The sequence below is a fragment of the Solanum lycopersicum genome, chromosome 7 (genome assembly GCF_036512215.1).
Source record: "Solanum lycopersicum chromosome 7, SLM_r2.1".
Taxonomy (NCBI): Eukaryota; Viridiplantae; Streptophyta; class Magnoliopsida; order Solanales; family Solanaceae; genus Solanum; species Solanum lycopersicum.
In genome coordinates, this window is record NC_090806.1 from 50,297,710 (window position 1) to 50,369,798 (window position 72,089).

The 72,089-nt window shown below is 36.2% G+C and overlaps 1 protein-coding gene and 2 long non-coding RNA genes across 3 annotated transcripts; 2 read left to right on the top strand and 1 right to left on the bottom strand.

Annotated features, from left to right (window-relative positions):
- Nucleotides 1-13,565: 13,565 nt before the first annotated feature.
- On the top strand, nt 13,566-14,336 carry LOC138337480 (uncharacterized). The gene is made up of 2 exons (XM_069287393.1): nt 13,566-13,776; nt 13,963-14,336. Exons 1-2 carry the CDS (start codon nt 13,566-13,568, stop codon nt 14,334-14,336), a joined length of 585 nt encoding a protein of 194 aa, XP_069143494.1.
- A 3,444-nt stretch (nt 14,337-17,780) lies between these two features.
- On the bottom strand, nt 17,781-19,332 carry LOC101266534 (uncharacterized). The gene is made up of 2 exons (XR_182955.5): nt 19,182-19,332; nt 17,781-18,113 (listed from the first exon to the last, which is right to left on the bottom strand). It is a non-coding gene; the product is annotated as an uncharacterized lncRNA (long non-coding RNA).
- An 866-nt stretch (nt 19,333-20,198) lies between these two features.
- LOC104648462 (uncharacterized) lies at nt 20,199-27,950 on the top strand. The gene is made up of 4 exons (XR_742513.4): nt 20,199-20,281; nt 21,012-21,089; nt 25,814-25,891; nt 27,577-27,950. It is a non-coding gene; the product is annotated as an uncharacterized lncRNA (long non-coding RNA).
- The last annotated feature ends 44,139 nt before the right edge of the window (nt 27,951-72,089 follow it).

The following is a 72,089-nucleotide window of genomic DNA, read 5'->3' on the forward strand; positions in this document are numbered from 1 at the left end:
AGGTGTAGCTCGTGGCGTGACAATTATGTTCGAAGACAACCTCATTTTTAGTGGTGGATAATATAATGACCCAGAAAATGATATTTGAAAAAGTTTGAGTTATTTGCTAATTATGATTATTTAGTTGATGGATATTTAATATTTAATAAAAAAATTAATTTAGTTGGTGTTTAATTGACCAAATCCATAATTAATTTTTATATATACCATATATTACTTGAGTCATATAATGAAATAAGTTAATAGGGTTTAATAATTATAAATTATAAATGGGCAAGGGAAATATAAAACCATCTTAACGAGAGGATTACTATGAGGCGACCATCAGAAGACAAGACAACATAACTCTTTACTGATAGCTTCAGGTAAAAAGGAAAAATAACAACATATCCATATCTTAACATAGTTATGCTAAGTGTTTGTTTGTAATTATATACATGTTCAATCATTATTGTATTTAGTGGAAACATTAGTTTTCTTTTTATAAGTGTACTAAGAACTGCAAACTAAAATTTGAATTGGAATTTAAGATCAATTATTGAGGACTACAAAAAAAATTTCAATAATAATGATGGATTAATCAATGGGTGTAAATTGTTGGAATTTGGCTATTGTTTTATGGCGTATGTTACATGTGGCATGACATAGCATGAAATTTAGGCATTTAATAGTTATCATATTATGAGTCAAGCTTTGGAATAATAATATGACTAATTAAATGGCGATTGTATTATATTATATGAAAAGTCGCACTAAGTAGAGTCCTTTTCATGGGTGTGAAGTGCACCACATCTAATGAGAGAAAGATTATGAAGTGTTCTAGGAAAAACATCACTTTCTTGTTACTCTTATGTTGCGTGAGGTATGATCTTATTCCATTCTAACTTAACGTTCTACGCTTCAGATCATGCCTCCTCGTAGACCTAATTATAGGAATGCTAATGCCAGGAATGTGAACGCAACTCTTCCTGTCCTAGATCAAAAAGTCTCCAATGCTGAGTTCAGAAAAGCTATACAGATTTTGGCTCAGATTATGACCAAACAGAACAATCGGGTTCATGCTCACATGAATGAAAATGGTGGATTAGTAGCAGTAAGGTCCATGACTTTGTTCTGATGAATCTATATGAGTTCTTAGGATAACAAATTAATGAGGATACTCAGAATTTCATGGAAGAGATCAAGAAGATGTTTGAGGTAATGCAAGCCACTAGGAATGATCTTGTTGATTGTCGGGTTGAGCTGGCATCATACAAGTTCAAGGATGTTTCTCATATCTTGTACACTCATTGGAAGGAAAATAGCGGTACAAATGCAGCTCCTATTACTTGGGAGTGATTTAGTGAGACCTTCCATTACAGGTTTTCCCAATCAAGTTGAGAGAATAAAAAGTCCAAGAATTCATGAACTTAAGGCAGGGAAACATGACGGTCCATGTGTATAGGCTGAAGTTTAACAAACTCTCTAGGTATGATCCTCACATAGTTGCTGACCCCATGGCTCAAATGAATAACTTATTGTATGGAGTGTCGGATTAGGTGAAAAAAGAGTGCACAAATGCTATGTTGCTTGGAAATATGAACATCTCTAGTCTTAGGACTCATGCTCAGCAGGTTGAGGGTGATAAGCTGAGGGAACATGCTAAGGAGAATAAGAAAGTTAGGACAAAGAACTATGACTATTCTCAGCAGAAATCGGGTGGTGGAAATCTCTCGCAAATCCAGCAAATGATTTTAACTCCAGCCTCTTCATCAGCTAGTCTTCCATCCTCCAAGAACACGTATGACAAGAAGGGTAGAACACCAGGATCTAAGCCTCAGAGAAGTGTTTCAGGCACCAAGACTTACCCCACTTGCCCTAAGTGTGGTAAGAACAATCCGGGCGAGTGTCTCACAAGAAAAGAATGATCTTTTAGGTGCGGTGAGTCTGGTCACAGGTTGAAGGATTGTCTTTCTAGATAGGGTGAAAGAGGTGGAAATGGTAGAGCTTAGTCCACAACTTCAGCAGCTCCAACAAGTGGCTCGACTCAGTAGGGTAACTCATCTTGTACAGGTGATTGTCAGCACCAGAACAGGTTGTATGCTCTTCAGGCTCTCCAGGATCAGGAAGGTTTTCCTGATGTAGTCACTAGTATGTTACGAGTATTTGACTTTGATATTTATGCATTGGTAGATCCAAGGGCTACTCTTATTTTTGTAACTCCTTATATAGCAGTACAATTTAGTGTTAGTAAAAAAACTCTCTCAGAATCTTTCTCAATATCTACTCTAGTTGGTGACCCAATCATAGCTAGACGGGTACACATAAATTGCCCTGTCAGAGTATCTTAGAAAGTCACCTCAACAGATCTTGTAGAGCTAGGTATGGTAGACTTTGATGTCATTCTAGGCATGGATTGGTTACATTCTAGTTATGACTCAGTCGATTGTAGAAATATGATTGTTTGTTTTCAGTTTCTAGATGAACCAATCTTAGAATGAAAGGGTAGTAACTTAGCGCCTATAGTCGATTCATCTCTTAACTTAAGGCAAAAAAGATGATCTTAAAGGGTTATCTCTATCATTCTAGTTTGTGTTAAGGATTCTAGATGTGAAACCCCAACTTTTGAGTCTGTTTCAGTAGTCTATGAGTTTGCAGAAGTGTTTCCTGAAGATCTTCCCGTAGTCCCTCCCGAAAGGGAAATCGACTTGGAATTGATCTCCTACCAGATATCCAACCTATTTCTAATTCTCCTTACAGAATGGCAACAACAGAACTTAAGGAATTTAAAGAGTAGTTGAAAGACCTTCTAGATAAGGGCTTCATCAGACTTAGTATTTTAACATGAGGTGCGCCAATTTTTTTCGTAATGAAGAAAGATGGTTCTCTTATAATGTTCATTAACTATAGACAGTTGAACAATGTCACAATCAAGAATAAGTATCCCATTCCCAAGATTGATGAATTGCTTAACCAACTTCAGGGTGCTAGTAATTTCTCAAAGATAGACCTCAGATTGGGTTATCATTACCTCAGAGCGAGAGATAGTGACATTCGGAAAACAGCCTTCAAAACTCGGTATGGTTATTATGAGTTTTTGTTTATATCATTTAGATTAAGCAATGCTCCTGCAACTTTCATGGATTCGATGAACAAATGTTCAAACAGTTCTTGGACTTGTTCGTTTACATATTCATTGATAATATCCTCATTTAATCTAGGAATAAGAAAGAACATGCGAGTCATTTGAAAATTGTTCTATAGACTCTCAAGGATCGGTAGTTATTCCTGAAGTTTAGCATGTGAGTTTTAGTAGAAATTCGTTGCTTTCCCTGGTCACATTATAACTACTGAAGGGATCCTAGTGGATTCACATAAGGTAGAAGCAGTGAAACAATGGCCTAGACTTACCTCTACTTCAGATATTAGAAGTTTCTTAGGTTTAGCGGGTTATTATTGAAGGTTCGTGTAAGGATTTTTAGCTGGAGCCTCACTATTGAACAGGTTGACTAAGAAGATGGTCAAGTTTTAATGGTCAAATGTTTGTGAGAAAAACTTTGCATAATTGAAAACAAGAAAGACTTTATCTTCTATCTTGACTCTACCAGAGGGTTTAGATGGTTATGTGATCTATTGTGATGCAACCGGAGTTGGCCTAGATTTGGTGTTGATGCAGCGAAGTAAGGTTATAGCATATTCTTCTAGATAGCTTAACGTGCATTAGAAGAACTATCCATCTCATGACCTCGAGATTGAAGCAGTGGTATTTGCACTCAAGATATGGATACACTACTCATATGGTGTTTATGTAGATGTGTTCACTGACAATAGGAGCCTTCAGTATGTGTTCACCCAGAAAGAGTTGAACCTTTGATAGAGGAGATGGCTTGAGTTCCTTAAGGATTATGATATGAGTGTGCATTATCATCTTTCTAAGGCAAATGCAGTAGCATATGTTCTTAGAAGATTATCTATGGGTAGTGTAGCCCATGTTGAGGAATTAAAGAAGGAGCTAGTGAAGGAATTTCACAGGCTTGCTCGCTTACGAGTTTGCCTTATGAGCATAACATACAATGGTGTAACAGTTCAAAATGTGGCAGAATCTTCTTTGGTAGTGGAGCTTAAGGAAATGCAAGACAGTGAACCAATTTTTCTTGAACTTAAGAATGCAGTCCACAATCATAGAGTGGAATTCTCCCAAAGGGGAGATGGGGTACTTCCCTACCAGGGTAGATTGTGTGTTCCTTATGTGGGTGTGTTGAGAACGCATATCCTTACAGAAGCCCATAACTCCAGATATTCTATTCACTTAGGTGCCACTAAGATGTACCACGATCTTTGAGAAGCTTATTGGTGGAATGGCATGAAGAGGGACATAGCAAATTTTGTGTGTACGTGCCCCAATTGCCAGCAAGTAAAGGTAGAACATCAAAACCTATGAGGTATGACTCAAGAGATCGATATTTCCACTTGGAAGTGGGAAGTGATCAATATGGATTTAATCGCATGATTAACTCGTACTAGCTGACAAGATGACTCAATTAGGGTGATAGTTGATAGGATGACTAAATCTTCTTACTTTTTAGCGGTCAAGACTATAGATTCGGCAGAGGACTATGACAAGATTTACATTAATGAAATTGTGAGGTTGCATGGGGTTCTTTTGTATATCATCTCTGTTAAAGGTCCTCAGTTTACCTCTCATTTCTGGAAGTCATTTCAGAAGGGTCTTGGTACTCAAGTTGAACTTAGTATAACATTTCATCAACAGATGGATGGACAGGCACAACATAACATTCATACCCTAGAGGATATGATTAGAGCTTGTGTGATCGATTTCAAGGGTAGTTGTGATCACCTTCCTCTAAATGAGTTTGCCTACAACATTAGCTACCATTCCAGCATTCAGATGGCTCCTTGTGAAGCTTTTAATGGGCGTAGATGTAGATATCCTTTTGGTTGGTTTTAAGTAGGTGAAGCAACTTTGATAGAGCCAGATTGTGTCCTTTATGCTATGGAGAAAGTACAACTCATTAGAGATAGACTTAAGACAGCCCAAAGTTGTCAGATATCTTATTTACATGTGAGAAGAAGGGAACTAGAGTTCTAAGTAAATGATTGGATTTTTCTGAAAGTCTCACCTTTGAAAGGGGTGATGAGATTTGGCAAGAAAGGGAAGATAAGTCCTAGATATGTAGGACCTTAAAATATCTTTAAAAGGGTTGGAAAGATGGAATATGAGTTAGATTTGCCAACAGAGATAGCAGCAGTACATCCGCTCTTCCACATCTCACTCTTGAAGAAGTGTGTGGGTTATTCAACCTCTGTATTGCCATTAGAGAATGTGGCGGATAAAGATAGTATTTTTTACGAATATGTACCATTTGAGATTCTTGATCATCAGGTTAGAAGGTTGAGAAATAAAAAAGTTGCTTTAGTCAAGGTTTTGTGGAGGAGTTAGTCCATAGAGGGATCTACTTGGGAAGCAGAAGTAGCCATGAAAGCCAAGTATACTCACCTCTTTCCTTCTGACTGCACTCCATCTTTATGTAATAGTTACTCTTCAATTTTCCAGTCATTCATGCATAAATTCAGTCTTAGAATCATGTTCCCTCAGTTTGTACTTGCATTTTCACTGTATTTGCATGTTCTCGGAACATAATTCATTCAGAAACTAAGCTCCAGCGATTAGTAGTTAGGTTTGCAGCTCTGTATCTCTATTCAAGCTAGTTTAGTCTTCATTGAGGACGAATGTTCCCAAGGGGAAGATAATGTAATACCGTATCCAAAACAGAAAAAAAATCAGTTTTTTAGAAAAATCTGTTGGAGCAACAACAGTGGCCATCGACCATTGTAGCATGATCTACGGTCCGTCCTGCACATCCGTTGAGAGAGTCAAAAACCACCCAAAATCTTTATAAAGAAAATTTGACTAAGTGTCATACGAAGGACGCACTGACGGTCCATAGATCAAACTACGGTCTGTGTCCGTCGATCGACACCCAATTCACCCTCTCTCTGACAAGAACCACGATTGACTAGCACGGTCCATAGATGGACCTACGGTCCGTCGGTGAAAATGAACGGACATTTAAAGGGAAAATAGAGTTGCATAAACTTCAATTGATCATAACTCTTAGCACAAAATGAATTAGGTATCTCATGATATACCCACAGATAGATAATTGAATTAGCTTTCCATAGCCATTAAACTAGCTAAAATCAAACGTCCGAGTAAAACTATATGCTCATGTTAGTAAAGGCCTATTGAACCGGCCCAACCTACGAACGCAAATGAAGAATAGTAGATGGAATGATGAACCATTTGTCTAGGTCGTCGTTTGGTGCGACAACAATTATTCTAGGGGTCTTTTGTTCTTTACCTAATTTTTTTAAACCTTAAGATATGTCGTTTTGACCCTAAATCATCTGATTTTAGTATGTTTAAGGCTAAAACATAACTAAAACTTACCCTAAGTCAAATCATCACACAAAACATAGAAAATTAGAAGTAAGAAAGGAGAAGAAGGTCAAAAAACCGTAGTTTTAGAATGCAACTTGGTTTTAGCAGTTCTAGCCCCGAAATCAAAGTGTTTCTTCGTGAATAACATCACCAGGTAAGTGGGATTTCACTTGTGGGTTTCGTTCACCCATTGTGTCCCTAGTTTTCAAACAGTTTTTGATTCTTTTATCATGATTAAACTTAGGGTTTCTAGAACTTTGATATAACTTCATGAATTTATTAGATATATGTTCCGAATAAGATTTTAAATTTATTATTCAGTTTATCGAATAAACTTCAGAACCCTAGCTTTGTATTTCTTTAGTTCTTGAGTTACACATGCTAGGTTAGATATTTCAGCTATTCAGTTATACATGCCTCAGTTTTTAATGCATCATTAGCAGATTAAATGTTGCATTATGAGTTTTCATGTTTAATTTTTAGCTATCCCATAATTACAAAAAATTAAGACATAGTCAGTTAACTATATAAATCAATGGGAGTAGCATAATACCGAGTTGGACTAGGTTCTGGCGTACCCAATTAGTTCCAGAACTACTAGCCAAGTAGGTTTTATAAGTTCCCTTAGTAGGCAATTAATTTAGTGATCACGCTAGCATGCCTTTATACCTTTGGTAGGGTATATTAGGTCTTCTTGATGGGGCGTATACATCGGACTCCACATTTAGCTCATGTGGTTTTATTATCAGTTATTAGTATATCCCAAAGTTATGTCAGTCTCTTTTGCATTAACTATTTATCAGTATCCTCAGTATTCAGTTTCAACATTTTATAAACTATCCATTGCATTCAGTTAGCTCAGAAACTTAGTATATCCTATTTAGATTATTATACTTGCTTTTGTGCTTGTTCAATTATGTTTAATTTCAGCTTTATTCTATCATACATGCTAAGTACCTTCCAAGTACTGATGCATATGTGCCCTACATCTTCTTGTGATGTAGGTTCAGGTTCTCAGCATCTACATCATGCTTAGATCGATTTCTGATCTTCAGTTCAGCAGATTAAGTAGTGAGTCCTCATTCTCCGATGACGATAGTCATGAGTTTGTTTTTAGTATTTAGTCTTTTAGTTTTAGTTTTTGCTGGATTTATCTGAAGATTGTCCTAGTATTTCTAGTCCAATTTAGATGCTATTTTCAGACATAGTTAGTTTTAGCTTAGTATTGAGTCAATATTTCCTTTGTATTAAATTTTTTGTTTTCAAATATCTCAGATTTAGCATATGGGTATTTCCTTATCTTTTCATTAAAGTATGTAGTTTCTGAAACACTTTGTATTCTTTAGTGTGCTCATGATCATGCTAGCAGGGTTAGCTTGGGATCACTTGTGTGCTAGGTTCCGTGTCCGCGTCTTGGGAGTATCTCGGGGCGTGACACTTATGTTCGAGGACGAACATAGTTTTTAGTGGTGGATAATGTAATGATCCATAAAATCATATTTGAAAAAGTTTGAGTTATTTGCTACTTATGATTATTTAGTTGATGGATTTTTAAAATTTATTAAATAAATTAATATAGTTTGTGGTTAATTGACTAAATCTATAATTAATTTATATATATATATACCATATATTTCTTGACTCATATATTGAAATAATTTAGTAAGATTTAATAATTGTAAATCATAAATTGTGCAAGGGAAATATAACACCTTCTGAGCGAAAGGATGACCATGCGGTGACCACCAGAAGAGAAGACCATAATTCTTTCGTGATTGCTTCAGGTAAAAATAAAAAATAAAAATATATCCATATCGTAACATAGTTATGCTAGGTGTTAGTTTGTATGTATATATATGTTCAACATATTATTGTATTTGGTGAAACTTTAGTTTTGTTTTTATACGAGTATTAAGGGCTGCTAACTAAAACTTGAATTGGAATTTAAGGTCAATTATTGAGGACTATAAAAAAATATTAATAATAAAAATGATGGATTAATCAATGGCTGCAAATTGTTGGAATTTTGCTACTGTTTCATGGCGTAGGTTCCTTGTGGCATGACTTATCATGAAATTTAGGCATTTTCTATAATTTTCATATTATGACTCAAGCTTTGGAATATTAAGATTACTAAGTAAATGTTGAGTGTATTATATTATATGAAAACTATTAGGGTTATAGTGTTTCGAGAAATTATGACTTAACCCTAGATAGTAAATATGTGAAAGATTATATTAGACCTATTGCTTGGAATCAATATTTTGAATCTTGATTATCGATTTGGGGTTAGGTTTTAGGTCTAGGCTAGACATATCTATTGTGATGTAGGTGTTTATAATTTTGAAATCTTTATTTGAATAGATTTTATTGGTTTGGAAGTTAACTGAAAGAGGAAGATTCAAGTTCTGGAGTCATTGTTCGACTATTTCAGGCAAGTGGATTTCTAAACTCATGTTAAGTGTATGGAATGCATGTATTTCATTTTGGTATTTGTTTGGGAAAAATGGCATTTTGTGATGTGTTGATTTTTCCACATTGATGAATTTTAAGGATGAAAAAGGGGTAACAAAAAGCAGTGTGATTAATTATTTATGTGTGATGTCTTGATAAGGTTTGAAGGCTTGTTGAATCGTTTTTCATGTGATATCATGTTTGTGTTGCTGTGAGTTGTGCAAAAATATGAAAATGGTCATCTTCTCATTATTTGTGTGAACATGTCATTTGCATTATAATGAGACATAGTTGTTACAAGTGTTATGTGCATTGATAAAGAATGAGAACTTAAAGAGGATGTACCATTTCGATGGACGTATCGCTCCCCGTAATGGATTGTATATTTCGAGAGACGTATCGCATGTTGTGATGGTTACTATTTCTAACATTTCGAAAATCAAGATGTGTCTTGAATACTAGCATAGGTGCCATGGGGTCTAAACACTTTTTAAGGCTTGTTATAATTAATATAGTCCATTTAGCAAGTTTAGGAACCAAACAGCCAAGAACATCCATGACGTTCGGAAACTTGTTATAAGGGCTACTAGCGTACCTTAGCTTATTTGACTAGGTTTAGAAGTTAGAAATTCATGAAATTATGTGGAAGGGTGTATAACATATTTTTAATATGATTCATGGTCTAAATGTCCGAGTACGACTCCCCAAGGACCAACTACTTGGACAGTGTGTAACCACGAGACATAGTCGACTATCCGTGTGTGGATAGACGGGGCGTCATTGCCAACCTTAGACCAAAACTTAGACTTTTTTATGAAGAACCTCAATTTTATAGTCTCTAACAAGAACGACGGATGTCCAGCATGGAAGGGCACAGTGACCGTCGACTCACAGATGGACTGTCGATCATGGTCTCGTGTGTGAGGGTTTAATTTCCTGCACATTATAAATTAGTTTAATTTAGTTATTTATAGGGAAGTGATAATAAGGGGTTTAATGGAATCTAATTAAGTTAATTAAGCCTCGATATAAAGACCCCCAACCCTTATTAGTCTAAACACACATCACGAAATAAAATCTCTTCCTTCTCTCTTATTTCTCTCTCTATTTGGCAAACATCATTGAAGACAAGCTAGGGGGTTTTGGGGATTAAAAGGGATGATTTAACCATCAAATGTTCATCACCCATTGAGGTATGAGATCTAATTAACATGTGAGACTTCTTTCCTCAAAGGGCTCTCTTAAAGTATTTGTAAAAGTTGGATTTTCAAGTGGGTTTCATTTGATTACCAATATGATGTTATGAACTGAGTTGTTTATTGTTTATTTAGAATATAATGAATAGATTGATAGATATTTTATATAGATTATGATAATATGTGATGGTTTTATCTAAATAGAAGAACATGATCCTTAACTGTTAACCCTAGGTTTGTTATTAATGTTATTTGGGCTGTGATTGATTCAATTGACTTAATTATTGTACTATCAGATAATGTTGTTACACTAATCATGAAAAAATTACGATTATTTTTAGCCTTTCATACTTGTTCTTGAGAAGTGATCTAGGTGATGAGAATTGACACAAGTATCTTGTCTTAAGCTTTGATTTAGTATTGAATTTTGGTGTAGTGAGTCTTCTAGCCTTATTATCATATTCATTATTGAATTATGATGTGGTACATCCAAATTGAATTGAATTGAGGGTTTATTGTAATACCTAAATTATGAACTATGAAGAAAAATTGGTAAGTCTTATAATCTTTATCTTTACCTCCAATTATAATTAATTGTGGTTAAGCCATGATGTTCTATTGGAGTAAGGCTTGTATTAGGATTGATAGGATGGTGTGACGCTTGAATTGAAATGTCTTGACTATTTTCTGAAGTTGATTAAGGTGTATGTGTTGTAAGGATGGTGATGACTATCAATAAGCATTATTGTGATACTAAATGCTAACGTTCTAACCTCACTTATATGAATTGTAATGAAAGGACTTATACTCATACAATTCGTATTGAGCTATTTATGATGATGATTATATAAGGGATAGACCCTATGACCTAAACTAAGCTATGATTGATAATTAAATTCTTAAGACATTTCAAAAGGGGGCTCTAGCTTTGCACCGAGTGAACTAGATTGAGGAGTGTCCCTTCCAACATAGGGAAGGTAGGAGCACTAAAGTACCTTTGAGATTGGAGGCTACAATGCATGGAGAATAATGAGGGTCCTAACTGTACATCCTAGTTCTTGATATATGTTGCACCCAAAAGAATACTAGATAGAGTTCCACATAGTTTCTATTATTTATGTTTTGGTACTACCTTGCCAAGTAGTCCCCTTCCTTCCCTGTAGAGTTTTATGAAACCGTATTCGACACTAGCTCATTTCGTCTATGTCGGTTAGAGAAAGATTTTCCCAAAAGATAAAATGAATTAAAGGATTGAACTTTAACTAGGAAAACATAAGGGCTTTAGCTTGGTCTAGGTAGGGGTATGTGAATCTACCTAATCATTGCACTAGTTAGCCTTGAGGGGAGTCTTTGGAGGATGTTCTTATGTATGTTTATGCTTATGATAATTTATGATATATATATATGAAGAACTTGCACATTATTAATACTGTATGTTGACTAGTTCAATTATAACTAAATGTTGATTTATATGTGTTAGTCATGATTCTTGTTGGGTTAATTAATTGATTAAGGTTATGAGACTTTGCTTGGTCATTGCACTTGTTGACCTGATAGGGGTTCGAGGGTAATTGTCTTGTTTTGTTAAAACGAAATGTACTCTTATTCATGCATGTGACGTCATTCCTTGATGATAGGGTTGTAGTAGATTATGGGTTCAAGTATGATGATATGAATATTAATTGTTTGATTTCGTAAGCATGTTTTGTTGCTTGGTATGACTATGCATAAGACTTTGAAAGGGTAAAATAGCATGGTTTAACTAAATGTTCCCTTTTCACTTATTTTGAGCTTATATGTGCATGTGGTTTCATACTTAGTAAAAGTGGCGTACTAACCCCATCTTCTCCTTTTTTCCTAAACATTATAGGTTACGGTTGTTGAAGGCTCATTCGAAAAGACTTGAAGAGGATTTGGATATTCTCTACCATCCAAGTAGGTAGGTCCTCACTTTCCAAGGGCGATGGCAATATCTTGCCTATGATGCTTCTTAGTTTTTATATGACTCTTATGTTCATTCCATTTTCATTTGAGTACGATTTGTATAAGCCTATATGTGGCTTATTTACATTGATGTAGGGCTATCCCAAATTGCTATGATCGTGTAGATGGTATGAGATGACATAATCCTTAAGACTATGTTTTATCTTACTTATATATATATGTACAATAAAAGTAGAAGACTGTGTAACCTTTCTATACGAAGGGCGACGACGCCGGTTGTATCTAGGAGGTAAACCCAAAGGTGACAAACATGGTATCAGAGCATGAGGTTGAATTATCTTAGAGTCTATGTCTCTCTCAACCATGTCTATGTAATTTCGTGTTCATAATTGTGACGCGTACCACACTTATAGACGAGAACCTACATGATGCCTAGAAAACTCTCCTTTTCTTGGAAATTTTATATCGTGCCATTAAAGTATACTTATGGTGTGCTTTTACATATAATCCTTTTGTTTTTCTTATAGGAATAATGAACACTCGAAGGAATGTTGCATGAATACTTGAAGAGGAAATTGCTAATGCGAGATCTCCTTCTCGTGGTGAGCAAGTTCCTCCACTCGCAAAAGATGCTAATATGGAACAAGCTCTGGTTAATCCTCCACCCTTGACACATGGAGATATGAGGGTTTCCCTCATCCAATTGGCTCAAGCAACCATTGTTCAAGCCCAAGCTATGAGTGCCCAATCCAATCGGGATATTGTACCCCGTCCTCATCAACAAGATACTATGGCTCCAATCTAAGGGACTTCACTTAATGAACCCTCTTACCTTCTACGGGTCTAAGGTTGAGAAAGACTTCCAAGAATTCATTGATGAATTCTACAAGATACTTCTGGCTATGGGGTTTTCCACAAGTGAAAAGGCCGAGCGGGTCACTTGTAAACTCAAGGATGTGGCTCAAGCATGGTTTGTGCAATGGAGAGATAATAGGTCGTTGTGTGGTGGTCCTTTTACTTTGGAGAACTTCAAGAAGACTTTTTTTGATCGGTTATTTGGTAGGGAAATGAGGGAAGCTAAAGTGGTGAAGTTCATCAACCTTCACCAAGGAGGTACGAGGGCTCATGAATACTCTTTTAAATTCACTAAATTGTCGAAATATGCTCCTTCTTTGATTCTGATCCTACAGATGAAATGAGTGGCTTTGTTACGGGGGTGTCAGATTGTTTGCAAAAAGAGTGTAATTCAGCCATGTTAGCTAATATGGAACAAGCTTCGGTTAATTCTCCACCCTTGACAGATGGATATATGAGGGTTTCCCTTATCCAATTGGCTCAAGCCACCATTGTTCAAGCCCAAGTTATGATGGCCCAAGCCAGCCGAGATCTTGTAGCCCGTCCTCATCAACAAGATACGATGGCTCCAATCTTAGGGACTTCACATAATGAACCCTCTTACCTTCTACGGGTCTATGGTTGAGAAAGACTTCCAAGAATTCATCGATGAAGTCTATAAGATACTTCTGGCTATGGGGTTTTCCACAAGTGAAAAGGCTGAGTGGATCACTTATCAACTTAAGGATGTGGCTAAAGCATGGTTTGTGCAATGGAGAGATAATAGGTCGTTGTGTGGTTGTCCTTTTACTTGGGAGATCCTTAAGAAGACTTTTCTTGACCGGTTATTTCCTAGGGAAATGAGGGAAGCTAAAGTGGTGAAGTTCATCAACCTTCACCAAGGAGGTATGAGTGTTCATTAATACTCATTGAAATTCACTAAATTTTCGAAATATGCTCCTTCTTTGGTTTCTGATCCTAGAGATGAAATGAGTTGCTTTGTTACGGGGGTGTCGGATATTATGCAAAAGGAGTGTAATTCGGCCATGTTACATGAAAACATTAACATTTCTCATATTATGGTACATGAAGAGTATACGGCTAGGAGGAAGAGTAGAGATGCTAAGAGGTCAATATATTTTGATGGAGGTTCTTCAAAGAATAGGCTTGATATACATGACAAGCCTAGGTTTAAGAAGCGGCTTTCAAGTCAAGTTCCTTCCAAGTTCCCAAAGGCTAGTGGTGATAGGGTGTATAACCCTAAGTTCAAGAAGGGAAAAGGTAATAATTCACTAACCGAGAAGCCAACTTATGGAAAGTGTGGCAAGAATCACTATGGTGACATCCTTAAGGAGACGAACAATTGTTTTGGTTGTGGTAAAAGCAGTCACAAAGTTATGGATCGCCCTAATATTAGGGGTCAAGACAAGGGTTGGGTCAAGCCCAAGAAAGTGGTTCAAATGTAGCTCCAAATAAGAACTGCACCCGTGCTCTACACACTAGGGGTTAGCAAGAGACTTCTCCTGAAATGGTGACCAGTATGTTGAAAGTTTTCTCTTTTAATGTACATGCCTTACTTTATCTCGGTGCTACTTTATCCTTTGTTACTCCACTAGTAGCCAAAAAGTTTGATATTTTATCCAATATTTTACATGAAGCTTTTACAATGTCTACTTCGGTGGGTGAGTCGATTGTTGCAAAAAGGGTGTATACAAATTGTCCTATAATGTTGCACAATAGAGTTTCTTATGTTGAACTATATGCTTGATTTTGATGTTATATTGGGTATGGATTGGTTGTATTCTTGCTTTGCTTTCATTGTTTTTAGGACACGGGTGGTGAGGTTTAACTTTCCAAATGAACCAGTTGTTTAGTGGAAGCGGGTAAACTCTATTCCTAGAGGTTGTATAAGCTTTTTTCTAAAAACATGCAAAATGATCTCTAAAGGTTATCTTTACCATATTCTAAGATTCCAATTCCTAGACTCCGAGATTCTTCTTATTGAGTCGGTCTCCGCAGTGAGGAAATTTCCAGAGGTTTTTCCTAATGATCTTCCTGGTATTCCTTCCGAACGGGAAATTGATTTTGGTATTAATTTTCTACCTGATACAAAATCCATTTGATTCTTCCTTATCGGATGGGAACGGTCGAATTAAAATAGTTGAAGGCTTAACTCAATGATTTACTAGACAAAGGCTTTATTAGAGCTAGTATTTCCCCATGGGTTGCTCTAGTTTTGTTTGAGAAGAAGAAATATGGGTCCTTAAGAATGTGTATTGATTACCGCAAAATCAATAAGGTCACAATAAAGAACAAGTATCCTCTCTCTCGGATTGATGACTTGTTTGACCAACTCCAAGAGGGCAAGTTACTTTCTAAAATTGACTTAAGGTTTGGGTATAACCAACTAAGGGTAAGAGGTGATAATATACCAAAGACGACATTTCAGACAAGATATGGGCATTATAAGTTCTTACTAATGTCTTTCTGTCTCATTAATGCTCCAACGACCTTTATTGACCTAATGAATAGTGTTTCAAAATTACCTAGATTCATTTTTCATTGTCTTTATTAATGACATCTTGGTACATTCAAAGAATAAGAGTAATCACATGGATCATTTGAGGGCAGTATTGCAAACCCTTAAAGAACATCAATTGTTCGCCAAGTATAGGAAATGTGAGTATTGGTCAAGGTCGGTGACATTTTTTGGTCATATCATCTCGATTGAGGGAGTTGAGGTTGATCCAAGGAAAATGGAGGCGATGAAAAATTGGCCTGGACCTTTGACTAAAACAGACATTAGGAGTTTCTTGGGTTTAGCGGGTTATTATCGGTGGTTCGTGGTTGGTTTTGCATCCATTGCATCTCTCTTGATTACTTTGACCCAAAAGAGTAAGAAATTTGAGTGGTCGAAGGCATGTTAGAAGAGTGTCAAATGTTAAAAGATAGGCTTACTTCCGCTCCGGTGTTGACCTTACCGGAGGGTACAAAGGGTTTTGTGGTGCACTGTGACGCATCCCAAGTGGGTTTGGGGTGTGTGCTTTTGCAACATGGGAGACTGATTTCATATGCCTATAGGCAACTTAAGGTACATGAGCAAAACTATTCAACTCATTACCTTGAGTTAGTGTTTGTGGTGTTTGCATTTATAATATGGATGCATTACTTGTATGGGGTTCATGTTGATGTCTTTACTGACCACAAGAGTATCTAAAACGTGTTTACCTAAAAGGAGTTGAATCTCTGACAAAGGAGGTGGTTAGAATTGTTGAAATATTATGACATGAGTGTCCTTTATCAGCCCGGCAAGGCTAATGTGGTTGCGGATGCCCTAAGTCGTATGAATATAGGTAGTTTATCTCACATTGATGAAACCAAGAAAGACCTAGTGAGGGGGTGAGATTATAAGATTCTTCGAATGGTTGTTTTATTGTTCATAATTACTCCGAGTCATCATTAGTAGTTGAGGTGAAGTCTAAACAACACCTTGACAAATCATTGATAAAGTTCAAAAAACGCGCCTTGGCAATCATAACGAGACATTCTCCATTAGGAGGATGGTATTTTATGGTGCCATGGAATACTTTATGTTCCCAATATAGATGGGTTGAGAGAACGGATCCTTGAGGAAGCCCATAGGTCATGGTACTCAATTCATCCATGTTCGACGAAAATGTACCACAATCTTAGGGTAATCTATTTGTGGGAATTATGAAGAAGGACATAGCGGAGTTTGTCGCTAAGTGTCTGAATTGCCAACAAGTAAAAGCCGAACATCAAAAGTTAGTTGGCTTACTACAAAAGATCCAAGGTCCTACTTGGAAGTGGGAAGACATCAATATGGATTTTGTGGTAGGTTTTCCTCCGACTCAAAGGCAATATGACTCTATATGGGTGGTTGTGGATAGGTTGACCAAGTCCGCTCGCTGTATTCCCATCAAGTCTACTTATTCAGAAGAAGATTATGCTAGGATATTCATAGATGAGATTGTGTGTTGACACTATTCTGTTATCCATCATATCGACTCGGGGTGCACAATTTACATCTAGGTTTTGGAGGTTTTTCAAAAAAGGGTTGGACACTAAGGTGAAGTTAAGTACCGCTTTTCATCCCCTAATGTATGGTCAAACGGAACGCACTATTCAAACCCTTGTGGATATGCTTAGGGCTTGTATCATTGATTTCAAGGGAAATTGGGATAAAAATTTGCCTTTGGTAGAGATTGCTTATAATAATAGTTTTCATTCATCCATTTCCGTGGCCTCTATGAAGCCTTGTATAGTAGGAGGTGTAGGTCTCCTATTGGATGGTTTGAAGTGGGATATCCTTACGTTCTTAGTCCCAATTTGGTTTGTAAGACTTTTGAGAAATTTCATACCATAAGGACCGGTTGCAAATGGCTTATAGTCGGTAAAAGTCTTATGTCGATCATAAGAGAAGGGACTTAGAGTTTCAAGAAAGGGATAAGGTGTATTTGAAAATTTCACCTATGAAGGGTATGGTTAGATTTTGCAAGAGATGGAAGTTGATTCCTCGTTATGTGGGTCCCTATGAAATCTTGCAATGATTTGTGAGGTTTCCTATGAATTGAAACTTCCTAGTGAATTGGATTCGGTTCATCCGGTTTTCCATGTTTCCATTATTAAAAAGTGTATTAGTGATCCCGAGTCTATTCTTCCTATGAGGGTCATGTTGTCAAGGACAACCTCTCGTATGAGGAAGTTCTGGTTCTATTCCTTGATAGGCAAGTCAAAAAGTTAAGGAATAAAGAGGTGGTTTCCATAAAAATCTTATAGAAAAATCACATAGTTGAGGTTGCAACATGGGAGGCCGAGGGTGATATGAAGTCCCGTTACCCTCATATTTTTGATAATTAAGGTTAGTCATTCTTTTAATAATATAAATATGACTACAAATTGAAGATTCTTGATATTTAGTGATGTCTTGCAAAAATGTGCATTTTGAATCACATTACAGTGAATTACAATGGATTTCATGCCTAAAACATGAATTTTTGTCTTTTGGTTTGTTTGAGTTATGTTGTACATATTAAAATAGTGAGTATTATGAAATAATATATATAGCATGTTGATAGGTTATCTTCATTAGTCTTTAGCTTTTGTATCTCATTATCCATACTATCTACTTTAGTACAAAGTGTAGTAATGGCTTTGAGTAGCTGTTCAATTGTATCTTCATCTTTATTCTCAGTTTGAGTAGCTTTTTCTTGATAAGTAGTCTGCAACACCATTCTTATTAGTCTTTATCACTTCAATTGTAAATGTAAAGTTCAATATATTTAATACCAATCTTCTAATTTCTTTCGTTGTTACTGAATCTTGTATTTTTCTGGTTAACCACCATTTTACTTGTGTATTATCTGTTCTTACAATAAATTTGTTATATACAATATATGGCTTAAATGCTAATAAACATTTACCAATGTTGGGGGATGCGAAATTCATCATAAAGTAAGATATATATTTTATAAAGGAAAATATATTTTATGTAGTGTGAAATACAGTTTATCATAAAGTTCTTTTCATAACTGTTCTAATCTAAATATTTCTTTAATATTATTTATTATATATTCTTTGTATAACATATCTTGGGTTCTTTGGTACATGTATAAATTTTCTTGCATCAATTGTTTTAATAATCTTATATTTTCCATAGTTTCTATCAAATATTCTAAATAGTCATAGTTCATTTTAATTTGAATCTATTTCTAAATCGTTTATATCTATTCTTTCTATATCTAATTTTTGTAAATATATTTCATACCATTCTTGATTTAATATATCTTCTATATCATGATTCAATATTATTTCCCATATAATTCTTTTTATGTCAACAATTTTTATATCTTTAAGTATATATAAGATCAAAATTTTATAGCTTTTATTTCATCATACATTGTAATCATGTTTATTTATTTATGCAGATTTGTTTTCAATTATTCCTTCCTATCATATCATAATTCAATTAAATTCACGTTAGACTATTATATGCTAGAGTATTTGTTATCATGTTTTGCGGTCACTACTAGCATCGTACTTTAGCGGATAATTACTGCTTATCAGCGCCTCAACCTTCTGTACTCCCCTAAAAGCATCCCTCGCCTACCGGTTTCCACTGTGGGATAGCATAGTCTAGCAGTTTTCTCCCTATTTCCCGTTTACTAGCAAACTAGAATTCATGATTCAAATATTTCTAGTATATAATAACTAACATAAATTTAATCAATCATATATATGATATTCAGTAATATATGAAATTAGTTCTGCATAATTGTTAAACAATATACCTTTGTTTCTTGATTTTCCATGCTATCTAAAATATCTGACTTGATTTTGGATTTCTCCATTTTTTAACTTATTTTTTTTATCTTTTTTGGAGAGAGGGGTTTTTGAAAGTGTTTTTATTAACTTAAGCTTTAGTTTGGCATTTCCTGCCTCTCATTTAAAATTTTGCAATCTATATATACTAAATTGTGAACCTGCATATAAGTGCGCCTACTGTATACTTAATGACTTTTTAAACAGAACTTTACAAATGGCCGGCTATACACATTTTCCTTTAAAAAAGTAAAAGCTATTAACAGTACAAAGGAATCTTATCTCTTATTTTTACATTTTTTCAAAGATATCTATCCCTTTGTCTTCCAACTTTTTTGTCTATATCTTTCTTTATGTCTTTTTCTTCTATTGTCTTTGTCGACATTTTTCTTTGTCTACTATAACTCTTTTTCTTCATCCTTATCTTATTTTGTATTCTTATCTCTTCATCTTTATTCCAAATCAACATCTAGTATAACGTTATCTTCTCCATTGCATTTGGAACATCTGTGATCTTGGTATTTGTGTCCAATAAGTTTACAATATCCAATTAATAAGTCTTCTGAAATAAATTCATTCTTTAATGCTCGTGTTATTTGTTGTTCTTGTGGCTTTAGTAATGGTAAAATCCATCGCTGAACTTCATCCATATCTGCTCTTCTTAATTCCCTTGAGTTTGAATATATCATAACTTGATCCCTAACATAATAGATCCATATGGTATTTCCATTTAAATAATTATTTGCTAATTCTTGTATTATAACGACCCATTTTGGTTGTTTTGAGTGTAAAGCCTTGTGTTTAATAAAAAAAAAATTTGATGGATTCTAATTGGATTTAGGAGTATTCATAATTGTAATTATGAAATTAGCGGGGTAGTTTTAATATTTTATTTAGTTGGTGGTTAAAGAAGATAACTTTAAAATTAGTAGTGGATATATTTTAGCATATTTAAGACTACCAGTATAATAAGTAGGGTTAATATTATTGGATTATAAGAAAAATCGCTCACAACTCTTATTATTGAATTCTTGGCACTGTCGACGGGACAATCAGAAAAAGGCTAGAGGTAAAAAACATCATCTAGCATTATATTTTATTGGTTAAAATTAGGCGGTTGAGGGGTATTGATTCTTCTTAGTATTAGTGAAATATAATGAAATAAATAGACATATATTTTAATAATATTATAACTTTATAGTTTGTTATGAATGTATAATAATGATTGGATGAGGTAATTGCTATGATATGTTAATTGAAAAACAAGTGTCAATCAATTACAGTGTTTTACATTGTGATGATGGCAAAAATATATATATATATATATATATATATATTTATATATGTAATGTACGAGATGTATAGTTATTAGAAGTTTTGTTGAACAAATATAAACTTTAATGATAATTAAATAGTATTAATATGAAGTACGATTAATAATTGGCCAATGATCTGTAGATGGATGATAAATTTAGACAGTTTGTATAATGATAAAAATTGGGTTAGATGTGTTGCCACTGGTTTTCGAATCCAATGGCTTGATCTTGAATTTTACTACGTATTATCCTATTATAAATTGAATTTAGTATATCAATATAGGTAATTAAATTTTACGTGTATCGAATTATTTAAATATCATTAAAGTTATGTTAATTGAGGGAATTAAAATCTACCCTTAGATTTGAACTTTAGGAAATTGCTTATATAATTATGTGAGTTTTTGGGTATAGATTAAACATAGAATAAATTGAGTGTTTATAGACTCGCTAACTTACAAGTTATGCATATATACTTGATAGATTGGAGAGGTTTGGAGGCACTAAGGAAAGGAAAGACATTGGAGAAATAGTTTGCCTGACTTCGGTTCTTCGGTGGAGGTAGGTTATGGTTTATTTCTATGTGATAGATAAACTCTAAATAGTGATTGATTATGTATTGAGTGATATTCTAAAGTCTCCTATGTACTTAATTGTGTGGTTTGTGGTTGTCCTAGAATTATGAAATCGTTGAATATCTAATCTTTAACCCTCTCTATTAAAATAACGCCTTGAATAAAGAAGGCTTGATAAAATAAATAATGCTATAATTGGACCGGAGTGTCACGTTCCGACACGATATATGGTATCGGAGTGTCACGTTCCGACACAATAACATTAAAGGAAAGGATTCTTGAAGTAACTAAATATACTTAATCTCAAAGAACCTGTTTCCAAATGAGTATGGTATGGAGGCATGAGTCGTCATAGGTGTGCTTGATGTTGTGATTGATGGTGTACCTATTATGTTGTTGTTGTCAATGGTTCATGTGTTTATTTCTTGCAACCTCTTTAGTATTGTAGTTGATTTATATTATTATTCAATGTATATTGGTTTCTATTTTGAGTTGGCCAATTATACCTACTCAGTACGTGTTCCTTGTACTGACCCGTACTTGTATTTTCTTCTTTGTTCTTTTGTGGAGTGCAACAAGTGTACCATCGACTTTGACTCGCCCTAAGCTCTAGTCAGTCTCCAGCACATCAGAGTTCATGGTGAGCTATTATTTCTAGCTCGTGTTGGATTCTCTCATTCACGTCTTGATGTCTTTGAATTTCAGAGATAGACACTCCTGGTATATTTCCACTCCACTGCAGACCTTCCTGGTATGCCACCGGATAGGGATATTGATTTTTGTATTGATCTGGAGCCGGGAACTCGCCCCATTTCTATTCCTTCTTATAGAATGGCTCCAGCTGAATTAAGGGAGTTAAAGGTCCAAGTTTAGGAGTTGTTAGGTAATGGTTTTATTAGACCGAGTGAATCCCTTTGGGGTGCTCCTGTTTAATTTGTGAGGAACAAAGATGGAAGTTTTCGGATGTGCATAGACTACATGAAGCTGAATAAGGTAACTATTAAGAACAAGTATTCCATTCCTCGCATTGATGATTTGTTCGATCAGTTACAAGGTGCTTGTGTCTTCTCTAAAATTGATTTGAGATCTGGTTATAATCAATTGAAAATATTGGCAACAGATGTGCCAAAGACGTATTTTTGAACCAGGTATGAGCATTATGAATTCTTATTAATGTCTTTTGGGCTTACGAATGCCCCTGCTGCTTTCATGAGCCTGATAAACGGATTTTTTAAGCCATAACTAGACCTCTTTGTATTTATATTCATTGAAGATATACTGATATACTCAAAGAACAGGAATAACATGAGGATCATTTGAGAATTGTATTGGAGTTTTTAAGGGAGAAAATGCTTTATGCCAAATTCTCCAAATGTTAGTTTTGACTCGATTCAGTGTCCCTTCTTGGGCCACGTGGTTTCTAAGGGTGGATGTAGTGGATCCTTCTAAGATTGAAGCAGTGAAGAGTTGGGTAAGACCTACTAATGTTGCAGAGGTAAGGAGCTTTGTTGGTTTATCTAGCTACTACCAACGATTCGTCAAGGGATTTTCTTCTATTGATTCCCAGCTGACAAATTTGACTAAGCAGAATGTTCCATTTGTATGGTCGGACCAATGTGAAGAAAGCTTCCTGAAACTCAAGACCTTGTTGACTACTGCACCAATTCTTACCTTGCTAGTGGAAGATAAGAATTTTATTGTTTATTGTGACGCATCTTATTCTTGTTTGGGTGCAGTGCTAATGCATAGGAGGAATTTAATTGCTTATGCTTCGAGATAATAAAGAGCGCATGAACGTAACTTTCCGACCCATGATTTGGAGTTGGCTGCAGTTGTATTTTCACTAAACCAATGGAGACATTATCTATATGGGGTCAAGCATGAAGTTTATACAGATCATCGTAGATTACAGTATATATTTAATCAGAAAGATTTGATTTGAGGAAGAGGAGGTGGATGGAACTATTAAAAGACTATGATATTACTATTTTGTATCACCCATGAAAAGCTATTGTTGTGGCAGATGCTTTCTGTAGAAAAGCAGGGAGCATGGGTAGTTTAGCCCACTTACAGGTTTCTAGACGACCATTGCCTAGAGAGGTTCAGATTCTGGCTAATGACTTTATGAGGTTGGAAGTACTGGAGAAAGTAGGATTTTTGGCCTGTGTGGATGCAAAATCTTCTTTTCTTGACAATATTAAGGGGAATCAGTTTGCTGATGAGAAGTTGAGCCGAATTCGAGATATGGTATTGCGAGGAGAGGCTAAAGAGGCAATAATTGATGAAGAAGTCGTCTTGAGGATTAAGGGAAGAGTATGTGTGCCCCGTGTAGATGATTTGATTCACATTATTTTTACAAGAGGCTCATGTTTCGAGGAATTCTATACATCCTGGTGCAACCAAGATATATCGTGATTTAAGGCAACATTATTAATGGAGTATAATGAAGTGTGACATTGTTGATTTTGTTGCCCAATGTTGGAATTGTCAGCAAGTAAAGTATGAACATCACAGGCCTGGAGGTAGACTTCAGAGAATGCCCATTCCTAAATGGAAGTGGAAAAGAATTGCAATAGATTTCGTAGTTGGTCTTCCAAAGACATAGGGTAAGATTGATTCTATTTGAGTAATTGTTGACAGGTTAACTAAGTCTGCTCACTTCATTCCGGTTAAGATGACTTAAAATTTAGAGAAGTTAGACAAACTCTATGTCTGTGAGATTGTTTGATTGCATGGAGTTCCACTTTCCATCATATCAGATAGTGGTACATAATTTACTTCTAAGTTATGGAGGTCATTACATGCTGACTTAGGTACTAGAGTTGATCTTAGTACTGCATTTCACCCTCAGACCGATGGTCAGTGTGAGCGAACGGTTCAGGTGTAGGAGGATACGCTTCCTGCATGTGTGATAGAATTTGGTGGTCATTGGGATAAATTTTTACACTTAGCAGACTTTTCGTACAATAATAGTTATCATTGGAGTATTTATATGGCCCCATTTGAGGCATTGTATGGGAGGAGATGTAGGTCTCCATTGGTTGGTTTAATGCATTTGAGGTGAGACCTTGGGGTACAGTTCTTTTGAGGGAATCATTAGAGAAAGTGAAATTCATTCAAGAGAAGCTTTTGGCAGCTCAGAGCAGGCAGAAGGAGTATGCAGATCGAAAGGTTAGGGACTTGGAATTTATGGAGGGTGAGCATGTCTTGCTGAAGGTTTCACCCATGAAAGGTATAATGTGGTTTGGTAAGCGAGGTAAGCTTAGTCAGAGATATATTGGTCCATTTGAAGTTCTAAAGTGTGTGGGAGAGGTGTCTTATGAATTGGCCTAGCCTCCAGGGTTGTCAATAGTGCACCCGGTATTTCATGTGTCCATGCTAAAGAAATACCATGAATATAGAAACTACATTATTCATTGTGATTCAGTTCTACTTGATGAGAATCTGTCTTATGAGGAGGAGCCTTTACCCATTCTTGATAGAGAGGTCCGTAAGTTGAAATCAAAGGATATTGCATCTATCAAGGTTCAATGGAAGAATCGGCCAGTTGATGAGTCCACTTGGGAGAGTGAGACTGATATGCATGAAAGATACCCACACCTTTTCACAGATTTAGGTACCTCGCCTTCACCTCACCTTTGTTTTTTTGATCGTTCGAGGACGAACGATGGGTAAATTGGTATCTACTGCAACGACCCATTTTGGTCGTTTTGAGTGTAAACCCTTGTATTTCATAAAAAAAAATATTGATGCATTCTAATTGGATTTTGGACTATTCATAATTATAATTATGAAATTAGCGGGTAGTTTTAATAATTTATTTAGTTGGTAGTTAAAGAAGATAACTTTAAAACTAATAGTGGATATGTTTTAGCATATTTAAGATTAATTATATAATAAGTAGGGTTAATATTATTTGATTACATGAAAAACCGCTCACAACTCTTATTATTGAATTCTTGGTGCCGTCGACGGGACAATCAGAAAAAGGCTAGAGGTAAAAAACGTCAACTAGCATTATACTTTATTGGTTAAAATTAGGCGGTTGAGGGGTATTAATTCTTGATAGTAATAGTGAACTATAATTATATAAATAGACATATATTTTAATAATATCATAACATTATAGTTGGTTATGAATGTATAATAATGAATGGATGAGGATATTGTTATGATATGTTAATTGAAAAGCAAGTGTCAATCAATTATAGAGTTTTACAGTGTGATGATGGCAAAAAATATATACATATCTTTATATATGTAATGTACGAGATGTATAGTTATTAGAAGTGTTGCTGAACAAATATAAACTTTAATGATTATTAAATAGAATAAATATGAAGTACGATTAATAATTGGCCAATTATCTGGTGATGGATGATAAATTTAGAAATTTTGTATAATGATAAAATTGGGTTAGCCGTGTTGCCACTGGTGTTCAAAAACAGTGGCTTGATCTGGAATTTTACGACGTCTATCCTATTATAAATTGATTTTAATATATCAATATAGGTAATTATATATTACATGTATCGAATTTTTTAAATGTCATTAAAGTTATGTTAATTGAGGGAATTCAAATCTACCCTTAGATTTGAACTTTAGGAAATTGATTATATAATTATGTGTTTTTTTGGGTCTAGATTTAACACAAAATAAATAGTGTTTATAGACTCGCTAACTTACAAGTTATGCATATATACTTGATAGATTGGAGATGTTTGGAGGCGTTAAGGAATGGAAAGACATTGGAGAAATAGTTTGCTTGACTTCGGTTCTTCGGTGGAGGTAGGTTATGGTTTATTTCTATGTGATAGATAAACTCTAAATAGTGATTGATTATCTATTGAGTGATATTGTAAAGTCTCCTATGTACTTGATTGTGTGGTTTGTGGTTGGCCTAGAATTATGAAATTGTTGAATTTCTAATCTTGAACCCTCTCTATTAAAATGACGCCTTGAATAAAAAAGGCATGGTGAAATAAATAATGAGATAATTGGATCAGAGTGTCACGTTTCAACACGTTATTATGAGATCGGAGTGTCACATTCTGACACGATATATGGGATCGGAGTGTCACGTTCTGACACAATAACATTAAAGAGAAGGAGTCTTGAAGTAACTAGATATACTTAATCTCAAAGAACCTTTTTCCAATTGAGTATGGTGTTGAGGCATGAGTCCTTATAGGTTTTCTTGATGTTTTTATTGATGGTGTAGCTATTATGTTGTTGTTTTTAATGGTTCATGTGGTTGTTTCTTGCCCCCTGTTAGGTATTGTAGTTGATTTTATATTATTATTCAATGTATATTGGTTTCTATTTTGAGTTGGCTGATGATACCTACTCAGTACGTGTTCCTTGTACTGACCCCTACTTGTATTTTCTTCTTTCTTCTTTTGTGGAGTGAAGCAAGTGTACCATCGACTTCGACTCGCCCTTATCTCTAGTCAGTCTCCAGCACATAAGAGTTCAGGGTGAGCTATTATTTCTAGCTCGTGCTGGATTCTCTCATTCACGTCTTGATGTCTTTGAATTTCAGACATGGACCATCTTTTTACTTATTTTGGTTTCTTAAATACTCTTAGACTTGCTAATTTGAGGATAGATGTTCCTGATGTGATGACTTCAAGATTTTGGGGATAATAAGTGTTAAATTTTAGAAGCTTATTTAATTGGTTAAATTAATAAGTTTTGGATCTTCCACATTATTTTTGTTATTCATATTTGAACTATTGGTAAATGTTGGGGTTTAAATTTGTTGGTTCGCCCACCTAATAGGTTCAGTGTGGGTTCCACTCACGACTCGTTTTGGGTCGTGACATGTATGATAGTTGATATATCAATTATTCTTTTATCGGCATAAAAACTTGGTATTTCTATCTTTGGTATTTCATTCTGATGTCCAATATCTTCTGGTATGATCATATGTTTTGTTAATCCTATCTTAATAACTTGAATTGGAGATTTTACCTCCTCATATAATATTTCTGATGGTGCTCTATAAAACGTAATATAAACTAAGTTTCCTTTCGTAAGTCTTTTACATGTTATAAATGTTTTGTATAACTCTAGTATTCCACTGATTTCTTCTCCGTCATATGTATATACTATACTTAGTAATCCATTACTGTAACATGTCTTAACTAGATTAGCACTTGTTTTTGATTGTGCTATAAGTCTATTGTATCCTTGTAATTTTTGAGTTATATAGTCTTGACTTTGATCTTTAGTTTTGTTAGATCAAGGGTTGAGATTTAAATAAGTTTGGATTCTATATATATTTTCAATGTAGGTTTGTGTAATATAATTGTATTTTTTTTTACTTTGGTTTTGTATACTCACTGCATAGGTAGAAGTTTGTGGTTCTATGGGTATTTCGTTTGGTGTATTTTGAATAAATGGTTTCGCAAATAACTTGTTTAAATTTGTATTTCGTGGTTTTTCACTAACTTTTCTGCTTGTACCTGCAGCTGTATTTAAATAAACATTATGAGTTTTAGGGAGTTTCTCATCGTCTACTTTTATCTCTGGAATTTTACCGTCTTCCGATCGACGTAGCTCTGCATTTTTATAGTTATGCTGCTGATTTATACAAGCTTTAGACTTCAGGTTAACTTCATTAGTTTTTAGCTTTTGTATCTCATTATCCATACTATCCACATTAGTACAGAGTGTAGTAATGACTTTTAGTAGCTTTTAAATTGTATCTTCATCTTTGTTCTCAGTCTGAGTAGCTTTGTTTTGATAAGTAGTCTGCAACACCATTCTTATTAGTCTTTATCACTTCAATTGTAAATGTAAAGTGTAATATATTTAATACCAATCTTCTTATTTCTTTCGTTGTTACTGAATCTTGTATTTTTCTTGTTAACCACCATTTTACTTGTGTATTATCTTTTCATACAATAAATTTGTTATATACAATATATGGCTCAAATTCTAATAAACATTTATATACTGAAAAATAATTCTTTTCTATTTATTTCCCATTTTATTTCCGTATTTGTATATGTGCCTGAATAATATCTATAGTGATATTCAATATTATTATCATTATTTTTATATTTTAATACTCCTCCATAACTTTTTTTACTTGCATCAGTTTCTACTATATAAAAAAAAATTATCTTCATCCGGAAAAAATAATTTTGGTAATATTTTACATAATAATTTTATCTTTTGTATTTGTGTTTGATCTCTATTATCAAAATGATATTCTACATCTTTCTTTAGTTTTTGTTGTAATGGTTTTAAATTTTCTGCTAATTTTGGCATATATTCTCTTACTTGGTTAACTAATCCTAAAAAGGATTGTAATTTCTTTTTTGTATCTAATTGTTCATTCGAGGTTATTATTTTTTGTACTATATGCGTTTGCATTTTTATTCCATTTTTATCTATTTTTATTCCAAGGAATTCTATTTGTTTTTTCATTATTTTTGCTTTGTTTTTACATAAACTTATTCCTGAGTGTTGTATTATACGTATAAACTTTTTTAATAATAATATGTGTTCATCTTGTGTTTTAGAATATAATAATATATCATCAATATACACTACACAATTTTCTAGTTGTTTAAAATAGTTATCCATAAAATGTTGAAATCTACCGGGTGCATTTTTATATTCAAATGGTAATACATTCCATTCATAAAATCCTTGTAGTGCTGTGAATGTTGTATGTTTTTTAGATTCTTCCTCAAACTTTAAATGACAAAATCTTGATGTACAATCAAATTTACTAAAGTAATTATATCCTTGTATTTGTCTTATCTTTAATATTTTTTTTGGTATTGGATAATTATATGTTTTAGTTTTTGCATTTAAATTTCTATAATAAATTATCATTGTACTTTTTTCTCTTTTTTGTTCACTATATTTATTAACAATAAATGCCGGACTTATATGTTTGCTATTACTTTCCTGTATATATCTATTTTTTAGTAATTCACTTATATGTATTTTAAATTCATTTAAATCATTAAAATTAAATTTTAATGGTTTTTGTGTTATTATAATTTTTTCATCAATTAGTTCAATTTTAACTTCTGTCTTACGTTTTTCCCATCCTTGTAAAGGATCTTCGTCATATAATAATTCTAATTTTTCTTGGATTATGTTTACTTTATCAAAGGAAAATATAATTAATTCTATTCTAGGATCTTCTTCTTTTATATTTTCTAATTTTTGTGTAATTTTTTCACTACCTTAAATCCATTCTGTTGATTTTCTTCTTTTGTTACCTACTCTTCTTGATTCTATATTTTGTTTACATGGTGTTGTGAACCACCAGTGTGTTTTTGTTATTATATGTGGATATAATTTTTCTAAAAATGACATTCCTAATAACACATCCTTTGTTTTTAATTCAAAATTATATATTTCGTCAAAAGTTAATATTTAATCCCATATTCGTATTTTTATATTTTTTGCCTTTTATATGATTATACTTCCTTCATTTTTAAATACTGTTACTATTATTGGTGTTTTTGACTTTTCTCATTTTTCTTCTGGTAAACAATTGTATTTACATATATTATCCTCTGCTCCTATATTTATCATTGGTGTATAATATCTGTTATAATATCCTTCTATTATTATCTTCGTGAGTATATATATTTTCATATATTTTTTATATTAAAGTCCTTTTTATTATGACTTTTTTATTTTGATAATTTATCTTTAGTTGTTTATCCTCTATATCATATGGTTTTACTTGTTCTAGACCTTTTATTCCTAATGTTATATTTTCATTTCCTTGATATATTTTAAATTTTATTATCATTGGTATACCTCCAATTATTATTTCTTGTTCCGTTGTATCTTCATTATTTATTAATACTTTTGGTAATTCTGAACATGTGTGTTACATAGTTATTATTTTATCTTCCATTACTAACTCTCTTCTAATATAGCTTTCTTCTTGTCGGGTATTTATTAGTATTAAATATTTTCTTTCCTCCATTATTCCTGTTATATAATAATGATGTCGTTTTATTTCTTATTCTATTAATTTTTGTTAAATTATATTTATTCTTTTGAAACTATTTGAAGTACTCATTTTTTTATGATGTTTGTCGTATATCATTATTATTTATTCTTTTTGATGTGCTTAGTCTTTCTTCTACTCTCTCTAAATCTCCTTCATATCAATTTCATTATAACTATAGTCATTATTATCTATAAGCGTAACTATTTTTTCTAAGGAGTTTTCTATTTTTATTTTATTTTATTTTATTTTTTGCTGTTATTTTATGTTTTGTTGTTAAAACATATAAATTCTTACATCTGGCTGTAAATATTTTACTTCCAGGTAGTAGTTCTATTCCTGAAATTTTCCAATATAATACTAATGATTTATCTATATTTCTGTCATTAATTGCTACTAAGTAATTAACACTTATTATAAATTAAAATTTTTGGTATATTAAATTACCTTTTACTGCACTAATTATATTTTTTTCTATAGGTTGTATAATTCTATCAGCTGCTAAATATATTTCTATAGATGTATCTATTACTTCTCTAAAAAATGCTTTTATTAATATTTCAGTTCCTCCTAAATGTACATATTTAATTAGGTTTTATGCATTTATTTCTTGTATTTCTTTATTAATTATTCTCTTATTTATTATTGGTATTTTAGTTTTTCCTCTGGTATACTTACAATCTAGGATATGTTCTCTTTGGCTTACTATATAATATTCTTCTTTTTGTCTTTTAAACCAATTTTTTATTTTTGGTACTTCTAATATTTTTTCTACACTTAGATCTAATTCTTTTCCTTTTATTTGTTCAAATATACTATTATCAAATATTATTTTTTGTTGTAAAGTTTCTTCATCTTGACATTCTTCTTTATTTATTATTTGTATATCTGCTTCAGTCATTTATATTATAAAATTCATTATCTGATTCTAATTCTAAGTCATTATCTATTTCATTTTCTGGTATTTCATATATACTATCTTCACTTTCTAAATCATAATCGACATATTCTATTTGTGTATATTTTTCATTTTCCATAATTATTTCTGATATCTGTTTCCTCTTTTGATTTTTAGGTAATTTACAATCTTTACCTATATGTCCTAATTTTCCACAAGTATAGCAAGTACATTGTGTCAATTTTCATTTTGGTCTAAATGGTTTTTTAGTTTTGTAATTTTTTACATAATATCTCGTTCTTGGTTTTTTTTATTTATATGTTGATCTATATTTTTTATAATTTTTATTTCAATTATACTTCTTTTTTATAATATCTATCAATGCAACAAAATTGAAGAACTTTTTTATTTTTGCAACATGCTAATTTTTTTACTAATACTTTTTCCATTTTTACATCTTCTTTATGTTTTTCACATAGTTCTGTAAGTCATCGTGGTAAGAATTTCATTCTTGCTTCTAAAGTATCTGTTAATTCTACTTCATTCAAAATTTTTATTATTTTTGAATTAAAAGGTTCTAGTAATGTTGTAAAATATAATTTTCTTATTTCCTTACTTTCTTCTATGTTATATGTTCATTTATAATAATATTCTCTAAATGCACATGTATATTAATCTATATAACACATATTACATATTTCAAAATTTGCAATTAAATTTCTTCTTATAACTTTTTTTTGTTTTGTTCCATCTCTGGAATTTTACCGTCTTCCGATCGACGTAGCTCCACATTTTTATAGTCATGCTGCTGATTTACATTAGCTTTAGACTTTAGGTTATCTTCACTATTTTATATGTACAAATACAAATAAATAATGTAGAATATAAACTACAAAATAATTTATAAATGAATAAGGAAAAATATGCAATAGAAAAAAAAAATATTTGAAAACTATGAAGGATTAAAAATAAGGATAATATTTTCTAATCTAGGAAGAATATATAAGAAAATAGGTGACAATTTAAGTTTAATGTCAGAAAAAGAAAAGGTAAATTTAGAAGATAGTTTAACTACTATGGTGAGGATAGCAAAAGAAAATGAAGAAATTGATAGGGATATGGAAATTGAAAAAAAAAAACATGAAGCGAAGAAAGAAGTACGACAAATAGAAGAAGTAAAAAATAAACAAATTTTAGAATTAGAAAAAGAATTAGCAATTTTGAAAAAAATGTATGAAATAAAAAAAACACAAAGAACATAAAAAGAAACTTAGCAAATGAGATAATCAAATTTAAAGAATGATTGCAATTATAAGATAAATCAGAAGACAGTAATCAAGATAATCTAACTAACCTGTCAGAAGTAAGAATTGATGATATCAACCATGATTTAGAAGAACAACACTCAGAGTTAAGTGAAACATATATTGAACTTTTACACAATATAGATAATACAAAAAATGTAAAAATAAATACTGGAGAGTGCTAATTGACTCATGTAATGCATGTTGAGCTTATGTGTGTTGTGATAAGCAAATGCCTCATAATAAAGTGTTTGAGCCTTATATGTGATAATTGAAGTTTTGAAGTTGCCTTGTTGAAATCATATGTTTTATGTTTTTTTGATATTGTTGATTTTTTGGGCTGCTAGTCTTAGTCTATTCCTTCATTTAAAATAATTTTAGTGTCATTCAGGGATGAATGTTCCTATGGGGGATAATGTAACATTTCAAAAATCCAAGTCGAGTCTTAAAGTTTAACATGGGTGACATGGGTTGTAAACACTGTTTTAAGACTTATTTTAATGAATATAGGTCATATAGGAAGTTTATGAACCAAAACGTCCAAGAACGTTCATTACGTTAGAAAACTAGTTCTAAGGGGTACTAGCGTGCCTTAGCTTATTTGATAAGCTTTAGAAGTTGGAAATTCATTAAATAAGGTGGAATGGTGTATAACATGTGTTTAATATAATTCATGGTCGAAAATTCTGGGTACGACTCCCCAAGGACCAACTAAGGTCCCTTTAGGAGAATCTTCGCACATTGCTGTCAACACTACCTTGGCACTGTGTAACCACGAGACACAGTCAACGATCCATGTGTGGATCGACGTGGCGTCATTGCCAACCATCGAACAACACTTAGAATTTTTGTTTAAGAACCCCAATTCCGTAGTCTCTGACAAGAATGACAGATGTGCAGCACGAAAGGGAACGGGTGACCATCGACTTACAGACGGACCGTCGATCTGGGTCTCGTCTATGAGGGTCGAATTTCCTGAACATTTTAAGTTAGTTTAATTTAATTATTTAGGGGGTTAAGTGATTAATTTAGGTGTTTAAGGGAATCTAATTAAAATAATTAATCCCCAATATAAAGACCCCCAACCCTTATTAGCCTAAACACGCCTCACAAAATAAACTCTCTTCCTTCTCTCTTCTTTCTCTATCTATTTGGAAGACACCATAGAAGAAAAGCTAGGGGAGGTTTTGGAGGCTGAAAAAGGGACGATTTCACCATAAAATCTTCATCAAAAGTTGAGGTATGAGATCTAATTCACCTTTACCTTTGACACTTCTATAACGACCTGTTTAGTCGTTTTGAGCAGGTAGAATTACTTTTGTTAATAACTGACAGTGGCGACGGATCACACGACGGACCGTCATGGTCAGGAAGGAACGTCGAGGGTCTTCGTGCCAAAACACTTAAACTTTGAAATTTGGGTACGGGGAATCAACTCTCTGAACTTCGCGACGAAAGAGCAGCACGGACCGTCGTTTGCATGATGGACCGTCACAGAGCTCTTTAATGAATTCGGCTCTCTGAACTCTGTGACGACCCTGCAGGACGGATCGTTGCAGGCACAACGGGCTGTCACGAGCGACGTAACCTCGACTTGGTCAGATTTCTGCTAAAAGTTTTAAGGGGCATTTTTGACTATTTATGACAAACTGTATGAAATTAGTGGGTAAGTTTAATAACTTATTTACTTGAGGGTTCAAGGAGATAACCCTGAAATAAATAGTGGGTTACTTTTATCATCTTTTATACTTAATTATATGATAATTAGGTTAAAAGAAAAAGAGTTTGAATAAGGAAAAATAGAAAGAATAGAGAGAAGAGGGGAGAACGAACGAGAGAGGGAGAAGTGAAGAGGAAAGCAAAGGCATTGAGAAGTATAATTCTTGATCACGATTCTTTGGTGGAGGTAGGTTATGGTTTATGCTATTTCATATCAAACTCTAAATAGCGATTTATATGTGTCGGGTGATATTTTAAAGTCTTCTATATGCTTAATTGTGTTGTTGCATGTTGTGAGTATGGAAATGGTGATGGATTATAATGATGATACTATGGAATCTTAAAAACCTTAAATCCACGATATTAATGACGATGCATTGATATAAAAGAAGGCTTGATGAACTAAAAGAATGAGGTTAATGGATCGGGTGTCACGAACCGACACGTAGTATAAGGGGATCAGGTGTCACGAACCGACACGTAGTATTAGGGGATCGGGTGTCATGAACCGACACATACAATTAGGGGATCGGGTGTCACGTACCGACACATAGTAGTAGGGGATCTGAGTGTCACGTACCGACACTTAGTAGTAGGGGATCGGAGTGTCACGTTCCGACACCAGGATAATAAAGAGAATGAATCTTGAATTATGTTATTATATTCAAATTTAAAGAACCTGTTTCCCAAATGAGTATGGTGTGGAGGCTTGAGTCCTCATAGATGTGCTTGGGTTGTGGCCAATGGTTATGGTACTTTTTGTTGTCACCTGTTGAGTATGGTAGTCGTTTTTATTTTATTATCTTATATATATTACTTTCTATTTTGAGTTGCCCGATGATACCTACTCAGTACTTGTGCCTTGTACTGACCCCTACTTGTAATTTTCTTCTTTGTTATTTGTGCACTGCAGCAACGTGCAATCGACTTAAACTCAACCGGAACTCTAGCCAATCTTCAGTATATTAGAATTCAGGGTGAGCTACTATTTCTAGCTCGGACTTGATTCTCTCTTTCACGTCTTAATGTCTTGAAGTTCGGACATGGACTTCCTTTTTCTTATTTTAGCTTCTTAATACTCTTAGATTTAGAAATTTGAGGATAGATTTTCTTGGTGTGATGACTTCCAGATTTTGGGAATAATAAGTATTGAGTTTTTAGAAGTTATTTAATCGATATTCATTAATGAGTTTTAAGTCTTCCGTATTATATTCTGTTTATTATGGTTGAAATGTTGGGGTTTCGATTGGTTTGTTCGCTCACATAGTAGGATAAGTGTGGGTGTGTCACGACCCAAATCCGGGCCGCGACTGGCACCCACACTTACCCTCCTATGTGAGCGAACCAACCAATCTCAACCTTAATATTTCAAGGTAATATCAACATAAAGTAATGCGGAAGACTTAAACTCATTAATAAAATCAATAACTATTATTATTCCCAAAATCTGGAAGTCATCATAACAAGAACATCTATAATCAAATTACTAAACTAAGAGTATTCTAAGAAGCTAAAAATACATAAGAAGCTAGTCCTTGCCGGAAGTTCAAAGCATCAAGACTTGAAGAAGAAGATCCAGTCCAACCTAGAAGCATTTGCTCACCCTGAATTTCCGATGTAGTAAGACTAGCTTGAGTTACTGTTGAGTCGAAGGTGACGGCACGTTTGCTGCACTCCACAAATAAACAAGAAGAAAACAATAAAAGTAGGGGTCAGTACAAAACACGGGTACTGAGTAGATATCATTGGTCAACTCAAAATAGAAAACAGTATGTATTAAGCAATATCATAAAATCAACTAATATCCTTAGCATTCAGCATTTACAGTTACCATAACCCTTGGTTACAACACCAAGCACATCAATGAGGACTCACACCTCCTCATCATACTCATTTGGGAATTTATTTCATTAGATTGGATATATTAACATATTTCAAGATTCATTATCTTTATTCCCCTCGTGTCGGTACGTGACACTCCGCTCCTCAATATACTATCCTGGTGTCGGAACGTGACACTCCGATCCTCATTCTATCCTGGTATCGGAACGTGGCACCCGATCCATATTCTATCCTCGTGTCAGAACGTGACACTCCGATCCATATTCTATCCTGGTGTCGGAACGTGACACCCGATCCATATTCTATCCTGGTACCGGAACGTGGCACCCGATCCATATTCTATCCTGGTGTCGGAACATGACACCCAATCCATATTCTATCCATGTACCGGAACGTGGCACCCGATCCCCTAATCTCACCACTTTTGTTCATCAAGCCTTCTTTTATACCAAGGCATCATCATTAACAAAACAGATTAGGGTTTCTTTTTAAGATTTGGGATTCAATAGCTTCATCATGCTTATTTATTCATAATTACATAATCACATCATTCATGCAAGCATACAATTAAGCATATAGAAGGGTTACAATACTACTAACACATATCATTTGCTATTAAGAGTTTACTACGAATAGCATGAAAACCATAACCTACCTCCACCGAAGAATTGCGATCAACAAGCTATCTTCTCAAAATCCTTGCTATCCTCTTCGTTTCTCTCTCTCTCTCTACTCGTTCTCTTTCTTTTTCTGTCTCTCTTTGTTCTTTCTATTTTTCTTATTCAAACCCTCTTTCTTTTACCCTAATTAGTATATAATTAAGAATAAAAGATGGCAATAATACCCCACTAATTAACTTAAGGTTACTTCTTTTAACCCCCAAGAATTTGAGTTATTAATATAAACCCAGGAAATATATAATTATAGAAGGAATAGTCCAAAACGCCCCTTTAAAACTTAACAAGAAATTCGACTCCAACTGGGATTACGCACGCTGTGACGGGTCGTCGCGCCTGCGACGGTCCGTCCTGCTGCCCGTCGCATAGTTCAGAAACTTGATTTTGGGTGAATGGCCTGTGACGGTCCGTCACACCTGTGACGGTCCGTCACACCTGTGACGGTCCGTCCTGCCACTCCGTTACGAAGTTCAGAGTGTCGATTTTCAGTACCCAATTTCAGATTTTCTAAGTGTTTTGAAACAAGACCCTGCGACGGTCCGTCGTGCCCATGATGGTCCGTTGTTGGGTTCGTCGCCACAGCCTGTTTTTCCAGAAATAAAATATACTGCTCAAAACGACTAAATAGGTCATTACAATAGATACCAATTTACCAATCGTTCGTCCCCGAACGATCACAAGAAGGAAAACAAGGGCGAAAATGAGTACCTGAATCTGTAAACAGATGTGGGTATTTTTCCCGCATATCTGCCTCCTTCTCCCAAGTGGCTTCTTCAACGGGTCGATTCTTCCATTGCACCTTGATGGATGCAATCTCTCTTGACCTAAACTTGCGAACTTCTCTATCTAAAATAGCAACAGGCTCCTCCTCATAAGACAAGTTCTCATCAAGCAAAACTGAATCCCAACGGATAATGTAGTTTCCATCCCCATGGTATCTTTTCAACATCGATACATGGAATACCGGATGTACTCCGGACAGCCCTGGAGGCAAGGCTAACTCATAAGCCACCTCTCCTACTCGCTTAAGTACTTCAACTGGTCCAATGTACCTTGGACTTAGTTTACCCCTTTTTCCAAACCGCATCACCCCTTTCATTGGGGAAACTTTCAACAAGACTTGTTCACCCTCCATGAACTCTAAGTCTCTAACCTTTCGATTTGCATATTCTTTTTGTCTACTTTGCGCCGCTAGAAGCTTTTCTTGAATAGACTTCACTTTCTCTATCGAATCCCTCAAAAGATCAGTGCCCCAAGGTCTAACCTCGAACGCATCAAACCAACCAATGGGAGACCTACATCTCCTACCATACAATGCTTCAAATGGAGCCATATCAATGCTTGAGTGATAGCTATTATTGTATGAAAACTCCGCTAAGGGTAGGAAGCTATCCTAATGACCACCAAACTCTATCACACATGCACGAACCATATCCTCCAACACTTGAATCGTTCGCTCAGACTGACCATCGGTCTGAGGATGGAACGCAGTACTAAGGTCCAACCTAGTACCCAATTCCGCATGCAATGTTTTCCAAAACATAGAAGTAAACTGCGTACCTCTATCTGATATGATGGATAGTGGAATCCAATGCAATCGAACGATTTCTGAGATATAGATCTTGGCTAACTTCTCTGCATTATAAGTCACCTTTACCGGAATGAAATGAGCAGATTTAGTTAACCTATCAACAATCACCCAAATGGAGTCATACTTACCCATTGTCCTTGGAAGACCAACCACATAGTCCATTGCAATTCTTTCCCACTTCCATTCCGGAATGGGCATTCTCTGAAGTGTTCCTCCGGGACTTTGGTGTTCATACTTTACTTGTTGACAGTTTGGACACTTGGCAATAAAGTCAACAATATCACGCTTCATTATGCTCCACCAAAAGTGTTGTTTTAGGTTACGATACATCTTGGTTGCACCCGGATGTATAGAATACCTTGAAGTATGAGCCTCTGTCAGAATAGGGTTGATCAAATCATCGACGCGGGGTACACATACCCTTCCCTTGATCCTCAAAACACCTTCCTCATCAATTTGTGCTTCCTTAGCCTCTCCTCGCAATACCTTATCTTGAATTCTGTGCAGTTTCTCATCATCAGACTGTCTTCCCTTAATCTTGTCAAGAAAGGAAGATCTTGCCTCCACAGAAGCCAATAACCCTCCCTTCTCATTTACTTCTAATCTCATCAAGTCATTAGGTAGAGTTTGAACCTCTCTAGCCAGTGGGCGTCTAGAAGCTTGCAAGTGAGCTAGACTTCCCATGCTTCCCGACTTTCTACTTAAAGCATCCGCTACAACATTCGCTTTTCCCGGATGATACAAGATAGTGATATCGTAGTCCTTTAGTAACTCCATCCATCTCCTCTGTCTTAAGTTCAAATCTTTCTGAGTAAAGACATACTGAAGGCTACGATGATCCGTGTAGTCCTCACACTTAACCCCATATAAATAGTGTCTCCATTGCTTTAATGCAAACACAACCGCAGCCAATTCCAAATCATGAGTTGGATAGTTACGTTCATGCACTTTTAATTGTCTTGAAGCATAAGCAATCACATTCTTCTCTTTCATTAGCACTGCACCCAAACCAGAATAGGATGCATCACAATAAACAATGAAGTTCTTACCCTCTACTGGCAAGGTAAGGATAGGTGCGGTAGTCAACAAAGTCTTGAGCTTCTGAAAGCTTTCCTCACATTCGTCCGACCATACAAATGGAACATTCTGCTTAGTCATGTTCGTCAATTGGAAAACAATAGAAGAGAATCCCTTGACAAATCGACGGTAGTAGCTAGCTAACCCAACAAAGCTCCTTATTTCTGACACATTAGTAGGTCTTACCCAATTCTTCACTGTCTCAATCTTAGAAGGATCCACCATCACTCCATCCTTAGAAACCACGTGCCCCAAGAAGGACACTGCATCTAGCCAAAACTCACACTTAGAGAACTTGGCATAAAGCTTTTTCTCCCTCAACATTTCCAATACCATTCTCAAATGCTCTTCATGTTCCTTCTTGCTCTTTGAGTATACCAATATATCGTCAATAAATACGATCACGAAGAGGTCCAAATATGGCTTAAAAATCCCGTTCATCAAGCTCATGAACGCAGCAGGGGCATTCGTAAGACCAAAAGACATCACTACAAATTCGTAATGCCCATACCTCGTTTGAAAAGCAGTCTTTGGCACATCCGTTGCCCGTATTTTCAATTGATGATAACCGGACCTCAAGTCAATCTTAGAGAAGAGACAAACACCTTGTAACTGATCGAACAAGTCATCAATGCGGGGAAGAGGATACTTGTTCTTTATGGTTACCTTGTTTAGTTGTCTGTAGTCTATACACATTCGAAAACTCCCATCGTTCTTCTTTACAAACAAAACCGGAGCACCCCAAGGAGATGCACTTGGTCTAATAAAGCCTTTGTTCAATAACTCTTGAAGTTGTGCCTTTAACTCTCTTAACTCTGCGGGAGCCATTCTATAAGGGGGTATAGAAATGGGGCGTGTGCCCGGTTCGAGATCGATACAGAAGTCAATATCCCTATCTGGTGGCATACTAGGAAGATCTGCAGGGAACACATCCAGAAACTCACGGACTACTGAAACCAACTCAATCGAAGGCACTTGGGTAGTGTCATCCTTGAGATGTGCCAAGAAAGCTAAACACCCTTTACTAACCATTTTCTTAGCACGAAGAAAGGAGATGATACGAATCGGATTGGAAGTGTAGTAACTCTCCCACACTAATTGATCTGTCCCAGGCTTGGCTAACGTCACCGTTTTAGCATTACAATCCAAGATCGCAAATTGCGGAGAAAGCCAAGTCATACCCAGAATTACATCAAAATCATCCATTTCTAAGATAACCAAATCTACATAAGTGTTGCTCCCCACAAAGTTCACAAAACAAGACCTATATACCTTTTCAACTACCACAGACTCACCCACAGAGTAGAAACACGAATAGGCATATCAAGTAATTCACAATGTAAATTTAGACCATTAGCAAATGAGGAAGATACATAAGAAAACGTGGATCCAGGATCAAACAATACAGAAGCCATGCAATCACAAACCAAAAGATTACCTGTGATGACAGCATCAGATGCCTCCGCTTCAGACCGCCCAGGGAAAGCGTAACAATGGGCCCTATCGTTCGTCTGTCCGTTGCCCCTACCTTGTTGTGATGTAGTGGCTCCAGTTTTCCCATCACCTCGGCCGTTTTGGTGACCACCATTTCCTCGACCACCACGTCCTCCAGAATAACGGCCTCTACCATGACCACCTCTACCTCTAACATTTGGAGGTCTATAACTCTATTTTGGACAATATCTCTTAATATGTCCAATCTCCCCACATCCATAGCACTCTCTGGGTTCATGCATAGGTCTCTCAGAGAAGTGTTGACCGGTCGGAGGTGGACCCCCAACTACAGTCTGTAGTGAAGACTGAATTGGTCGGACTGAGTAACTTCCGGAACCTTGTCCTCTAGAGTAAGAACCATTAAACTCACCTCTCTTTCGAAATCTTTTTGATGTCGATGTCGGGGTGAAGTCGTCTGGCTTTACTTCTTCCACTTTTATCACAAAGTCTACCACCTCTTGGAAGGATTTTCCCGTTGCCGCTATCTGTAAGGCTGAAATCCGCAATTCTGACCTCAACCCCTTCACAAACCGGCAAATTCGCTCTTGTGGACTGAAACACAATTGGGTGGCATACCGGGATAATGTACGAAACTTAGCCTCATATGCATTGACCGACATCCTACCTTGCTCTAGGCTCAAGAACTCATCCCTTTTCCTATCCCTCAAAGTTCGGGGGATATACTTCTCCATAAACAAGCTAGAGAATGAGGCCCAAGTCATAGGTGGTTCCTCTGTTGGTTGACACTCAATATGTGACCGCCACCACATTTTGGCGTTCCCTTGAAACTGATAACTCACGAACTCAACACCAAACCGTTCTACTATACCCATCTTGTGTAGTAGCTCATGATAGTCAACAAGAAAATCGTAAGCATCCTCAGATTCTGCACCCTTGAAGACTGGAGGTTTCAATTTCAAGAACTTACTGAAAAGTTCAGGCTGATCATTTGTCATTATAGGCCCAGTAGTCAGACGTGGAAACGTGCCTATTTCCAATGGAACATCCATGCGGGGAGCCATAGAAGCCGCATGTTGTACCTCCGGAGCCTGAGGTGCTGGTGCAGAAAACACTGGGGGTGTCTGGCCCTGATCAGATAACCTCCAGTGTTTTCTGCACCAGCACCTCAGGTTCCGCGAGTACAACATGCAGCTTCTGTGGCTCCCCGCATGGATGTCTCATTGGAAATAGGCATGTTTCCTTGGTTGACTACAGGGCCTATAATGACAAGTGATCAGCATGAACTTTTCACTAAGTTCTTGAAATTGAAACCTCCAGTCTTCAAGGGTTCTGAATCTGAGGATGCCTACGATTTTCTGCTTGATTGTCATGAACTTCTACATAAGATGGGCATAGTGGAACGATTCGGTGTTGAGTTTTTAACCTATCAGTTACAGGGAAATGCCAAAATGTGGTGGCGATCGTATGTTGAGTGTCAACCAGCACAGGCACCACCTATGACTTGGGCCTCATTCAAAAACTTGTTTATGGAGAAGTATATACCACGAACTTTGAGGGATAGGAATAAAGATGAGTTCCTGAGCCTAGAGCAAGGCAAGATGTCGGTTACTGCTTATGAGGCTAAGTTTCGTGCATTATCCAAGTATGCCACCCAGCTTTGCTTTAGTCCACAAGAGCGGATTCGCCGTTTTGTTAAGTGATTGAGGTCAGATTTGCAGATTCCAACCTTACAGGTAGCTACTGCCGCAAAATCCTTTCAGGAGGTGGTAGATTTTCTGATAGAAGTGGAGGGAGTGAAGTCAGACGACTTCACCACGACATCAACACCTAAGAAGTTTCATAAGGGAGGCGAGTTTGGTGGTTCTTACTCCAAAGGGCAAAGTTCAGGAGGTTATCCAGCCCTACCTATTCAGTCTTCACTGCAGGCTGTAGCTGGGGGTCCACCGCAGATCGGTCAACATTTCTCTGAGTTTGGAGGTTATCCCAGACTTCGTCGTTCTCACACAGACCCATTCTTGACCCCAGATAGTGTTATGGATGTGGAGTGACAGGACATATTCGGCGGTTTTGTCCAAAACAGAGTTACAGACCGCCCAATAGTCAGAGGTAGAGGTGGTCATGGGAGAGGCCGTCATTCTGGAGGACGTGGTGGTCAAGGTAATGGTGGTCACCAAACCAACGAGGGTGGCGGGCAAGCCGGAGCGACTGCAGCACAACATGGTAGGGGCAACGGACAGACAGGTGATAGGCATTTTTATGCTTTCCTTGGGAGGTCTGAAGCAGAGACATCTGATGTTTTTATCACAGGTAATCTTTTGGTTTGTGATTGCATGGCTTCTTCGTTATTTAATCCTGGATCTACATTTTCATATGTATCTTCCTCATTTTCTACTGGTCTTGATTTACCTTGTGATTTGCTTGACATGACTATTCGTGTTTCTACTCCGATGGGTGAGTCTGTGATAATTGAAAAGGTGTATAGGTCTTGTCTTATGACTTTTGTTGGGAGCAATACTCATGTAGACTTGGTTATCCTAGAAATTGTTGATTTCGATGTAATTCTGGGTATGACTTGGCTTTCTCCGAATTTTGCAATCTTAGATTGTAATGCTAAAACTGTAACGTCGGCCAAGCCTGGGACAGATCCATTAGTGTGGGAGGGTGACTACACTTCCACTCCAGTTCGTATCATCTCCTTTCTTCGTGCTAAGAGAATGGTTAGTAAAGGGTGTTTAGCTTTCTTGGCACACCTCAGGGATGATACTACCTAAGTACCTTCAATTGAGTCTGTTTCGATAGTCCGTGAGTTTCTGGATATGTTTCCTGCAGACTTTCCTGGTATTCCACCGGATAGAGATATTGATTTCTGTGTTGATCTTGAGCCGGGTACTCACCTGATTTCCATACCCCCTTATAGAATGGCTCCCGCTGAGTTAAGGGAGTTAAAGGCCCGACTTCAAGAGTTGTTAGGTAAAGGCTTTCTTAGACCAAGTGCATCTCCTTAGGGTGCTCCTGTTTTGTTTGTGAAGAAGAAGGATTGAAGTTTTCGGATGTGCATAGACTACATGCAACTGAATAAGGTAATTATCAAGAACAAGTATCCTCTTCCCCGCATCGATGATTCGTTCGATCAGTTACAAGATGCTTGTACCTTCTCAAAAATCGATTTGAGATCTGTTTATCATCAATTGAAAATACAGGAAACGGATGTGCCAAAGGCTGCTTTTCGGACCAGGTATGTGCATTATGAGTTCTTAGTAATGTCTTTTGGGCTTACGAATGCCCCTGCTGCTTTCATGAGCTTGATGAACGGGATTTTTAAGCCCTATCTGGATCTCTTTGTCATCGTATTCATTGATGATATACTGGTATACTCAAAGAGCATGAAAAAACATGAGAAGCATTTGAGAATTGTGTTGGAAGTGTTGAGGGAGAAAAGCTTTATGCCAAATTCTCCAAGTGTGAGTTATAGGTAGATTCAGTGTCCTTCTTAAGGCACATAGTTTCTAAGGATGGAGTGATGGTGGATCCTTCTAAGATTGAAGCAGTGAAGAGTTGGGTAAGACCTACTAATGTTACGGAGGTAAGGAGCTTTGTTTGTTTAGCTAGCTACTACCGTCGATTTGTAAAGGGATTTTCTTCTGTTTCTTCCCAATTGACAAATTTGACTAAGCAGAGTGTTCCATTTGTATTATCGAACGAGTGTGAAGAAAGCTTTCAGAAACTCAAGACCTTGTTGACTACTGCACCAATTCTTACCCTACCAGTGGAAGGTAAGAATTTCATTATTTATTGTGATACATCCTATTCCAGTTTGGGTTTGCAGTGCTAATGCAAGAGAAGAATGTAATTGCTTATGCCTCAAGGGAATTAAAGGTGCATGAACGTAATTATCTGACCCATGATTTGGAGTTGGTTGTAGTTGTGTTTGCATTAAAGCAATGAAATTATTTATATGGGGTTAAGTGTGAAGTCTATGCGGATCATCGTAGCTTACAGTATGCCTTTACTCAGAAAGATTTGAATTTGAGACAGAGGAGATGGATGGAACTACTGAAGGACTACGATATCACTATTTTGTATCACCCAGGAAAAGCTAATGTTGTGGCAGATGCGTTAAGTAGAAAGGCAGGGAACATTGGAAGTCTAGCTTACTTATAGGTTTCTAGATGCACATTGGCTAGAGAGGTTCAGACTCTGGCTAATGACTTTATGAGGCTAGATGTAATGGAGAAGGGAGGATTTTTGGCCTGTGTGGAGGCAAGATCTTCCTTTCTTGACAAGATTAAGGGAAAGCAGTTTACTGATGAGAAACTGATTCAGATTCGAGATAAGGTATTGCGAGGAGAGGTTAAAGAAGCAAAAATCGATGAGGAAGGCGTTTTGAGAATTAAGGGAGGGGTATGTGTACCCCGCGTCGATGATTTGATTTACAATATTCTTATAGAGGCTCATAGTTCAAGGTATTCTATACATCCTGGTGCAACCAAGATGTATCGTGACTTAAAGCAACATTTTTGGTGGAGTAGGATGAAGCGTGAAATTGTTGATTTTGTTGCTCAATGCCCGAACTGTCAGCATGTAAAGTATGAACACCAGAGGCCAGGAGGGACACTTCAGAGAATGCCCATTCCTAAATGGAAGTGGGAAAGAATTGCAATGGACTACGTGGTTGGTCTTCCAAAGACAATGGGTAAGTTTGACTCCATTTGGGTAATTGTTGACAGATTAACTAAGTCTGCTCATTTCATTCCGGTCAAGGTGACTTACAATGAAGAGAAGTTAGCCAAACTTTACATCTCAGAAATTGTTCGATTGCATGGAGTTCCACTTTCCATCATATCAGATAGAGGTACGCAGTTTACTTCTATGTTTTGGAAAACATTGCATGCTTAATTAGGTACTAGATTGGATCTTACTACTGCATTTCACCCTCAGACCGATGGTCAGTCTGAGCGAACGATTAAGGTTTTGGAGGATAAGCTTCGTGCATGTGTTATAGAATTTTGTGGTCATTGGGATAACTTCTTACCCTTAGCAGAGTTCTCATACAACAATAGCTATCACTCAAGTATTGATATGGCTCGATTTGAGGCACTGTATGGGAGATGATGTAGGTGTCCCATTGGGTGGTTTGATGCATTTGAGGTAGGACCTTGGGGTACTGACCTTCTGAGGGAATCGTTAGATAAAGAAAAATGCATTCAAGAAAAACTTCTAGCGGCTCAAAGTAGGAAGAAAGAATACGCAGATCGAAAGGTTAGAGACTTGGAGTTTATGGAGGGTGAGCAAGTCTTGCTGAAGGTTTCTCCCATGAAAGGAGTGATGCGGTTTGGTAAGCGAGGTAAGCTTAGTCCGAGGTACAATGGCCCATTTGATGTTCTGAAGCGCGTGGGGGAGGTAGCTTATGAATTAGCCTTACCTCCAGGACTCTCACGAGTGCACCCAGTATTTCATGTGTCTATGCTGAAAAGATACCATGGAGATGGAAACTACATTATTCGTTGGGATTCAGTTCTTCTTGATGAGAATTATTCTTATGATGACGTACCTGTTGCCATTTTAGATAGAGAAGTCCGCAAGTTGAGATCAAGGGTGATTGCATCCATCAAGGTTCAATGGAAGAATCGGCCAGTTGAAGAGTCCAGTTGGGAGAAGGAGGCTGATATGCAAGAAAGATTTCCCCTTCTTTTTACAGATTCAGGTATTCTTTCTCGCCCTTGTTCTTCTTCATGTGATCGTTCGAGGACGAACGATGGGTAAATTGGTATCTATTGTAACGACCTGTTTAGTCGTTTTGAGCAGGTTTGGAATTACTTTTGTTAATAACTGACAGTGGCGACGGATCACATGATGGACCGTCATGGTCACGACGGACCGTCGAGGGTCTTCGTGCCAAAACACTTAAACTCTGAAATTTGGATACGGGGAATCAACTCTCTGAAATTCACGATGGAAGAGCAGCACGGACCGTCGAAGGCACGACGGACCGTCACAGAGCTCTTTAATAAATTCGACTCACTGAACTCTGTGACGACCCTGCAGGACGGACCGTCGTACGCACGACGGGCCGTCACGAGCGACGTAACCTCGACTGGGTCGGATTTCTGCTAAAAGTTTTAAGGGGCATTTTGGACTATTTATGACAAAATGTATGAAATTAGTGGGTAAGTTTAATAACTTATTTACTTGAGGGTTAAAGGAGATAACCTTGAAATAAATAGTGGGTTACTTTTATCAACTTTTATACTTAATAATATGATAATTAGGGTAAAAGAAAAAGAGTTTGAATAAGGAAAAATAGAAAGAACAGAGAGAAGAGGGGAGAACGAACGAGAGAGGGAGAAGTGAAGAGGAAAGCAAAGTCCTTGAGAAGTAGCTTGCTTGATCACGATTCTTTGATGGAGGTAGGTTATGGTTTATGCTATTTCATAGTAAACTCTAAATAGAGATTGATATGTGTCGGGTGGTACTGTAAAGTCTTCTATATGCTTAATTGTGTTGTTGCATGTTGTGAGTATGTAAATGGTGATGGATTATAATGATGATACTGTGGAATCTTAAAAACCATAAATCCACAATATTAATGATGATGCCTTGATATAAAAGAAGTCTTGATGAACTAAAAGAATGAGGTTAATGGATCGGGTGTCACGAACTGACACGTAGTATTAGAGGATCGAGTGTCACGAACTGACACGTAGTATTAGGAGATCGGGTGTCATGAACCGACATGTTGTATTAGGGGATCGGGTGTCCCGAAGCGACACGTAGAATTAGAGGATCGGGTGTCACGTACCGACACGTAGTAGTAGGGGATCGGAGTGTCACTTTCCGACACCAGGATGATAAAGAGAATGAATCTTGAACTATGTTATTATACTTAAATTTAAAGAACCTATTTCCCAAATGAGTATGGTGTGTAGGCTTGAGTCCTCATAGATGTGCTTGGGTTGTGGCCAATGGTTATGGTACTTGTTGTTGTCACCTTTTGAGTATGGTAGTCGATTTTATGTTATTATCTGATATATATTGCTTTCTATTATGAGTTGGCCGATGATACCTACTCAGTACTTGTGCCTTGTACTGACCCCTACTTTTAATTTTCTTCTTTGTTATTTGTGGAGTGCAGCAAACGTGCCATCGACTTCAACTCAACCGCAACTCTAGCCGGTCTTCAGTATATAAGAATTCAGGGTGAGCTACTATTTCTAGATCGGACTGGATTCTCTCCATCACGTCTTGATGTCTTGAAGTTTGTACATGGACCATCTCTTATATTTGTTTTATTTTCTTGAATACTCTTAGACTTAGAAATTTGAGGATAGATGTTGTTGTTGGATGACTTCCAGATTTTGGGGATAGTAATTGATAAACTTTTAGAAGCTTATGTACTATTTATATTAATAAGATTTTAAGTTTTCCGCATTATATTCCGTTTATTATGGTTGAAATATTGGGGTTTAGATTTGTTGGTTCGCTCACATAGTCGGATAAGTGTGGGGGCCACTCGCGGCTCGGTTTGGGTCGTGACAAATTCTTTCTTCAAAGGGCTCCTTTAACATATTTCTAAAACTTGGGTTTTCAAGTGTGTTTCATTCGATTACAAATATGATGTTATGATATGATTTTTATGGTTTATTTAGCATATAATGAATAAATTAACATTAATTTACTAGATTATTATAATTTGTTATTGTTTGATCTAAATAAAAGAACATGATCCTTTACCCTTAACCCTAGGTTTGATATTGATATGGATTGGGTTGTGATTGATTCAATTGACTTTATGATTGGTTAAATCACTATTAAATGATGTTTTAACAATAATTATGAATAAATTAGAATGATTTGTATCGTTTCATACTAGTTCTTTTGAAGTGATCTAGGTTATGAGAATTGACCTAAGTATCTTGTCTTAAACTTTGACTTAGTATTGAATTAAGGTGTAGTGACTCTTATAGCATTATTATCATGTGGATTATTTAATTATGTTGTTTTAATTCTAAATTCGATTGAATTGAGGGTTTATGGCAAGACCTAAATGATGAACTATGAAGGAGACTTGCTATGTCTTATGATCTCTATCTTTACTTTCAATTGTGATTAATTGTAGTTAAGTCATGATGTTATATTGTTGTAAGCCTTACATTAGGATTGATAAGATGGTATGATGGTTGAATTGAAATGTATTAGACTATATTGTGAGGTTGATTAAGGTTTATGTGTTATAAGTATGATGATGACTATCAATGTACATAATTGTGATACGAAATGCTAATGTGCTAACCTCACTTATATGAATTGTAATAAAAGGACCTATACATGTCATACAGTGGAAATGAGGTTTATGAATGGAATCTGGATGCTTTGACCGATCGACAAGTTTCCATTATGGTACATCGGATGTTTATGTATTCGTCTATTTGCAGTCATACTAATAATAATTATGACCATGCTACCTGTAAGATGAATATTGCAGGATTTACAGGTCAACTTTAAGGATGGTGGGATAATTTTCTATCTCCCGAATAAAGGTATGCCATTACAAATGCATATAAATTAAAAGACAAAAAGAGAAATATTCACTGGTGAAGATGGAAAACCAGCAGAAAATATAACTAGTCAAAAGGCTGCGGATGCAGTTTATACCCTAGTCCTCACAATTTTGGAACATTTTAACGGAAGATTTTCCAATCAAAATGAAACTATTAGAACTCTGTTAAATGTTCTTAAGTGTAGACACTTAAAAAAATTCAGATGGTATACAGATACCTTCCTAAGAAGGGTCATGGATTTACCATAAAGTAAAATAAGTTATTAGAAAGCCAGATTTATAGATGGCCTTCCTCCCTTATTTGTGGAAAGAGTCGAGAAAACTCTAAGATGGGATCATACAGAGATTCCTTATGATAATTTAACTTATGGAAAATTAATAGGGACTTGTACTCAGGAAGGATTAAATCTCTTTAATGAGCTTAATCTAGCTCAACAAATTAAGAGAAATCAAATGTCAGAAAGATCTCAATTGGGAGACTTTTGTGCACAATTTGGGATTGAAGGACCTTCTAATCCCAATCAAAAGATTTTTTCCGAAGAAGATCAAAAGAGAAAATATAAAAAGCCTTATCGTTCAAAACGATAAAAGAAGAGAATGGAAGTTAAGAAAGCTTCTAGGTTGGCAACAACATTTGTCTGAAATTTCTCTAAAAGAGATTTAAAGAATATCAAATGTTACAAATGTGGAAAAATTGGTCATCTTGCTTCAAACTTAAAGGCAGAAAAGCTTAAACCTTTGGAATTGGATTATTCAACAGAAGAAAAAATTTATGAGCTATTATATGAATCAGATTCGGGTTCTTCTCGTTATATCAGATTTTTCTAATAGTGATAATGATAAATCTGATGCTACTAATAAGTGTGTCAATTATACAGGTGATACTTGTGTCTGCGGACAAGATGAATTTTATAGAATACAGTCTCAAATAGAAGAATCCAATTTAGATAAATTACAGTCTCAATTTATAACCTTCAATCTTCGTATGATATCTTCTAATAATATCATTCAACTTTTAAAAGATGTTTCTGATGAAAATCTTAGAAATAAAATTTTGGGAATGACTTCTTGTCAAACCTCTTCTTCAAAATCTTTTGAAAAAACAAAGAAGAGTGAAACTTTAAATTATAACCCTAGCCCTTATGCTTTGCAGGAAGTCTTTTCTCGTCTTCAAAAGAAAGGACAAGATATTGTCAAAACCAGAGATACTTCTCTTGATGATTTTAAATATGAAGTTGAAAACTTAAAAAAGAGATTAAATCTTTAAAACAAAATCAAATGATTAATAATCATAGAATTTTGCAGCTAGAAAATGAAAAAGATATTTTTTCAACTCATCTTACTGACAAAGGTAAGGGTTGTAGACGAAGAGATAGATGAATCTCTAAGTTCTAAACCTAATAGTTTTCTTGGAATGATGCAGATTGTTACTGCGCATCGTTTGTATATTAATTGTACCATTCTAGTTAATAATGATTTTAAAATAACTAATATTGCTATGATTGATAGTGGTGCAGATGTTAGTTGCATTCAGGAAGGATTAATTCCTTCAAGGTTTTTTGAAAAAAACAACTCATATTGTTAAATCTGCAGAACATAATGATACAATTTTACTCAACGTGATAGTTACCCCAAGTCATTTAGAATTACTCGGTAAAGTTGATTTAAAATTTTTAAACTATTTGATATGTACGATTACATAACTCATGTATATTTTTTTAAATAATTTGTTTAGTTGAATATTTAATGGGCCAAATTTGTTATTTAGTATCTTATTTTAATTGGGCCTAATAAAATTATATAATGGAGTTTTATTTTTTTTTCAAATCATTAGTATTATTAAAGAAAAATAAAAGACGGAAGATTGTAGGCGAGAAACATACCTGCAGCCGGCGTCAAAAGAAGTACCAATGTGAATTAGGTAAAAACAAATTCTTCATGCCTTAAACTCTTTATTTATTAGTATAAGGTTAGAGGTCACTATGTTTAATTATTAGAATAATAAATTCCAAGGAAATAAATTCAAGAAAAGAAAGAAAAATGTTTTGAAAACTTAATCTGCAAAAGGGTTACAGTTTGTGTTTCTTCTGTTTGGAGGCTTAGTGGTTACTCATTGGATATAGATGCCAATAATTACTAACTATAATTTAATCAATATATAATTACATCAGGGCCTTATGTATTATTTCCTGTATATGGTTAATTACATGTTTTTAGTTTTACTTTGGATTATTCTTGTAGGTATTCTATAATGATTTATGTTTTGACATATTGTGATAGGTAACAACATATTAGATATAGCATATTATAACAATATTATTAGAATGATATTATTCGACGAATTAAGATTTAGCCGTAGATTTGAAATGCAGGAAATATGAGATTTGACAAATTTATTGGAATAAAGATTTAGGAACTTTATTATAAATTCGTATGAGTTTTGGGTCTAAGCTAGAGATATAGCAATAAGAATATTGTTAGTTTCGAAATCATATCGTGGTTATTTATTTGAATAGATTTTATTAGTTTGGAAGTCAACCGAAAGAGAAAGGCTCAAGTTCTGGAGTCATTCTTAGACTAATTTAGGGAAGTGATTTTCTAAACTCTTGTTAAGTGTATGAAATGCGTGCATTTCCTTGTGGTATATGTGTGGGAGTAATGGGACATGGTGATGGGTTGACTTGTCCACATAGATTAATTCTAGTGATGAAAACAAAGGGTAATAAAAGGCAATGTGAATAATTGCTTGTGTTTTATGTGTTGATAATAAAGAATAGTTTGAAAGCTTGTTGAATCATTATTGATGTCACTTCATATTTGTGTGATTGTGTCACGATCAAAAATGAGCCGCGAGTGGCACCCACACTTATCCTACTATGTGAGCGAACAAACAAATCTAAACCCCAACATTTCAACCATAATAAACAGAATATAATGCGGAAGACTTAAAACTCATTAATAAAAATCGATTAAATAACTTCTAAAAACTCAATACTTATTATTCCCAAAATCTGGAAGTCATCACACCAAGAACATCTATCCTCAAATTTCTAAATCTAAGAGTATTAAGAAGCTAAAATAAGTAAAAGGATGTCCATGTACGAACTTCAAGACATCAAGACGTGAAGGAGAGAATCCAGTCCGAGCTAGAAACAGTAGCTCACCCTGAATTCTGATATACTGAAGACTGGCAGGAGTTGCGGTTGAGTTGAAGTCGATGGCACGTTTGCTGCACTCCACAAATAACAAAGAAGAAAATTATAAGCAGGGGTCAGTACAAGGAACAATTACTTAGTAGGTATCATTGGCAAACTCAAAATAGAAAGCAATATATATTAGATAATAACATAAAATCGACTACCATACTAAACAGGTTACAACAACAAGTACCATAACCATTGGCCACAACCCAAGCACATCTATGAGGACTCAAGCCTCTACACCATACTCATTTTGGAAATAGGTTCTTTAAATTTGAGTATAATAACATAATTGAAGATTCATTCTCTTTATCATCCTGGTGTCGGAACGTGACACTCCGATCCCCTACTACTACGTGTCGGTACGTGACACTTCGATCCCCTAATTCTACGTGTCGGTTCGTGACACCCGATCCCCTAATTCTATGTGTCGGTTCATGACACCCGATCCCCTAATTCTACGTGTCGGTTTGTGACACCCGATCCCCTAATTCTACATGTCATTTCGTGACACCCGATCCCCTAATACTACGTGTCGGTTCATGACACCCGATCCATTAACCTCATTCTTTTAGTTCATAAGGCCTTCTTTTATACCAAGGCATCATCATTAATAGAGTGGATTTAAGGTTTTGAAGATTCCATAGTATCATCATTATAATCCATCACTATTTACATAATCACAACATGCAATTAACACAATTAAGCATATATAAGACTTTACAATACCACTCAATACATATCAATCACTATTTAGAGTTTACTATCAAATAGCATAAACCATAACCTACCTCACCGAAGAATTGTGATTAAGCAATCTACTTTCCCAATGTCCTTGCTGTCTCTTCGTTCCTCTCTCTCTCGCTCGTTTCTCTCTCCTTTTCTTTTTAATTTTCTCTTCTTCCAAATTCTCTTTCTTTTACCCTAATTATCATAAAATTCATTATGATAAAAATACCCCATTATTTATTTCCATATTAACTTCTTTAATCCCCAACTAAATAAATTATTAACATTAAACCACTAACTTTATAATTATAAGCAGGGATAGTCCAAAACACCCCTTTAAAACTTTAGCAGAAATCCGACCCAGGTGGAATTACGCAACTCGTGACGGCCCGTCTTGCCTGCGACGGTCCATCCTGCAGGATCGTCACAGAGTTCAGAGAGTCAAATTCATTAAAGAGCTCTATGATGGTCCATCGTGCCTACGACGGTCCGTGCTGCTCTTCCGTCGCGAAGTTCAGAGAGTTTATTCCCCGTACCCAAATTTCAGAGTTTAAGTGTTTTGGCACGGAGACTCTCGACGGACCGTCATGCCTATGACGGTTCGTCCTACCAGTCGTTGTGGGTAATGATGATAGCAGCAGGAGAATTTTGCAAGTGCGGGACGACGGAGTCCATGACAGTCCGTCATGACAATGACGGGCCGTCGCGTGATCCGTCCACCCAGTCAGTATTTATCCCAAATGATTCTACTGCTCGAAATGACTAAACAGGTCGTTATAATAGATACCAATTTACCCATCTTTCATCCTCGAACGATCATAAGAAGAAGAACAAGGGCGAGAAAGAGTACCTGAATCTGTGAAAAGGTGTGGATATCTTTCTTGCATATCCGCCTCCTTCTCCCAAGTGGACTCTTCAACTGGCCGATTCTTCCATTGAACCTTGATGGATGCAATCTCCCTTGACCTCAACTTGCGTACTTCTCTATCCAAAATAGCAATAGGCTCCTCCTCATAAGACAAATTCTCATCAAGAAGAACTGAATCCGATCGAATGATATAGTTTCCATCCCCATGGTATTTTTTAGCATAGACACGTGAAATACCGGGTGTACTCCTAACAGTCCTAAAGCCAAGGCTAATTCATAAGCTACGTCCCCAACGCGCTTCAGAATTTCAAATGGACCAATATACCTTGGACTAAGTCTACCTCGCTTACCAAACCGCATCATCCCTTTCATGGGAGAAACCTTCGGCAAGACTTGCTCACCCTCCACAAACTCCAAGTCCCTAACCTTTCGATCTGCATATTCTTTCTGCCGGTTCTTAGCGGCTAGAATCTTTTCCTGAATGGATTTTACTTTATCTAACGACTCCCTTAGAAGTTCAGTACCCCATGGTCTTACCTCAAATGCGTCAAACCAACCAATGGGAGACCTACATCTTATCCCATACAGTGCCTCAAATGGGGTCATATTAATACTTGAGTGATAGCTATTGTTGTAAGATAACTCTGCTAAGGTTAAGGAGTTATCCCAATGACCACAAAATTCTATCACACATGCACGAAACATATCCTCTAAAACCTAAATCGTTCGCTCAGACTAACAATCGGTCTGAGGGTGAAATGCAGTACTAAGATCCAACCTAGTACCTAATTCAGCATGCAATGTTTTCCAAAACTTAGAGGTAAACTGCGTACCTCTATCTGATATGATGGAAAGTGGATCTCCATGCAATCGAACAATTTCTGAGATATAAAGTTTGGCTAACTTCTCTGCATTGTACGTCACCTTGACAGGAATGAAATGAGCAGACTTAGTTAATCTGTCAACAATTACCCAAATGGAGTCATACTTACCCATTGTCTTTTGAATAGCAACCATGAAGTCCATTGCAATTCTCTCCCACTTCCATTAAGTAATGGGAATTCTCTGAAGTGTTTCTCCAGGGCTCTGGTGTTCATACTTTACCTGTTGACAATTCGGGCATTGAGCAACAAAATCAACAATGTCACGCTTCATCCTACTCAACCAAAAATGTTGCTTTAAGTCACGATACATCTTGGTTGCACCAGGATGTATAGAATACCTTGAACTATGAGCCTCTATAAGAATAGTGTGAATCAAATCATCGACGCGGGCTACACATACTCTTCCCTTAATTCTCAAAACGCCTTCCTCATCGATTTTTGCTTCATTAGCCTCTCCTCGCAATACCTTATCTCGAATCCGAATCAGTTTCTCATCAGTAAACTGCTTTCCCTTAATCTTGTCAAGAAAGGAAGATCTTGCCTCCACACAGGCCAAAAATCCTCCCTTCTCCATTACTTCTAGACTCATAAAGTCATTAGCCTGAGTCTGAAACTCTTTAGACAATGGGTGTCTGAAAACCTGTAAGTGAGCTAGGCTTCCAATGCTCCCTGCTTTTCTACTTAACGCATCAGCCACAACGTTAGCTTTTCCTGGGTGATACAAAACAGTGATATCATAGTCCTTCAGTAGTTCCATCCACCTCCTCTGTCTCAAATTCAAATCTTTCTGAGTAAAGACATACTGTAAGCTACGATGATCCGTATAGACTTCACACTTAACCCCATATAGATAATGTCTCCATTGCTTTAATGCAAACACTACTGCAGCCAACTCTAAATCATGGGTCGGATAATCACGTTCATGCACCTTTAATTGCCTCGAGGCATAAGCAATTACATTCTTCTCTTGCATTAGCACTGCACCCAAACCGGAATAGGATGCATCACAATAAATAATGAAATTCTTACCTTCCACTGGCAGAGTAAGAATTGGTGCACTAGTCAACAAGGTCTTGAGTTGGTGAAAGCTTTCTTTACACTCGTCCGACCATACAAATGAAACACTCTGCTTAGTCAAATTTGTCAATTGGGAAGCAACAGAGGAAAATCCCTTGACAAATCGACGGTAGTAGCTAGCTAAACAAACAAAGCTCCTTACCTCTATAACATTAGTAGGTCTTACCCAACTCTTCACTGCTTCGATCTTAGAAGGATCCACCATCACTCCATCTTTAGAAACCACACCCAAGAAGGACACTGAATCTAGCGAAAACTCACAGATGGAGAATTTGGTATAAAGCTTTTTCTCCCTAAACACTTCCAACACAATTCTCAAATGCTCCTTATGTTTTTTCCTGCTCTTTGAGTATACCAGTACATCATCAATGAATAAGATGACAAAGAGATCGAGATAGGGCTTAAAAATCCCGTTCATCAAGCTCATGAAAGCAGCAGGGGCATTCGTAAGCCCAAAAGACATTACTAAGAACTCATAATGCCCATACCTAGTCCAAAAAGCATTCTTGGGTCTTGGGCACATCGTTACCCGTATTTTCAATTGATGATAACCAGATCTCAAATCAATTCTTGAGAAGGTACAAGCACCTTGTAACTGATCGAACAAATCATCGATGCAAGGAAGAGGATACTTGTTCTTAAAAGTTACCTTATTCAGTTGCCTGTAGTCTTTGCACATCAGAAAACTTCCATCCTTCTTCTTCACAAACAAAACAGGAGCGCCCCAAGGGGATGCACTTGGTCTAATAAAGCCTTTACCTAACAACTCTTGAAATTGGGCCTTTAACTCCCTTAACTCACCGGGAGCCATTCTATAAGGGGGTATGGAAATTGGGCGAGTACCCGCCTCCAGATCAATGCCGAAATCAATATCTCTATCCGATGGCATACAATGAAGGTCTGCAGGAAACACATCCAGAAACTCACGGACTACCGAAACCGACTCAATTGAAGGTACTTGGGTAGTATCATCCCTGAGGTGTGCCAAGAAAACTAAACACCCTTTACTAACAATTCTCTTAGCACAAAGAAAGGAGATGATACGAACTGGAGTGGAAGTGTAGTCACCCTCCCACACTAACGGATCTGTCTCAGGCATGGCCAACGTTACAGTTTTAGCATTACAATCTAAGATTGCAAAATTTTGAGAAAGCCAAGTCATACCCAGAATTACATCGAAGTCAACCATTTCTAGGATAACCAAGTCTACATGAGTATTTCTCCCCACAAAAGTCACAAGACAAGACCTATACACCTTTTCAACTATCACAGACTCACCCACTGGAGTAGAAACACGAATAGGCATGTCAAGAAAATCACAATGTAAATCAAGACCAGTAGCAAATGAGGAAGATACATATGAAAATGTGGATCCAGGATCAAATAATACAGAAGACATGCAATCACAAACCAAAAGATTACCTGTAACAACAGCATCAGATGTCTCTGCTTCAGACCTCCAAGAGAAAGCATAACAATGGGCCCTATCACATGTCTGTCCGTTGTCCCTACCATGTTGTGCTGCAGTCGCTCCGGCTTGCCCGCCACCCCGGTTGGTTTGGTGACCACCATTACCTTGACCACCACGTCCTCCAAAATGGCGGCCTCTCCCATGACCACCTCTAACTCTGACTATTAGGGGTCTCTAACACTGTTTTGGACAAGACCTCCGAATATGTACAGTCTCTCCGCATCCATAACACTCTCTGGGGTCAAGCATAGGTCTCCGTGAGAACGACGAAGTCTGGGGATAACCTCCAAACTCAGAGAAATATTGACCGGTCTGCGGTGGACCCCCAGCTATAGACTGCAGTGAAGACTGAATAGGTCGAGCTGGATGACCTCCTGAACTCTGCCCTCTGGAGTAAGAACCACTAAACTCGCCTCCCTTACGAAACTTCTTAGGTGTTTATGTCATGGTGAAGTCGTCTTGCTTCACTCCCTCCACTTCTATCACAAAATCTACCACCTCCTGAAAGGATTTTGCTGCAGTAGCTACCTATTAGGCTGGAATCTGCAAATCTGACCTCAATCCCTTCACAAAACATCGAATCCGCTCTTGTGGACTGAAGCAAAGCAGGGTGGCATACCTGGATAATGCACGAAACTTAGCCTCATAAGTAGTAATCGACATCCTGCCTTGCTCTAGGCTCACGAAATCATCCCTCCTCCTATCCCTCAAAGTCCGGGGTACATACTTCTCCATAAACAAGCTAGAGAATGATGCCCAAGTCATAGGTGGTGCCTGTGCTGGTTGACACTCAACATACGATCGCCACCACATTTTGGCATTTCCCTGAAACTGATAGGTTACAAACTAAACACCGGAATCGTTCCACTATGCCCATCTTATGTAGAAGCTCGTGAAAATAAACCAGAAAATCATAGGCATCCTCAGATTCAGCACCCTTGAAAACTGGAGGTTTCAACTTCAAGAACTTAGTGAAAAGTTCATGCTGATCACTCGTCATTATAGGCCCTGTAGTCAATCGAGGAAACGTGCCTATTTCTAATAAGGCATCCATGCGGGGAGCCACAGCAGCTATTGTTGTACTCCTACAACCTGAGGTGTTGGTGCAGAAAACACTGGAGGCGTTTGTCCTTGATCGGATAACCTGCTAAGATAAGCAAGAACTTGGTTAATGATCTCTGGGGTAGGTTGGGGTGGTAATTCTTTATTCTGTACTTGCTCATTCTCCCCTTCCTCACCCTCTCTTACAACTTCCTCAGTCAGTGGAGGATTCACCGCACTAGTACTGGCCGGACTAGGTGCTTGTCCTCTTCCGTTAGAGGACGTGTTGATAATAAAGAATAGTTTGAAAGCTTGTTGAATCATTATTGATGTCACTTCATATTTGTGTGATTGTGTCACGATCAAAAATGAGCCGCGAGTGGCACCCACACTTATCCTACTATGTGAGCGAACAAACAAATCTAAACCCCAACATTTCAACCATAATAAACAGAATATAATGCGGAAGACTTAAAACTCATTAATAAAAATCGATTAAATAACTTCTAAAAACTCAATACTTATTATTCCCAAAATCTGGAAGTCATCACACCAAGAACATCTATCCTCAAATTTCTAAATCTTAGAGTATTAAGAAGCTAAAATAAGTAAAAGGATGTCCATGTACGAACTTCAAGACATCAAGACGTGAAGGAGAGAATCCAGTCCGAGCTAGAAACAGTAGCTCACCCTGAATTCTGATATACTGAAGACTGGCAGGAGTTGCGGTTGAGTTGAAGTCGATGGCACGTTGCTGCACTCCACAACTAACAAAGAAGAAAATTACATGTAGGGGTCAGTAAAAGGCACAAGTACTGAGTAGGTATCATCGTCCAACTCAAAATAGAAAGCAATATATATCAAATAATAACATAAAATCGACTACCATACTCAACAGGTTACACCATAAAGTACCATAACCATTGGCCACAACCCAAGCACATCTATGAGGACTCAAGCCTCCACACCATACTCATTTGGGAAATAGGCTCTTTAAATTTGAGTATAATAACATAATTCAAGATTCATTCTCTATATCATCCTGGTGTCGGAACGTGACACTCAGATCCCCTACAACTACGTGTCGGTACGTGACACTCTGATCCCCTACTACTACGTGTCTGTACGTGACACTCCGATCTCCTAATTCCACATGTCGGTTGGTGACACCCGATCCCCTAATTCTATGTGTCGGTTCGTGACACCCGATCCCCTAATTCTACATGTTGGTTCGTGACACCCGATCCCCTAATTCTATGTGTCGGTACGTGACACTTGATCCCCTAATACTACGTGTCGGTTCGTGACACCCGATCCATTAACCTTATTCTTTTAGTTCATCAAGCCTTCTTTTATACCGAGGTATCATCATTAATAGAGTGGATTTAAGGTTTTGAAGATTCCACAGTATCATCATTATAATCCATCACCATTTACATAATCACAGCATGCAACCAACACAATTAAGCATATAGAATACTTTACAATACCACCCAATACATATCAATCGCTATTCTAGTTTACTATGAAATAGTATAAACCATAACCTACCTTCACGAAGAATCGTGATCAAGCAATCTACTTTCCCAATGTCCTTACTGCTTCTTCGTTCCTCTCTCTCTCGCTAGTTTCTCTGTACTTTTCTTTTTAATTTTCTGTTCTTCCAAATTCTCTTTCTTTTACCCTAATTATCATAAAATTCATTATGATAAAAATACCCCATTATTTATTTCCATAATAACTTCTTTAATCCCCAACTAAATAAATTATTAACATTAACCCACTAACTTTATAATTATAAGCAGGAATAGTTCAAATCACCCCTTTAAAACTTTAGTAGAAACCTGACCCAGGTGAAATTACGCCACTCATGACGGCCCGTCGTGCCTGCGACGGTCCGTGCTGCTCTTCCGTCGCGAAGTTCAGAGAGTTGATTCCCCGTACCCAAATTTCAGAGTTTATGTGTTTTGGCACGGAGACTCTCGACGGACCGTCGTGCCTATGACGGTTCTTCCTACCTGTCATTGTGGGTAATAAAGAGAGCAGCAGGAGAATTTCACAAGTGTGGGACGACGGAGTCCATGACGGTCTGTCGCGTGATCCGTCGACCCAGACAATTTTTATCCAAAATGATTCTACTACTCGAAACGACTAAACAGGTCATTACTGATTGTGAACTGTGCGATGTTATGAAAGCGGTCATCTCCTCATTATTCATGTAAACTTGTCATCTGCATTATTCTGAGGCATTTGTTGTGACAAGTGTTATGTGCATTGAGAAAGAATGAGTACTTAAGCGGATATACCATTTCGAGGGACATATATCGCACAGCGATTGATAATATATTTCGAGGAACGTATAGTGCACCATGATAGTTACTATTATCGAGGGTCGGGTCGTGCGCCGCAGCAGACGCGTGGACAGATTTGTCCCTCATGGGTCCCGGATTGAGAGACAGCGGGTGTGTATCACTAGGTCAGACATGCATATTATACTTGACATTGCATGCACATGCTTATCATTAGTGAACTTGATATTGTGTTTTGCTGATCTTGTGAAAGGCTTTCTTTGGAACTTGTGATTGATGAATATTAAACTTGTTGTTGAGGATATAAAATTTGTTAAAGTGTTGTTGTTGAGGATATGTAATTTGGCAAGGTACTATTGTTGAGAATATGTAATTTGTCAAAGTGTTGTTGTTGAGGATATGGAATTTACCGAAGAGTTGTTGTTGAGGATATGTAATTTCTCGAGGTGTCGTGGTTGAGGATATGTAACTTGTCTTGGTGTTGTTGCAAGGCTATTTTCTATGTAAATTATGAGTTATTAGATTAGGATGATTTTTACGCAGGTTTTAGTTTTGAAGGTTCGGGTGGGGTGGTAGGGGTACCCATATTTCATCTCATTAACTTGTGTTTAGAGGTTAACTTGTTGAGTAATGTGTTGTTTGGTGCTCACCCATTGCTTCTACAATTTCTTTTATAGGTTATTAAGCCTGGATTTTTGTTGTACTTGTCTTTTTCTTCTTTTCCGAGGCTTCTTGGAGATTTGTGAGGTAGCTATTTGTCGTCTCAGCAGACTCACATTCTTCATAGTTCTGATCTTGTTCTATTCTAGAAAATAGTTCATTTGAGACTTATATTTTCATTTGATTTAATTGTAATACTTTAGAGGCTTGTACATGTGACCACCTGGTTTTGGGGTATAATGTAAGTTGATAGTAAACTTTCCACATTTTATATAGTAGTTGAGTTTTAGGCTGACTTGTCTTGATGAGATAAGACGAGTTCCTTCACGTCCATTTTTGGATCGTGACAAAATGGTATCAGAGCCCCAGGTCCATAGGTCTCGTGTGTACAAGTCGAGTATAAGTAGAGTCTCGAAGATCGATATACAGATGTCTGTACTTATCTTCAAGAGGCTACAATGACTTTTAGGAAAAATCTTCACTTCTTGGATCTCTATCGTAAGTACTTGGTCCGATTTCAATTTTATCGCTTCACTCCATCAACTCTCATTTATGTGATGCCTCCTGTGTAGTTCCTTTGGTGAGTAGTTGGTGTGTCATGTATTGGTTAAGTGCTTCATTTGGTATTGAAGTGGAAGTGATATACTTATGGAAAGGTTTTGTGGTTATATTTCGAATAGTATAAAAATAATAAAAAAATTAAGGGGAGTACTTGTGTGGTATATACGATATTTAGAGTGGTTAACAATTGGAAGTGGGATGATTAAAGGGATGACTAGATAATTGAGTTGTAACTTTGGAAACTATAATCAGTAATGTTATCATAACATTAATGGAATTCTTAGAAAATGATACACCAATTAAGGTTAGAATTTCTACTATAGTAGTATCGATGTTTACTTGGTTAGAGTTATAGAGAGTGCTACTTTTTATATTGACCTGACCTATGAAATAATTCATATAGCTTGGGCTATGTATGAAACTATGATAATACTTAACATCTATTTGATGTGTATAAATGTGTGACCTGTTTGTATATGATTTTCTCGATAATATGATGTGTTCTAGTGGTGGATTTAATATTGTTCACAATGTGGTACTAGTGGTATATGGAAATGGATACGTTGATGTCAAGTGCAATTACCAATTACTAAATAATTACCAGTTATGTCAAATGCTTGTATTATAAGGTTCAATGTCATAATTATATTTGAGAAACCAACTAGATTGCGAACTTATTACCAAAGATGAATGTGTTAGGCATTATATTGTGCTAAAAATTTTAGTGATGGATCATTGGTACGGTATTGATGTGCTCTGGTTGTGAAGTGTATCTCGAGGATTAAAAATAAGGACTGATTATTGCATCTTAAGGACCAATGAAATGGAAAGATACCATAATGACAAGATGATGAGTAAAGGAAGTCACGAAGAATATACTTGTGTAAAGGTAATTGAAGATTTTAGTAAAAAGTGCATATACAAGTGGGATAGTCCTTTGGATTTGATGAATATAACCAAGTTTGAGGTGTCATATTAATGAAAATGTTGGCTTAGTGATGATGATAAAAGATAATTGAGCATGATAATAATAAGAGTTCGATTATGATTAAGTTGCGTCTATATAATAAAGATCATTGGTTAAATCAATTGTATTATAATGGTGACTTGCGAGTATTTAAGGTTGAGGTTTGGCACTATTGAGTAGCTTAATTGCATGAAAAGTTATAGGAGATGTGGAGAAACCGCTTGAATAAATTTGAAAGGAGCTAGACTTATAAATGAAAAGAATTAGTGTAATGTAGTTTAGTCCTTGGAAAGAGGTGCGAACCATAATATTTTATTCTGATTGCAAGAGGCTAAGGAGGTATCTTCGGAGGAGTTGAAAGTTGGGTTCAAAAACATTGGTTTCCTTTGTTTTGCAACTTCAAATGAGTACTGTGAGAAATGTGAAGAGTTGATCAATAGAATAATTATTTTAATTTTGAGTTTGATAATGAGTATAATTTAATTTTTAGTGAATTTTATGGTAAGGTCGATGGAGAGACGATTAATTATAGGTTAATATATGTGAATTCATAAAAAAATCTTCAAGGTATGAATTAATGTTGATTGATAATGAGATTGAGTTACACAATTGAAATTAAAATTCATGGTTTTCTTTGTAGCTTAGCAAGGTGATAGTGTGTTTTGTCAAGGTATGAGTTGGTTACTTTTGATTGCTATACCTAAGTGGTATTCACATGATGCTATAGTTTAGAGGATAAGGTTAAATATCATGGGTTGTTGATAAAAGGATAAGATTGGTGAGTGAATTTATAAAAGGAACACTAGTATGGTGTATTGAAGGGTTCAAGATATTTAGAATTTTGTGTCATGGGATGAATTTGAAAAAAGTGAATGAATAAGACTTCTTGTATGAGCCATTGGTTTGTAGTTGAAGGATTTACTAACATTTGCCTATGATGTTAGCTATGATTATGATATGTGAACTATTCCTATACAAACTAATGAGGAAGTTATACTCAATTTTTTTTCTAAAGATTGAGTTTTGGTTGGGTGACTAATAACTAGGTGTGAAAGATTCTATGTGGTTATGTTGAGCTAGATTATTCAAATTATGATGGGCAACTTATGGATGTTGAATGGCATGGACTTACAATTCAACATGGTTATTGAGGATTTTGAAGGGATTGAAACTACTTTGTTGATGAGGCGATATATATTGACATGATGTGTTACATATGCATTTGATGGTAAGTAGAAGTTAGAGCTTATAGTATACAGATTTATTGGAGTGACCAAGGATTTCGTTGAGTTTTTTTGCATGAGGTACATGATGGTATGAATGGTAGTTAAAATTTCACGTGAAGTTGACATTGAGTGTGATTTAATTAGTTTTCCTCTATGGAAAAGTAATTTGAACGTAGTGCCATCGGTTTTAGGTGTGACTCATATATGTCATGTAATGCTTAAATGGAAAAAGAGAGAGCCATATTTTGAAATTTTAGAGGCTACAATAAGTTTTCCAAGGAGATCTTGATACTAGTGACAGTTTGACAGTATGGTAAATGGTTGGCATGTTAGGATTTTTGTTTCTATAAGAGTGTTGACTTCAATGGAGTATTATGAGAAGTATGTGGGGTTTGATGAATTGACTATTTGTAATGTTATGATGAGGATTAGACCGGTTGATTCTGAGTGGCTAAAACTCGAGGGGGGAGTTAAATTAATGGAATTATTTTTATATGGGCCCTATGGAAGGAGTATCATGTATTATTTGACCTGGCTTCTGTATATTTTTATATACCAACTACTTCATTGTAGACATGGTTTACTGTATAATTCACTTTCTACATTCATTTTTTTTCTTCTACGAGTGAGTTCCTATTGGTGGATCGGGTGCACCGATCCCCTGATTTTCCTCCTAGTGGCATCCTTGGTTGGACTAGTTCATTTTAGTTATGGGAGATTTGGTGTTGTTTGGGATAGTTGAAATATACTAGTGATTCTACATGCACAACCTTGCTTATGAGGATTTATAGAAAAGTTTCCGTTAATAGTTATGGTTATCTAACAATGGTGTTAAAGGTTTTCATCCTAGAGTGTATCGCTTGTTGGGTGTTTCTTAATCATTTCATTCTTTGGATTAGATGAGTTCAATTCTACTTGATGAGTACCCAATGTCTAAATATTAGATGTTTATAACTTAGGCTAGTGAAAAGATTGTGTTGTGAAAAGAAAATATTGATAAGACTATGATAGTTTGTGCATTATGGTGTGTGGTTATTGATTCAGGCTCACCTCTGATTGTATCCAGTATTGATTCATAAGTTTATTTTGGTGATGTGAGAAAAGATTCTTCATGATGGTTGTGTTAAGGTTTAGTGGGTGATAGTTTGTATTGCGTTCAAGAGTAAGTATGTGGCTTGATAATCACTCCCTATTTGTAGAACTTCATAAGTTTGACTCGAAAGTTCAGTTCTTTGTAATTGATGTTGATGGAATGGTCTTAAAGATCAGATCACTTGGAGAGATGAACATCGACTAGTAGGTGTAACTCAAGGTTTTGATCACGTCATCTATTCTTCCTTCTACTTCTTATGTTCGAGGACGATTGTGATTTATAGTGGTGGATAATGTAATGACCCACAAAATTATATTTGAAAATTCTTATATAAAAGAAAATAATGATACAATTTTACTCATCTTGATAGTTGCCCCAAGTCATTTAGAATTACTCGGTAAAGTTGATTTAAAAATTTTAAACTATTTGAAAAGTACGATTATATAACTCATGTATTGTAACGACCTATTTTGTCATTTTGAGCAGCAGAGTTTATTTCTGGTAATAAATGTCTGAGTCGACGGATCCCACGACAGACCGTCATGGGCACGACGGACCGTCGAGGGTGTCTCGTTCCAAAACACTTAGACTCTGGAAAAATTGGGTATTGAGAACAACTCTGTGAACTTCGCAACGGTTGAGCAGGATGGTTCGTCGTAGGCACAATGGACCGTCACAGACTCTTTAATGATTTGAGTCTTTGAACTTTGTGATGGAAGCAGCAGGACGGACCGTCGCAGGCACGACGGGCCGTCACATGTTGCGTAACCCTGACTGGATCGGATTTTTGTTAAATGTTTTAAGGGGCGTTTTGGACTATTCCTGCTTATAATTATAAAGTTAGTGGTTTAATGTTAATAATTCAATTACTTGGGGGTTAAAGGAGACCACCTTGGAATAAATAGTGGGTTACTTTTACCATCTTTTATACTTAATTATATGGTTATTAGGGTAAAAGAAAAAGAGTTTGAATAAGGAAAATAGAAAGAACAGAGAAAAGAGGGGAGAACGAACGAGAAAGGGAGAACGAAGAGGAAAGCAAAGCATTGGAAAAGTAGATTTCTTGATCACGATTCATCGGTGGAGCTAGGTTATGGTTTATTCTATTTCATAGTAAGCACTTAATAGCGAATGATATGTATTGGTAGTATTGTAAAGTCTTCTATATGCTTAATTGTATGCTTGCATGATGTGATTATGTAATTGTAATGGGTTGGAAAGATGAGGTTGTGAAGCTTAAACCTAAAACCCTCTCTATTAATGATAATGTCTTGGTATAAAAGAAGGCTTGATGAACTAAAAGAATGAGGTTAATAGATTGGGTGTCACGTTCCGACACCAGGATAGTAGTAGTGGATCGGGTGTCACGTTCCAACACCAGGATAGTAGTAGTGGATCAGGTGTCACGTTCCGACACCAGGATAGTAGTAGTGGATCGGGTGTCACGTTCCAACACCAGGATAGTAGTATTAGATCGGGTGTCACGTTCCGACACCAGGATTGTAGTAGTGGATCGGGTGTCACATTCCGACACCAGGATAGTAGAGGATCAGAGTGTCACGTTTCGACACCAGGATAGTAAAAAGAATGAATCATGAATTATGTTAATATACTCAATTTAAAGAACCTATTTCCCAAACGAGTATACTGTGGAGGCATGAGTCCTCATAGATGTGCTTGAGTTGTGGCCAATGGTTATGGTACTCGTTGTTGTTATCTGTTTAGTATGGTAGTCGATTTTATGTTATTATCTGAAATATATTGCTTTCTATTTTGAGTTGGCCGATGATATCTACTCAGTACTTGTGTTTAGTACTGACCCCTACTTGTATGTTTTCTCTTTGTTATTTGTTGAGTGCAGCAAACGTACCATCGTCTTCAACTCGTCCTCAACTCTAGCCAGTCTTCATCACACCTGAATTCAGGGTGAGCTATTGTTTCTAGCTTGGACTGGATCTTCTTCTTCACGTCTTCATGCCTTGAAGTTCTGTCATGGACTAGGTGTTTAGTTATTTTTGCTTCTAAGATACTCTTAGATTTAGTAATTTAAGGATAGATGTTCTTGTGGTGAATACTTCCAGATTTTGGGGATCATAATTGATAAATTTTAGAAGTTATTTATTGGTTATATTATTGAGTTTTAAGTCTTCCGCATTATTTTCTATTGATTATAGTTGAAATGTTGGGGTTTAGATTGTTGGTTCGCTCAAATAGTAGGATAAGTGTGAGTGCCACTCGCGGCTCGTTTTGGACCGTGACAAACTTGGTATCAGAGCATTAGGGTCGTTGGTCTAATCACACAACAACGAGTTTAGTAGAGTCTTGAGGAACAGTAGGGGGACGCCTTTACTTTTCTTTGAGAGGCTATAGGACTTCACTCTATTTCGCAGATGGTTAGAATTAAAGCAACAACTGCGCCAACACCAACACCGGCGAGACAAGATGAGTCTGAGCCAGCCACTGGGGCTGTAGCTCGAAGAGGAGCAGTGGCAAGAGGCCGCGGAAGGGGTCGTGGGAGGACGTCCTCTAGAGGAAGAGGACAAGCACCTGGCCCATCTGGTACTAGGGCGGTGACTCCTCCACCGACTGAGAAAGCATTAAGAGAGGGTGAGGAAGGGGAGAATGAACAAGTGCAGAGTGAGGAATTACCTCCCCAACCTACCCCACAGATGATTAATTAGGTTCTTGCTTATCTTAGCGGGTTATTTTATCAAGGTCAGACGCCTCCAGTGTTTTCAGCACCAGCACCTCAGGTTCCGGGAGTACAGCATGCAGCTACTGTGGCTCCCCGCATGGATGCCTCATTGGAAATAGGCACGTTTCCTCGGTTGACTACAGGGTCTATAATGACAAGTGATCAGCATAAACTTTTCAGTAAGTTCTTGAAATTGAAACCTCCAGTCTTCAAGGGTGCTGAATCTGAGGATGCCTATGATTTTCTGATTGATTTTCATGAGCTACTACACAAGATGGGTATAGTAGAACGATTTGGCGTCGAGTTTGTGACCTATCAATTTCAAGGGAACGCCAAAATGTGGTGGCGATCGTATGTTGAGTGTCAACCAGCACAAGCACCACCTATGACTTGGGCATCATTCTCTAGCTTGTTTATGGAGAAGTATATACCCCGGACTTTGAGGGATAGAAGGAGAGATGAGTTCCTAAGCCTAGAGCAAGGTAGGATGTCGGTTACTGCATATGAGGCTAAGTTTCATGCAATATCTAGGTATGCCACCCAGCTTTGCTTCAGTCCACAAGAGTGGATTCACCGTTTTGTGAAGGGATTATGGTCAGATTTGCAGATTCCAGCCTTACAGGTATCTACTGCAGCAAAATCCTTTCAGGAAGTGGTAGACTTTGTGATAGAGGTGGAGGGAGTGAAGCCAGATAACTTCACCATGGCATCAACAAAATAGTTTGTGTGATTGTGAACTGTGCGATGTTATGAATATGGTAATCTCCTCATTATTTTTATGAACTTGTCAGCTGCATTATTCTGAGGCATTTTTCTTGACAAGTATTATGTGCATTGAGAAAGAATGAGTACATAAGAGGATATACCATTTCGAGGGACGTATCGCTTGCTGCGATGGATAGTATATTTCGAGGGACGTATCGCGCGCCACGATGGTTACTATTATCGAGGGTCATATCATGCGCCACGACAGATGCATGGACAGATTTATCCCCCATGGGCCCCGGACTCAGAGACAGTGGGTGTGTATCACTAGGTCAGACATGCATCATTATAATTTACATTACATTCCATTGCATTGCACATGCTTATCATTAGTGAATTTGATATTGTGTTTTGCTGATCTTGTGAATGCCTTTCTGTGGAACTTGTGATTGATCAATACTGAGCTTGTTGTTGAGGATATAAAATTTGTTAAAGTGTTATTGTTGAGGATATGTAATTTGGCAAAGTATTATTGTTGAGGATATGTAATTTGTCAAAGTGTTGTTTTTCAGGATATGTAATTTACCAAACTGTTGTTGTTGAGGATATGTAATTTGTCCAAGTATCGTTGTTGAGGAGATGTAACTTGTCTAGGTGTTGTTGTAAGGCTATGTGCTGTGTAAATTGTGAGTTGTTAGGTTTAGCTGATTTTTACGCAGGTTGTAGTTTTCAAGGTTCGGGTGGGGTGGTAGGAGTACCCGTATTTCATCCCCTTAGCTTGTGTTTAGAGGTTAACTTGTTGAGTACCATGTGTTTTGGTAGTCACCCCTTGCTTCTACAATTTTTTTTGTAGGTTATTAAGCCTGGATTTTTGTTGTACCTGTCATTTTCTTCTTTTCCGAGGCTTCTCGGAGATTTGTGAGGTAGCTGTTTGTCGTCTCAGCGGACTCTCTTTCTTCATAGTTTTGATCTTGTTCTCTTCTAGACACAATTTCATTTGAGACTTATATTTCCATTTGATTCAATTGTAATAGTTTAGAGGCTTGTACACGTGACCACCTGGTTTTGGGGTATAATGTAAGTTGATAGTAAACTTTCCGTATTATATTTTAGTAGTTGAGTTTTAGACCTACTTGTCTTGGTGGGATAAGACGAGTGCCATCACGTCCATTTTTGGGTCGTGAGAGTATTCCTCATTTTTTCTTTTTAGTTAAAAATCAATTACATCCTATGATAATTCTTGAAAATCCTTTTATAAATGTTATCTATCCTTTTTGAAATTTAAATGCAAAAGATTTTCCAGCATATTATAATGGTTAAACTATTAATTTTAAATTTATAACTGAACCAGTCACTAGAGATATTAACTCTTTGATCCATTTATAACAAAAATATATTGATTCTTTACAAATGGAAAAATATAGCATGAATATTTCAGAATCTATTCGATCAGCTAAAATACAAGAAAAAATTAAATTGAATTCTGGGAAAATGGCAGCTGACATTTGTGCAGACCATCCAAGTACTTTTTGGGACAGGAAAAAGGATATAGTTACTCTGCCATATTTAGATAATTTTTCTGAAAATGATATTCACACTAAATCTCGTCCCTGCCAAATGAATGCTGAATTAGTGGATTTTTGAAAAAAGAAATTGATAATTTATTACAGAAAGGATTAATAAACCATTTAAAATCTCCTTGGTCTTGTACTACTTTTTATGTAAATAAAGCTGCAGAACAAGAAAGAGGTGTTCCCAGGTTAGTTATAAACTATAAACCTTTAAACATGGATTCGATATCCTATTCCAAATAAAAAAGATCTTTTATCAAGGTTATATGATGCTAATATATTTTCTAACTTTGACTAAAAGTCAGGATATTGGCAAACTCAGATTTTTAAGGAACATACTTATCAAACTTCTTTCAATGTTCCTTTTGGCCAATATGCATGAAATGTTATGTCATTCGGTTTGAAAAACGCGCCGTCTGAATTTTTGAAGATTATGAATGATATTATTAATCCATTTATGAATTTTATAATTAGTTATATTGATGATATTTTAGTTTATTCAAAAACTCTTGAATCTCATATTAAGCATCTTGAGATTTTCAAGAAAATTGTTATACACAATGGTTTAGTTATCTCTAAATCAAAAATGAGTTTATTTCATACTGATGTTCAATTTGTAGGACATCAAGTTTGTCAAGGAAAAATTACTCCTATTCAGAGATCTATTGATTTTGCGTCAAAGTTTCCTGATGTTATAACAGATAGGACTATGTTACAAAGATTTTTTGGAAGTTTAAATTACATTTTCCCTTTTTATAACAATCTTTCTAAAGATCTTGCACCTTTGACAGATTTATTAAAAAAGGGTAATAAATGCCCTTGGAATGGGAATCTTACTACGATTGTCAAAAGCATTAAACAAAGGATTAAAACCTTACCTTGTTTAACTCTTGCTAACTCAGTATGGACCAAAATTATTGAAATTGATGCTTCAAATATTGGTTATGGAGGAATTCTTAAACAAGTTAACCCTCATGATAAACATGAATATCTTATTCGTTTTCATTCAGGTAAAATGGACTGAAGCCCAGCGCAAATATGCGACTATAGCCCATGAAATGCTTTGTATTGTTAAATGCGTCTTCAAGTTTCAAGATGATCTTTACAATAATTTTTTTTATTAGAACAGATGCCCAATCTTTTAATTACATGTTTGATAAAGATTACAAACACTATGCTTCGAAGTTGATATTTGCTAGGTGGCAGGCACAACTAGCCCCTTTTGATTTTGAAATTCATTATAAAAAAGGAATTGATAATTCCCTCCCAGACTTCTTATCCAGGGAATATTTAACCTCCTAGACAAAAAATTTTAGTATGTCTTATTCTGCATTTTTATTTGATGATAGATCTCTAATTATCATTCTAAAGGTACTCCCTTTAGAAAAAGATATTCAAGAATTAATTCTTGACAAACTAATACGGTCAATAATACAAGACGACTTTTACTTTTCTATACATGATTATGAAGAAGTCATTAGACCTTATTACCTCGACTTTGATGATTATTTTGATTATCACTACTAAGTTTGTTAGTACAACATGGGAGGAAATGACCCTCCTCCCTGGTCACAAGCACGTGGCAGAGGGGGTAGAAATCGAGGAAGAGGAAGATTGACTTCTTAGTCATCTCAAAGGTCATCATACGACTCATCATTTCCAATAATATTGAGAAATAAGAGACTGGTTAATTCAAAAATTGATGAGACATTATCATCATCTTCAACTATCAATTTAAAGAATATTCCAATAAATAGTCCATTATATGAGCAATTACAAGCATATCTGCAAACAAAAGAGCAAGGTGATACCTATGA

Bases quoted from the DNA above. Each gene is read 5' to 3' on its own strand.
- LOC138337480 (XM_069287393.1), top strand. From the start codon at position 13,566: ATGGGGTTTTCCACAAGTGAAAAGGCTGAGTGGATCACTTATCAACTT. The intron at 13,777-13,962 runs GTATGAGTGTTC...TGGTACATGAAG, and splicing joins CATCAACCTTCACCAAGGAG to AGTATACGGCTAGGAGGAAG.